General features: G+C 41.6%; 2 protein-coding genes and 1 pseudogene across 2 annotated transcripts in view; 1 reads left to right on the forward strand and 2 right to left on the reverse strand.

The window, feature by feature from the left end:
- Positions 1–27,906: 27,906 nt before the first annotated feature.
- Positions 27,907–56,428, reverse strand: Aph1b (aph-1 homolog B, gamma-secretase subunit). Its single transcript, XM_050125693.1, has 6 exons — positions 56,174–56,428; positions 54,772–54,942; positions 47,908–47,981; positions 47,269–47,391; positions 40,738–40,865; positions 27,907–34,816 (listed from the first exon to the last, which is right to left on the reverse strand). Exons 1-6 carry the CDS (start codon positions 56,284–56,286, stop codon positions 34,649–34,651), a joined length of 777 nt encoding a protein of 258 aa, XP_049981650.1. The 5' UTR covers positions 56,287–56,428; the 3' UTR covers positions 27,907–34,648.
- An 8,678-nt stretch (positions 56,429–65,106) lies between these two features.
- On the forward strand, positions 65,107–65,211 carry LOC126491797 (uncharacterized; annotated as a pseudogene).
- A 1,702-nt stretch (positions 65,212–66,913) lies between these two features.
- Positions 66,914–72,089, reverse strand: part of Rab8b (RAB8B, member RAS oncogene family) — a 68,874-nt gene continuing 63,698 nt past the window's right edge. The window contains exons 7-8 of the mRNA XM_050125706.1: positions 71,741–71,791; positions 66,914–70,964 (exon numbers count right to left, since the gene is read on the reverse strand). Of these exons, the coding sequence (XP_049981663.1) occupies positions 70,872–70,964; positions 71,741–71,791 (144 nt within the window). The 3' untranslated portion in view covers positions 66,914–70,871. The remainder of the gene's footprint in view (positions 70,965–71,740; positions 71,792–72,089) is intronic.

Raw genomic sequence — 72,089 nt, forward strand, 5'->3', positions numbered from 1 at the left:
GCTCACACCTTTAATCCCAGCACTCAGGAGGCAGAGGCAGGCGGATCTCTGTGAGTTCGAGACCAGCCTGGTCTACAAGAGCTAGTTCCAGGACAGGAACCAAAAAGCTATGGAGAAACCCTGTCTCGAAAAATAAATAAACAAACAAACAAATAAATAAATAAATAAATAAATAAAACCCAATGTATGATGCATAGAAACGGTACATGTTTCCTCTAAACACTAAAGAAGACTGAAGTAAAGCCAATTATTAACCTAAAAGATAAACATTGTAATAATAAATAGTATCCTTCAGCTTGGTGGGTGATGCATGCCTATACTCCCCAGCAAGGCTTCACGGTCTCTCTGCCGCCCACATCTCCTGCTAACACCTTCTTGGCTACAGGGCTGAAGCTAAGGGAACAAGAGCAGGTGTAGGAGAACTTCTGGTCACACTACCGTGCTTACAGGCAGCAGCAGCCACTTTCTGTGCAGTCTGCAGATAGCATCCTCACTTCCCTTAGCACGTTCCACCGAGATGCTCTCAAGAGGTCACGGCCACTGCACTGCGACGCAGGCAGGCCAGAGGGACGGACCGTGATGATACACACGTCCAGTTGTGAGCACCGGTTCAAATGAGCTGAAGAGAAATGTGGCTTGTGTTAGGAAACAAAAGTGTCTACTCCTATTATTCACGTGGCTGCTGAGACTGTTACTGGAGCACTAAAGCAATGCTCGCAATTCCAAGGTCGGTCTTATGTGCACTTTCCTCTCTACAGAGAAAACCTGTCTGAAGGACTGCATACAACACCAAGCCCCACTCCTCTTCAGTTATTAGTAAGAACATCATTTCCTCGTGCATGCTTAGACTCCACCTCCCTCGAGGTTGCCTTGGAGAGGACACAGCAGGCTGTCTGACACAGCTGTGCCTGAGCTACCTACCACCACACGCACAGTGTAAGAACACCCACAGGCAACCACAGGCAACTGGCCAATGATTTCCTCACAAAGACCACAGTTTCACTGGGTAAAATGTCCCCTCATGTGTGATGGTTTTGCTGTTGTTTAATATGCTCAGTTCTTGTCTGTGTGAGGCTATGGATGCAGGTGCAGCTGAAGGCCAGATGCCTTGGATCTGCAGGAGCTGGAGTTACAAGCGGCTGTTTGAAGTGGGCGCTGGGCACTGAACTTGGGTCCTCTGCAAGATTAGTCCATGCTCTTAAGCACTGAGCCATCTTCGCATTTTTAACATCATGGTATTGGTTCTTGCTTAGAGCTCAAGTGTGAACTACCAGTAAAAGTTCTCAGGTTCTCCATACCTCAGATGAACAAACACTGCATCAGAATATCTACATACAGGGCTTGTAAGACAGCAGTAATATCAACTACATGTTTTTCTTACTTAGTTTAACAAAAGAAAATACCATGGTTGGGTAGCAATATATTCCAGCTCTTTCTGCATCTCCTTGTCCTTGGTTCTGCACAGCGATGGTCACTGTTTGGTTTCTGTATCCTTGTCCTTTCTAGTCCAGGGAAACCCTTATATAAAGCTGCAAACCCACCAGCTCCAGCAGAAGCGCTGGTGTGGCAGTGCTGAAGTAACCTTTAAAGGGACAACCACAGAGGTTTCTCAGTGATGTGTAGTCTTCCTAGGAGCTTTACTGCTCTCGCATCTCTGCACTGAGACACTCACATGTTTAACCAATTAAGGTTCAGTTCAGGGGTAGGAACCACACAGGTTCTTGGGCCAGCACAGCGCTGTCAGGCTCATCTTCCATGCTACTGCCAAGTCCTCCCTCACTGCTGCTCCTGTTTCTTTCAGAAGATGCACGGATGAGCTGGGGTCATCACTTTAAAGAAGACTTAGTTTCTAAGTCCCAAAAGACTTTAACTGGGAACAGTTTCCAGTTAGTACACTCACAATTCAGTAGCATTTCATCATAAGAAGAAAGTGAGCTGACTTATTTAGAAGACCAACAAAGCCCCTGGGTATTCTTAGAAAGGCAGAGTTTCAGGCTTCGGCAGCTACCCCCAACAACAAAAAATGCCCAGATGCCCATGAGCACCATGATTATGTATGCTGACACCAGATTTACTCCATAATGAGGACTGAGGAAGGTCTGCAAAGGAAAAATAAATCAGCCTGGGTAAAAACACAAGCCTTTTAAACCTGTGGAATAAACAGAGATACTGGAAAATACACAACTTTTCAAAAGCTGGACAGCATCTCATAAATATGGGCTGACTGTCACCTGTTAAAGCCTCAGGAAGGCACAGCAGACACTGGTCTGTGAACCTGCACTTTGCTCGACTCAAATCGCAACCACAGAAGACAGCTGATATCCAGAAACTGATGGGATAATGAACAGAAAGCACATGGAGCACCTGGCCCTGCTTTCTAGCCATTTCTGTGTTAATTGAATTGGCCCTAAGAACTTGCAACAAACTCAGGTACATCTAGATTACTTTAAGATGAACCATTAGTATTCAAAGGGACATGGGGACATGGAGTTAGCGTTTTGGCTGTACAATTGCTATGGATTCCAAAAGTTTAATCATCATAGAACACGAAGAGGGACACAGCTCAGTGGTACCATGTAAGCCTATTGTGCATGAAGCCCCTGGGTTCTATCCACAGCACCAAAGTATGACTGACAGAGTGTTCAAAGGTGCAGTGAGTGAAGTTACTGAAGACAAGTCTCCACCATGATGAAACTTATATACTACTAAGTAACACCGATAATAAAGAAAATTAAATAATTAGTTGCAAATGATGATCGCTAGTAAGCCAGAATAGTTACAGTTGCTTGAGAAGAATGCTAGGATGAGCACGAGGTGATCTGCTTAAGGGGTGATGGAAGCCCTGAGAAAATGGCACTGCGCCTGACACAGATGGCCGGAGGAATGAACTCACGCTGTGTTGGCTGGCCGTGGAGGAGCCAAGATGAGGACAGAGCTGGACACAGGTGAAGCTAGAGCCGCTATGGATCCAGGTTAGGAACGGAGGAGCAGGTGAGGTCGGGCTGCTGTGAACCCTGTAGGCCAGCTGTGTGAATGGTAGTCTCCGTGCAATGCAAGGGCTTGGGAAAGGTTTGGGTTGAGATAATAATGACTGTTTGATTTTTCAAACTGCATAAAATGGATTAAAGGAGGTTCTGGTGATTCGAGGAGATGAGTTAGGAGATCGCACTGGGTGAGGAGAGCACAGGATGGTAACTTAGGGAGGTAGTGGTGGAGGTGGCAGTGGACAGGAAGAGTCACAGGGCTTGCTGATGGACTGAAGGTGAGGCACATGCCAAGACTGACTCCTATATTTCTCCCTTGAGGCAAATGGAGGCTTAAAAGAGACTGGGAGTCGGAGGCAGGAACAAGCTTGCAACGATGGTGCAAATCAGACCCCAAGATGTCATGGTTTAAGAGTAAGGTCATGAGATTTCAAAAGGCAGAAGTCAAATAATTATTTGGATTTCTGAACATGATATTCAGAGAGAGACAGAGGCTATAAAAATACAAGCATAGCCTACACATGGTAATTAATGCTATTCCATCATTGTGGTTACTCAAGGAGCTACAGCAGAGGTAATGCCAAAACTGAGCCCTGAGAGACTCCAACATTTATTTTTATATTGGACATAGTTTTTTATTTATTCTTTGATAATTTCATACCATGAACCCCAAGCCCACTTATTCCCCAGTTCCTCCATATCTACCCTTCATCTTGTAGCATCCACCCCCAAAGAAAATTTAAGAAGGAATAAAGATAAAATAAAATACATTAGTTCAAACAAACAAAAATGCAAAACAAAACAAGAATGAAAAGCCAAACAAAAACAAATGAAAAACCACTTTGCTCCTCCATCTTTCCCGCCTCTCCATCACCTCTGCGTTGGTCTCAGTGGTACTGGGAGCTGTGGTGTGTCACACAGTAGACCCTTTGTCCACTCAGCTCTGCTTCCAAATGTCCATTGTGTAAGTAGTTATTGATCTGGTTCAAGGCCTCTGGCATCTGGTACACCACCAATACTGGACCCTCAGCGAAACTCTTATCAGATAGCCTGCTGTTGCCCTGAGTCATGGAGGTCCTGCCACTATGGTTCTGTATGGTCAGACCCGCTACACATTCCAGCAGGTCATAGATGGGGTAAACGTTGGATCAGGCCAACTGGAAGCCCTGGAGGTGGGTCCAGGGCGGTAACTGATTTGGTCAGTCCAGGCTGCTGCCCCCCTCCTCAGGTGCTGGGAGGAGACAGTTTCTCCACAACTGTGGATGAGGGGTGGGACCAGCTTTCCCCCATGTGGAGGCCAGTTCTTCTGTTCTGGGGTCATTGGGACCAGCTCTCCTGTGAGGGGCGGGGCCAGCGAGGGGCAGGGCCAGCGAGGGACAGGCCTGACTCAGCATGGCCCTTGGACTTCAACATGCAGGTCCACATGGGCCCCTGTGTTAGCACAGACACCAGACATCAACACAGACCCAGCAGCAGGACCACGGACCCAGACGTGGCCCTCAGCTACAGCTTGGGCCTCGATGTCACCATGGTTCTGGGTAGCAGATTTTAAGATTTTAAGACTTAGAACGACATGGCCAATTAATGGAAAGATTTACGATTTTAGAACCACATGTCACCATAAAGCTAAAGGAAGCTTAGGAACTAATGCAGTGCCAGGCGGTGGTGGCGCACACCTTTTATCCCAGAGCCCAGGAGGCAGAGGCAAGTGGATCTCTCTGAGTTCGAGGCCAGCCTGGTCTACATAGCGAGTTCCAGGACAGCTAAGGCTGCGCAGAGAAACCCTGTCTCAGAGAAAGTGACTATAGTTCAGTACAGATTATGGATATAGTGCTTGATATTTTAAAATATAAACTTGTTTGTATATTTGTTAAGAACATATTTCTAACCCCCCTGCCAATTGTTAAGTCCTTCTTTTTTTTTTTCTTTCTCCCTATTTGTTCCTCTTTCCTTCTCTTTCTGCAAAGCTCGGTCTAAGACCCTTAAGGTACTGACAAGCCACATTCCATGCCGTTCTGAAATCCTGAGTCACACACGCACAATTCCCCAACCCTGCCTTCCTGCCCTGTCTGTCATTTCCTCTGTCACGTCCACAGTGCTAAGGCAAAGGGACAGGCAGGTGTGCCTGCAGAAGAGAAGGCAGCAAGCTATGTTCAGAGTGGGATTAGTGATGGAAGTGCATTAAAAGTGATAGTAACCAGGTGGGCCACTGTCACAGCAAGGCACGGAGCAAAAATGAACTGTGTGGTCATGATTCAGAATGAGAGATATGGACGGGGACTCCTGGTTGTCCATAGGGGAGAAATAGCACACACCTTTCTATGTACCTATCTATAATAAAGAGTTCTGTCAGCATGAATGGACTCCCACTGTTCAGGTCTAGGCTTAGATAAGCATCAAACAGCAGCAGTAGTGGATGCTAAGAGCCAACAAAGGAGCCCTGAAAAACCAGGTCAGTGTGCTGCAGCAGAAAACAAAAGAAGAAAATAAGACGTCTTTTTAAAGGCTGCTGAGCTAGTGGGGTGGCTCCCTTGCTGCTCTTCCCGGAGGACTGGAGTTTGGTCCCCAGCGCCCATGAAGGGCAGCTTACAGCTGTACCTCCGGCTCCAGATGTGATGCCTCTGCCTCCTCTCCAGGGGATTCCAGTGACACTCTCTGGCCTCTCTGCATCCCCATGTACATGTGCATATGTGCATACAATGATGTTGCAGGAATTTGATTGCTGTGACACTCTGAGCCTGTTAAATGAAGTTTACCTTGAATCAGGGGGCGGCTCTAGCAACCAGCTGACCGGAATTCATCATAGAGAAGTGAGCAGTTTTGATAGAGAAGACACATAGGAAAGAAAGGGCAAGGTTTGGCACTTCTTTTTGGTTTCGGGAGCAGTGAAGAGACATGTCTCTTGCTGGGTCTATGGCCAAAAAGCAATGTCAACTTACTTGCTTCTTGGCTTCTCTGATCTATGTTTTCTTTCTTCCTTCCTTCCTTCCTTTCTTTCTTTCTTTCTTTCTTTCTTTCTTTCTTTCTTTTTTTTTTTTTTTTGGTGGGTGGAAGTGTGGGGGTGAAATCCTGTTAGCTCAGAGAGGTTGAGTAGCAGCTAGCAGACTTTCTCTCTTTGCAGGTATCTCTGAAAGAGAGAGTCCTCCTGCTCCAAATAAATAAATAAATAAATAAATAAATAAATAAATAAAGCCCAGACCACACAAAGTCCCTCCCTACTCCTTCCTATGCGTCTGTCTATCGTCTTACAGACACCCTCTGACTCTCTATGATTACTTTCTGTAGACGAGTTGCTAACTCTGCTTCCTGGCCCAAGGTTGATTTCATTTAATTATCCCACATGCAAACTCAGGGTTCACAGTGTGATCTAATAGCCCACAACACACTGACTCACACAGATACACATAAGTTAAAATAAAATAATCTTAAAGGCTGCCAAGATAAACAAAGAACAATATCATTAGATTTGGAAAAGTGAGGGTTTGGAAGGGTGGTTTAAGCAGAAGCCAGACTGGACTAGAAGTCTGAGGGATAAAGTAGAAGAGACAGGACCAGTGAGATGGCTCAGTGGATAAAGGTTCTTGCTGTCAAACCGGATGATATCAATTTGACTCTCTGTAACCACGTGGTGGAAGGACAGACCAAGTTGTCTTCTGACTTCCACAACATGCGCACACACCCACACGTGCATACACACACACAAACACACACACACATACATACATACAAATAACAATTTCTTTTAAGAAGTGGAGACAGAATTTATGGAGACTATACTTTGAGATGTGTGGTGTTGTGATGAAAGCAGAAAAAGTTGTAGGAGCGGGGAAAGTCATATCAACAAGTTTTGTGTAAGATGTGTCTGACTGTAGAGAGAGACAAACTGGACCTAGATGATGGTGGCACCCCAAAGGAGGGAAGTACTCAGGGCAGGGAGGATGGATTAAGGTTACAGCTTAAACAGAGTGGCATTAACCTAGGAGTCAGATTTTGCCTCTGCTGAACCAGAGCTAAGGTTAGAACCTAGGTTCCCATCTAGCCCCAGCTTTTTCCTAACAAAAGAGCAAATCTGACTATGGCAATTATGTAGTGTTATTTTGTTTGTGTTTTAACAAATAAAGCTTGCCTGAAGATCAGAGTGCAGAACTAAGCCTCTAGAGGCCAGGCAGTGGTGGCACACACCTTTAATCCTGGGACTCAGGAGACAGAAGCAGAGGGATCTGTTAGTTCAAGGCCACCCTGGGCTACGTAACATTGAATCTGTCTAAAAGAGAAACAGAGTTCACACAAAGGTGATCCCAGCACTTGGGATCCCATGCCTTTTATCCCAGAACTAGGGAGGTGGAGACAGGAGTAATATGGCTGGGCAGAGAGAGGAATATAAAATGGAGGGAGACAGGAACTCCCTAGTCTGAGGACAGGCTAGCCCCTTTGGTTTGTACATCAGTAGGGGTAAAAGGTCTCTCTAGTGACCGGCCGCTCTGCTTCTCTGAGCTCTCTGCTTTCACCCCCTAGTATCTGACTCTGGATTTTTATTAAGAACAATTAGAATTGGTGCTATACAATTGATTTACCAGATGATTTTAAAGTAAGTTTTTGAGATTCCCTAAGTATCCCCTTCTCATGTCCACTCAACCTGAACATGGCATAGAACTTGACCTATCAGCTCTGGCCAGGGAAGTGGGTTCCTTTTGCAGGCAGCACGTCGTACAGGAAGAATGCTGCATTCTAGAGGCATCTGTGGGTGTGGCGGGTGTTGAGAAGTTTATGGATTCTTTTCTAGAATGATCCTATAGTCAATCCCATAAAATTTTCATTTCTATTTCAGAATGATGACGTCGTCTGCATTTTCTCCAGTCTATTTTCTTTAGAGCCAGTTTTCTCTTTTAAGCAAACACAAAAACAATGCAACTATTAAAAAGGAGAACATACAAATGAGGAAACTGATTTTTAAAACTTGAAATTTAGATTATTTACTCATTACAATATAAAAATAAATAATAAAACCCAGTTAATTAGACAATATAAAATGAAAACTGGGACTGGGCATGCTACTCGTGGAAGACCTGCCTGTGTGCATGTGGGAGCCCCAGAGCGACACACACAAGGCCTTCAAAAGCAGTATAAAAGCTGGATGTGGCAGCTGAGACAGGAGGATTGCCATAAATGAGGCTGGTGAGAGCTAACGAGTAAATTCTAAGCCAGTTTGGGCTATAGAATGAGACTATCTAAAAAAAAAGCAAACAAACAAAGACAAACATTCATATACATATACCTGACTAAAGATTCTTTTAAAGAAAATATAAAGAATTCCTTAAAATTTAAAGACAGTTGGAGGTAGGTAAAATATTTGAACAACAGCTTTGAAAAGAATTCTTCAGGGGCTGGAGAGATGGCTCAATGGTTAAGAAGACAGGCTGTTATCCCCAGAGGTCCTGAGTTTAATTCCCAGCAACCACATGGTGACTTACAACCATCTGTAATGAGATCTGGTGTCCCCTTCTGACATGCAGGCACACATGCAGACAGAACACTGTGTACATAATAAATTTTTAAAAAATCTTTAAAAATTAAAAAAAGAAAAGAATTCTCCAACTGACAACAGACATATGAAGATGTGTTTATTATCAAGGGAATGAAAGTTTGAAGTTTACTGTTCATCTACTATATTCCTGGAAAGATAAGAAAGTTATAACAAGTGTTGGCAAGGACATAGAGGAGCTGAAGCTCATGAATAAATGGTTAGTGTTTAAGTCACCATAACCATGCTGAAAACTGAGTGATCCCACCAGCTGACGTTGTGATTCCTCCAGCCCAGCCAGAGTGCTTCTGGGCTTGTATCCAAGAGAACGTGCACACGTCTTTGCTGAAGGACATATGTGTAAACACTTAGAGCCATACTCTTCACAACAGTTAAACACTAGAGCACTAAGGCTATGACTCAGTGGGTAAAGTGCTTTGGGTGCAGCAGATGTGCAGCAAGCCTTTAATCCAGGCACTGGGGAGAAGTACATGGATCTCCGTGAGTTTGAGGCCAGCCAAGGCTACGCAGTGAAAGCATGTCTTTAAAAAATGACAGGTAGATCCCATGTGTGCTTGGCTCCCAGGACACTCAGCTCTCCGGGTGCCCTAATTTCCTACTTTCAGTTACTCTTCGTGCTTCTTTGCTGACTGCTCCTTTTTAGTCTAATCTCAAGGATGGAGTGTCATGGGCCTCCATGAGCATCTTCTCTGTTTACCCACAACTTTTGAGCCACCTTTTCTCAACCAAACTCCTCCCCAAAGCTACCCCTTTCCATCCAACTTTTACCTGACCTCTACCCTGGATGTTTAACAGAGGCAGGGGGCTCAGAAGTTCAAGGTCATCCTTAGCTACACATTAAGTTTGAGGCTAGCCTGGGCTATATGAGATACTATCTTTAAAATTCTAATTTTTCTCTTCTCCTCTCCTCCTTTTCCTTCCCCACTCCTCTCCTCTAACCTCTGTGTGTGTGTATGTATGTATGTGTGTGTACACATGTACAGATTGTCTCTTTAACCTGAATATTCACCCCTCCCCATTCTACCACACCCAAATCTTGCTTTAAGACACAGCCTAGGGCTAACAAGATGGTTCGGTAGGTAAAGGTACTTGCCGCCAAATATATGATGTAAGTTAAATACCAGGATACACATTGTTGAAGAACCGATTTTCATTAGTTGTCCTCTAACATGCACACATGTGTGGGTGCATGTGTGTGCACGCGCAGACACAGAAATGCAATAAAAGCTTTTAAAGATGTAGCACAGTTTACTCCTTCAGTAAGCATTCCCCATACATGCTCTCCTCTGTGGTTTTATTACATTTGTGGCTGAGACTCCTATTCTGTACATCAGGGGGCAATGAATACGTGGTATTCCTACTACCTCAGTCTCTCAATTACTGGAGTTACAGGTGTGAACCACTACGTCTGGCTTCCAATTCAGGTTACACACGATATACATTTACCGAGCATGGTGACAGTCACATACGAATATTCTTGTTGTGTACCTTTGAAGTCAGATAACCCTAGATTAGAATCCCACCTGTGTGGATTTGGTCAAGCTGTTTAACTCTCTGAGCTTACACTGCCTTTACTTCTAAAATGTCTAATATCTTACAGACCTATGGCAAGGAGGAACGGCACTGGAAGCGCAGAGCTTTTCAGCAAAACAGTGAACACTACACTCCACAGCAGTGGCTCTCGGCCTTCCTAACGCTGCAGCCCTTTCGTACAGTTCCTCGTGTTGTGGTGACCACGACTGTAAGATTATTTCATTGCTACTTCATAGCTGTAATTTTGCTACTGCTACGAATTATAATGTAAATATCTGCTAGGTGAATCCTGTGAAAGGGTTGTTTGACTTATCGACAAAGGGGTTGTGACCCCCAGGTTGAGAGCCGCTGGTCTACAGACTCATAGATCATGCCGTAGATCTTAGTTGTACTGACAGGTGGAGAGTAAAGTGGAAAACATGTGGTTATCACATTTATCCAAGATTCCTGGGTGCTTGGTTATGGATTAAAACCCATTCCTCTCTCTCTCTCTTACAGATTATTCTTCCTCTGACTTTGTCTTATTATTAGATTTTCTTCTTTCACTCTTTCAGAATCCAACAAGTATTTTCTCGGTGATCAATACAGGCCAGGCGTTATAAGCACTGAGGCTATTGCAGTGTTTGGAGCAGTTTCATAGAAGCTACCCACCTTCAGTTTTCTCTTTTATTGCTGTCATATCCAAGAAATCACTCAAATGCTACTGAAAGACTGAACATCCCTACGTTCTGGCTGGCCTGGATATCACCATACAGCAGATACTCAGAAACTGCTTCCGCTAAATCACCAACTTCTTACTCAGGTCACTGAAAGCAGATCGATAGCCTGGCATCTCTGCTTGATTTCGTGCCTGTTTCTTTTTCTGCTGGGTATCTGTTTACCTCTGTAGTAGGCATGACAATCATTCAAGGAGAGTCTGCAGGCCCCAGAAGGCACCCGAGTATCCCCAGTCACTATCCTAAACAAGCTTGGATTCCAGGGATAGAAGAGCTGGCTGGAGAGAACACTTCCCAGATGGGGGCGAGTCTAATGCTGTCCTGAACCAGGAGCAATCACCTCACGAGAACCTGCTAGCCCTTTCAAGCCATAAGACGTCTTCAGAGCACCTTGCAGGACCAGAACTGAGACACTGAGCAATCAGGACCACTTGCTGATGGCTTGATTGCACCTCCCTTTGCCCCCACACCTCAATTCTTCTTCTCTTCAAGCCTAAAGCTCTTGTCAGTGTGATCAAGTTGGATTTTGGTGTCACTGGACCCCATGACGGATCTTCTTCCCATTGCACCGTATCGATCTCTTTCTCAAACTTTTCAGCATTGTTCATCTCCTTACTTGGTGTACAGCAGACAGCTGGCCAGTCCTAGTCTTGGGACTCTGAGAAATAGGACTTTTATTTCAAAATTCCAATACTGGTCATGGGCTAAGTTTTACTATGGCAAACATTGTAGAGCATTTGTTGCATCTACAAATGGTAAGAAACTGGGCCTGAGTATCTAAACCATCCAACCACATACAAATTCACACTACATTCATGCCATTTGGACACTTACTTATTAACAAAAGTGTAGTCGGAGGCCACTGGTTTGTTTACTGGCCACCCAGACCTGAAATAACCACACACAAACTATTAATTAAAACACTGCTTGGCTTATTAGCTCACGCTTCTTATTGGCTCGCTCTTATATCTTAAACTAACCCATTTCCATTATTTTATATTTTACCATGAGGCTCATGGTTTACCGGTACCAGCGCATAGGTGTCTTTCTCCTCTGGCGGCTACATGGCTTCTCTCTGACTCCGCTTACTTTCTCCTCTTCTATCTGCTTGGAATTCCTGCCTTGACCTATTCTGCGCTGCCATAGGCCCAAAGCAGCTTTATTTATTAACCAATGATATTCACAGCATACACAGGGGAATCCCACATTACGAAAGGACTGAGTTCCAACCAGAAATGAAGACCTGCTAACAACATCTGTAGAGTCCCCCATTTTCATTGCTAATCCTTTCTCAGTTCATGGTCCTATACATAAAATCCTAGAAGTCCTTCAGAGACCGCAACACTAAAATTTCTATTCTAACATGGGGCTACAGAGATGGCTCCATGGTTAAGAGCTCTTGTTATATTTTATAATACTGTGCTTAATTTTACTTAATTCTTTGTTTCTTCATTTGTTTTTTGAGACAGGATTTCTTTGTGTAACAACCCTAGCTGTCCTGGAATTAGTTCTATATACCAGGCTGGCCTCAAACTCACAGAGCTCCGCCTGCCCCTGCCTCTATTGTGCTGAGATTAAAGGCGTGAGCTGCCACCACCATCTCGACCACAGCAACCTGGCTAATTTTACTTAACTCTTATAGGCTCTAATCTGGACGTTCTCCTCCTTCTCCTTCTTTAAAAAAAAAAAAAAAAAAAGTTAGATAAGGCCTCACCATGCAGCCCTGTATCACTTGGAACTTTCTATGTAGATCTGGCTGGCCTCAAACTCACAGAGCTCCATCTGCCTCTGCCTCCTTAGTGCTGGGATTACAGGTGTGCGCCACCATGCCTGGCTTTTGGTCATTACCTCTGGCCTTACTGAAAGATATAGAAATGGAGGCCTGAGAGATGTCCTCTTCCTGAATTTAGAACAGCTTTCTCTTCAGTCCCTTCCTCTGGTAACATAGTTATTATTTATCTTTACGTAAATCTCCATAACTCTATAAACAGTGAGTTCTATTTTTTAATCAGTATTTATCAGATTTGATCCAGTAATGGAGGACTCCATAAGGCTCTATGGATGGGATATGGCCACAGCTAAGACAGCTATAGTCGTTGGTTACAGCATACAAATAAACAATAGTCTCATCGTCAGTTAATCACAGCTGGGGACACAGGCAAAGGACTGCACCGTCCACAAGTGTCCTTACACTTCTCTTCCTCGCTGTAATATTTATATAATGTTTGGTGCAGCTGGGTATTTGTTTATATATATATCATGGATAGAAGGTAAGGAGAAATTTTTAATAATTATTTAGAGACTGTATATTTAAATAATCAAAAGGATTTGTCCCCAAATACTGTATCAGTGATATGACTTGAACTTGGAACCTCAGTTTCATACTTCCTTCTCAACTAAGGATTTCAAAGAAATGGCAATGAGTCTAACTTGCTGCTGGCCTGCTCCACAACCACAGATAACAAAGACTAACTTGCACATGCGCTTCGTAAACCATGCCTGTCTGTACCATAAAAACTCGTGTACATACAATATGTGTATTGTTGATACACGATGACATAGATAGACAGAGATGCTAATTAATTACCTCATATTCCTTACTTATTCTAATTACCATTTTAGATACAAATCTACCCTCCCAAGGGACTCATTTAAGCTGACCAGGAACACAGCCTGGTTTACAGAAGGGAATTAGCACCATCTAGTGGACAAAAGCCAGAAGTACATGAGGATGGAAAGAAAACAGCTCCTGCAACAATATAAACTGTAAGGAAATTCACTAAACAGAAGGTGTCATATTAGTTTCTACTGGCCTCTGACAGACATTAGTCATTAAAACTGCATTTTTTACAAAAATGGAATTATTAACATTTAAAATTTATGCCAGGAATGTTCCAGTTAGGAATATTCGCAAAGGCAATCCGCTATGTTGGAGGGAATGTTAATAAGCACGATCCATTAACACACGTTCCCTTAGCTCGCAGCCAGAGTTAGAGTCTGCACTGTATGCTGTAGGCCTCAGAGAGTCAAAGGCTTTTCAAACAGGGGAGACTAGCTTGCTGGCTTCCCAGAGGACGGATTCACTTGAGAAGCTGACAGCGTCCATGTCCACAGGGGAGGCTAAGATTTGAACTAACAAAGAAACTAAAAATGGTGGAGGACTGTTTCTGGGTTCAGGGATGGACATGATGTCTCTAAACTATGGCAGCTTTTCAAAATTGGTCATTTCTCATTATAACCTTTTTTATTCTATTAAAAACTACTAAAACCCTATTTAGCTTTTGGTCATATTCCCCTAATGAGTTTTGGCCAGGATATCAACATTGATTTAATTGTGAAAATGGGTATGTGAGTTCACATATTTCAATCCTATAGCTACTGTTGGTCTAGACAACTACAAACACATTTCTCCTCATAAAATATATTCTAACTCTATATCAAACTTGTGATAATTGTGTCATAACTTGTAGCTGGTAAATGAAAATCAATAAAGAGTTTGTCCGTTTTTATGACATCTTTGCATAGAAAGATGAACTCATCTGAATTAAGGAGGAACTGAGGAGAATCACCATGAATGCCCACTGTGCCTGGCCCCAAGGAGTTAGACAGGGTGTTCACAAAGGAAAACACTCCACTCATGATTCCAAAGCCCAAGCCAGAAACTAAAGAGGAAGAAAAACACCGTTAAGCCCTTTTCCTGTTATGCGGTCAGCTCAAATCTAATTTGCAAGGACTGGGGAATACTATTTCACTGCAGGCTGGAAGGCTAAGTGAGAAAGGAGAGGAGGAAAGGAAGCTCAGGATGTAACAGTCAGTGAACAAAGGAGAGGCGCAGAAGAAAGGAGAAGAAGAAGAGGGTAATGTGCTGAAGACCCTGGCTTTGGTTTACTGTAGCCAGACTGTGAGGGAGAAAATGTGATTGCAAGGTGGGATCTCTGGGCCAGACTGAGCTAATTCTACATGAATACCTAAATCAAGAGAGAGAGAGAGAGAGAGANAGAGAGAGAGAGAGAGAGAGAGAGAGAGAGAGAGAGAGAGCACATGTACTTGTGCCTGCATGAGTGTATGTGTGCCACTTCTATTCCCTTTCTTCCTGACACCACAGGCTTTAACTTACCATAGGCCAGCAGTCGCATTGAAGGTGCTGTCTCCTCAGCACTTACGCTTTTCAAACCCTCACTGGTTCTTTTAAAAGAAAAACACATTTTTTATTTTTAAAGAAAAACCTGTTTATCAAGCAAATCTCAGTACCCTTCAGAACTAGATGCTTAGTGAGGCTTCTGATCAGGTTACACGCCATGTTGCAATCCAGAATCCATTTAAGTGAAACCCAGCACTCTTTTTTGTTGCTGCTTGTTTTGCTGCCTTGTTTCGTTTTGTGTGAGAAAGGCTCTCTCTACATAGCCTGGCTGTCCTGGAACTCACTATATAGACCAGACTGGCCTCGAACCCACAGAAGTCCCTCTGCTTGGCCTCCTGAGTGCTGGGATCACAGGTATGTGCCACCACCTTCACACATTTTCTTTGCCTTTTTTTCTATATTTAAGATTTTTTTAAAAAAAAATTCCTCTGTGTTTTGCCTGAGTGTGTGTCTGTGTGAGGATGTAGGATCCTCTTGAACTGGAGTTACAGGCAGCTATGAGCTGCCGTGTGGGTCCTAGGAATTGAACCTGGTCCACTGGAAGAGCAGTCAGTGCTCATAACTGCTGGGCCATCTCTCCAGCACAATTTTAGCACATTTTCAATAACTAAAGTCAAGTGAAATTTCCACAAATTCCATCTAGCTGATGTTTTCATAAAATAAAAAAAATTAAAATATCAGTAACAAGCCAGTAGGGATTGAGTTTAATAGTAATAAAAGCAATGCTCTAATTTCTGGGCTCAATGAATATTTTTTTTTATCCTGAGGGATATATCACTCTGAATTTTCTTTTCCCCGAGTCTCAGATCATTATCTTCAAATCACTGGCATTCTGCTGTATTTTCCACTATGGCTCTACTTATTCTTATCGCCCCTTCTGTCTTGCACACTGAAGAACCGAAACCATTCTCACCCTTCTAGCAGTAATTTTTCTCTTTGGTTCAGGAACTAAAGCCTTGCCTCACACACACCAAGCATATGTTCTGCACTGGGCTCTTTGTTTTTCTTTGTTTGTTCGCTTAGTTGTTTTGAGATGGTCTATGTAACTAGGCTGGCTTCAAAATTGCTATGTAGCTAAGATGATAGGCGTACCACCATGCCTAGTTTAAGAGGGGATTAAATCTGGGGCTACACCTTCATACACCATTTCAGAAAAGTTAAAAAAAAAAAAAAAACAACACAAAGACATCTCTAAAAAAGAAACCCAAACAGGGATGAGAGTATAGGTTAGTGATAGAACTCTTGCCTAGCTCGTGGCAGGACCCTGGGTGGGAAGTGGAGGGGACACATGGGATAGAACACAGACGCAAACAAAAACACCAAAACTGTAGTAGTGATTATCTTAGCTTTTTTCTTTCCTGTAAATACAAGATTTTTCTAAAACCACAAAATGTTTATTGTAACAATAGTATGAAAAAAAATTGAATTAGGTTGGAAAACTTGCAAGCTATTTTTCAGAAGTATTTTTTTAAAAATCCATAACTCCCATATATTTCAGGCACCATACAGCAATTTTAGACAACACAAGAGTTTGGTAAAGATGTTTTTAAGGCAATGACAGTTAGGCTTTAGGCAAACAACTTGAAAGTTTTAAAAGCTTGTGTGGAAAGGGTAGAGAGAATGCCCACTGTCTGACAGCGCCGGCTGCTCTTCCAGAGAACCCACATGTGACTCACAACAGTGTGTAGCTTCAGGTCCAGGGTTCTGTTGTCTTCTTCCGGCCTTCTTGGACAGCAGGCCTTCACACGGTGCACAGACATACATGCAGGCAAAACATTTATACACATAAGATAAAAATAAGTGTTAAAAAATTGTGAGAAATGGCTAGCATTGCAGCCATAGGCCAACTTCTCACTGTACAAGGCTTTGTCCTGTTTGACAGTTACAGTCCCTCATTGATTCATTAACAATGTAGAAACTGCTCCTGAGTCCTGACTCCATGAAACAAACTTATTTGACTGCAAAGATTTATAAAAATGGGTACAAATGCTCCACATTTTAATCATGGTAGCAAATTCAGGCAGCAAAACTTTGCTTGAGTTGGTGCCTTAAACTAAAAGGCTCAAAGCTATGTGCGGCAGCATAGACATTTAAGCAGAATCTGAATAAACCAGGATCTCTAGTATTGAGTGAAGTATAACATGAGAGTTCAATATCTATTCACTTATGTCCTAGCCTGCGAACGGGAGCTCATGCCTCAGGCTTTGCTCTTAAGTGTATTTTCCCTTTTGTAGACTTGAAACTATAGAAAATGTTTCTTGGCCTTGTTGTGCAGTAGAGAGAACGCCCATTCGAGCTGACAACACTGAGCAAGGAGATCCAGTTCCTTTCCAGGGGACACAGGGACAAGCAGGCACTTAAACAAGGGTGGAGATTTTTCCAAGACACTTTTTTTTTTTTTTTCCGAGACAAGGTCTCATAACGTAGCCCGAGCTGGTTTGGAACTCACTGTATAGACCAAGCTGGTCTTAGACTCACAAAGATCCTCCTGACTCAGCCTTTGGAGTTTTATGAAACCCACTATTGCATAGTCCCTTGGAAGAAAGAGATTAGGCAAGCATTCATGGCAATGAGGAATATACTGCCAAACATGATGGAGTTTTGTCTCCGAGAACACACAGTGTCGTGGCGTACACTTGTAATCATAGAACTGGAAAGACTAAGACGGGAAGATCGCCACAAATTCAAGGCCAGCCTGGTTACACAGTGAGTTTGGAGGTAGTCTAGAATATATGGGGAGACCATGTCTCAACAAATAAATGAGCAAACAGACAGACAGTAAAAATACCCTATTTTCTCTAGAGGCATTTCCATGAGAAAACAGGCAGTAAAATTGGTCATATTTACCCCCAAAAAAAAAAAAAAAAAAAAAAAAAAGGAGCTGTCAAAGCTGTCATGGTTTGTAGGAGCAGGAGAAAAGTTACCAGTGATGGTAAAGCAAAGATGGCTGAACCTTTGCGACCTCTGGCTGAAGAAGGATAGCAGGTGGAGGGACTGGGCTGCTGGGAAGGGGACCCGAGATCAGTTTAGGAATTTGCTTCCCTCAGAATCTTCACTCCAGGCCCACTGCCTTAGTATCAGAGAAGGAGCAGCTGACAGCCATCTCTGATTTCCTCAGTTTGCGGGCCTTTCTCCTCAGATGTGCTTTATTGTGACAGACTATAGCAATAGGGAAGACCACAGAGGCCCCAGTGCCCAGATAACTCACAAGATAAGGAAGGTCTCACCCGAGAGGAATGCCTGCATCTGTACTAGAGGCAGGAAGAAAGGTGGCCGGATGAGGTTGACCCCCGGAAATGAGGTTCCCTTATGCCTGCCTAGCCTAGGTGGAGTGATGCTTCCTTCACAGCTGTCTCAGGGGACTCAGCTGGAGGCAGGAAGTGGCTAGGACCTATGAGCTCCTTAGGGCTGGGAAGTGGAGATTCCCTGCGGAAAGATTCAGGAAGGAGGGAGTGATTTGTGAAGCTAGGCCTCCAGGCTGAGCAGGACCTGAGGTAGCAGGGATCAATTGTCACTGAGTGGGTGGCTTTTCTTTGTGTGGTTGGAGGCTTGGCTGAGTGTCTGTCCATGTTAGATCCTCCTGGTCACTTCTTCTAGTGAGTTTCACACTCTGACTATACTTCCCAAGCACAGGCCCTCTGCTCCTTGAACTAGGAAGGACAATGTAGCCAAATCGTTCCTGGGATCTCCTTGATGTCGGTGATGCTTCTGATACCATGGCACGTCCTCCCTTAACCTAAGCATGATCCCTTCTAGTGTTTGCCCCTTTCCTGTGTGCTAAGTGTTCGTCTAATTTGTTCCTTGGAACATGGGATTACACTCAGGGCAAATGACTTACTCCTTGAGCTGTATCCCCAGCACCGTGGGTCTCTTTTATTCTGAGGCTTCTATACTCATTCTGCATACATGGCCCCTGTTGTGCTTTTCTCTTCGTCGTTTTCTTCTCCAAGAGGATTCTGGTGATTCTGCGTTACCTTGGGTTCTCCTCCTGTCTTACCCTTCCTCCTGCTGCTCCGGTGCTCAGCAGGTCCCGAGCCTTGCTCTCTTGTTAGTCCTTTGATTTCTTATTTCTTTTTTTCTTGGCTCCCAGCTTCCTGACTCGGGAGGGCGCAGAGGAGTGTGTTGGAGCGCTTTCTCTACCCTGGGTGGGAACGGAAGAGACAATGGAATCCAGGGACCATAAAGGACAGGAAGGTTGAGCCCACACCTATTAGTACAGGGAAACAGAAGTTTAGGAAGATAGGAGACCCAGTTCTCAGGCAGAGGTGCATAAATCCTGCCCTCTCCTAAGCATGGCACGTTTTACTGGTGAGATTGCCATACCTGTCATTCTCCTGGAAAACCGGAAGTACACCAGGGCTCCCATCAGAACCGCCCCAGCCCCAATTCCAAGAACGATGCCAGCAAAGGTTCCAGCTGAGAGGCAAGAACATCCTTGTCCTGGACCAACTGTCAGGGAAAGAAAATAGACGCAGGAGTGAAAGGCAAGGCATGCTGCGGCGGGGGTGTCCTGGAGACAGACTCTCAGGACCTGCAGTCTCTCTTTGTTCCCTCAGGGAACGCATTTCTGCCTGTGTTACAGAGAAATAATTCCCATCTAGAGTGGAGAAAAGGCCTGAATTTGTATGTTAAATCAGAGATGGACCTGGTAACCTGACTTCAAGACCCACACAGAATGGTAGTACTAATTTTAGCTAGTAATAGTGAAACGGTTCCTGTGTGTGTGGTACTTTGCCAAAGTAAATCCTTAAAACAACACCGTAAGATCCTCCCTCCATCGCTAGATGAAGAAATAAAAGAACATTCCACCCTTGAACCACCTGTGGAAGGAGGAGAAGAAAGAATAAAACAAATATAAAAGAGAGATTAGATTACAGTAGAGAAATCAATTCATCAAAAGGTGGTGCTTTAAAAATAACATTGACATTTATCTCGATTAACTTTGTAAAATATATATTATAATTGCTAACATTTGAAGTGAGATTTGAGGTTAGTATTTTTCAGAATAATAAGAATTCCAAAAGTATAAATATATTTTATTGTATATTTGTGTGTGTGTTTGTGTGTGTGTTACTTCAAGGCAACGAAATATCTGTCTTCAATGACATCAACTTATATGTTCAAAAGTCTAAAAATTTTAGAAAAGGCTGTTAGAACTAATGGGCAAAATCAGCAAAATTAAGGGTACCAAAATGGACGTGCCCAAATTAATTTTATTTCTACATACTAATATTAACAATAAAAAATGAGATTTTCTTGCTACTCGCACAGAGACAGAAGGACAGTTCTGTGATTTAGTGTGAATATGTAGAAGAATGCTGCCCCCTTCAACAATACTGGCTGGCACTGCAGTAGTTAGCTTGGCCATGACTGGAATGTTCCAGAAGGTTAAAAGTGGGACTAGAAGCAGAGAGAAAAAATAATCCATCGACACTGGAGACATTTATCCCGAGTAGGTGTGCTCCTCACTCAGCCTAGGTGTGTGGGTGTGCCTGCCGACCTGCTGGAGAGAAGAAACATGACCTCCATTCCCCCGGCGTCACCAGAGTTGTTTCGTCTTTGTTACTGTTTGATTTTATTATTTATTATTTATTTTATTGCTGTTTTGTCTGTGTATCACGTGCACAGCTGATGCCTGGGGGAGCCAGAATAGGTCAGCAGAACTTTGGAACTGGAGTTATAGACAGTCATAAGTCTTCATAGGGGTGCTAGGAAACCAACCTGGGTCGTCTGGAAGGACAGCCAGTATTCTTAACCATGGCGCCATCTCTTCAGCCTCATGTTGTTTCCTCTAAATGGTATTCTCTCCTCAGGTGTCCACACCTCTCACCCTTCTCCGTTCAGATTCACACCGTTCTGGGGTTGGGTGATGCCTCCCCTGACTTCTTTTTCTATAGACCCTGGTTTTCACTTTCTGGCCGTTGTGCTGTTTTTGATCTCTTCTGTTCATGCTTGCCGTCCGTTAGAACTAGGGATTGTGATGTCAGAGATACTCTGGAAAAGGCTCCGATCCCTTTGAATGAGTGAGTATCCAGGGCCCTGTACTGTCCATGGAGTTCACTTACAAAACTCACTTTTGGAGCTAGTAACAATGTTTGCTTTTTATTTAGTTTTCTTATATTTGTTTTTTTATGTGTGTGCCACAAAAGTCTAATTAATGTCTAACTGAAATTTACATGAACACTTACTTACAAGTCAATTTGATACCAAAAAATATAAAAACATAAGCACATATAGACATAGTATACAGACATGATCAGACTTCAAATAGACTTTTTAAGCAAAGATCTTGAATGTTATTGTTTGTTGGGATTGTCTCTCCTGTAATCTTCAATGTGAAGAGAAAATTTACAGGAAAGATCTTTAGCAAAGATATAAAACCTTACATTTAGCAGTTTCATATTAAGAAAATTTGGATATGAGTTATGAAAGAGAATAAAAAGCAAATTATTTTTCTAGCTATGTCATGGATTTTTTGAGTTTGATGGTGGATTAATACATAAAAAATATACTCAATAGTAAAAATGGAAAACCCAATGTGAAATTCTACAGCTCCCATTCTGAATAGCTATTCTAACAGTATAGCAGTTCACCGAAATGTACAGATAAGGATGATTTTGGTGTAATTTTTTAAATATGTGATATTTTTATAATAAAGTTTTAAAAAGACTATTTAAAAAAGAAATACAATTTTATTACCTCTGGTTGTTATATTAATGAAATAAAATTATCTTGACCTACTTAGAACCTGCTTTGAAAGGAAATCCTTATCAAAAATCCCTGCACATAGCAATTTGGTAGCTTAATAAAATATTTATCTTATGACTCTAGTGAACATTATTTTATACAAACAAATAGCATTTTACGGTTTTATTTAACACTTAATAGCCCCAAATTTTAATAAGTTTTAAGGTATTTCAAGTCCCCAGGTTTATAAATCTGTAAGTAATCACCAAACCTTTTAATATATCATCCAAATTTGGAATGCACATTTTCGTTGGGTGTGAAAGTAATAAAATAATTTTAGCACACAATAAAAATAAATTAAAAAAAACTAAAGTAGCCACAGTTGGCAAAACTTTTTTTGGCATAAACAGAACATGTCATAGGCACACATGACACAGTTTCATGAAGTCTAGGAACACCCAGGAAAAAGGAAAGTTTATATCCCAACCTCCGTAAGTGTGAAAAAGGCTTGGTAACACCGAAAATCAACAGTCAGAGTTTGCATGTAAACTTAAGGTAAAGTCCTTTCCTTTTGTTTAATAGTTGAATTTATTAAATAATGTTTTATCGACTTTACTAGTTAAAAATATCTTTTAAATAAAAACACCACACACCAAAATTAACCAGATTTAAACTCTATAGAATTTAATGAACTCATAGTTAGAATCGGCATGCCAAATGGAAGGGTGTGGAGCTTGACATTAAACTTAACACTTTGCGTATCGAATATGTGAATTGCACTTATCCACCACCCAAACCAGAAAAATCCTTTTTAAGATCTAAATAAATGAGGGGTAGATGCCTTTATTGATGAAATGTTTTCCTCGGTGTTTGTTACTTTAGGCCAAAGGCTTTGGAAAGTGCTTTTAAGACTTCAGATTATGAGGAACAGATTTCCAGGAGCCAGCCAAAGTGACAGGATCAGCCCCCGTTCCGTTAGGAGCCCACAAGTAGACCAAGCTGCACAACTGTCACGTATATGCAGATGGCCTGGGTGGGTCCCATTCAGGCTCCTCGGTTGTTATTTCAGACTCTGTGAGTTCTATGAGCCAGGTTAATTGTTTCTGGGGTTTTCTTGTGATGTCCTCTTGACCCCTCTGACTCCTCCAGGCCTTCCTCCCTCTCTTCAGCCTAATGTTTGGCTGTAGGTCTCTGCATCTGTTTCCATCAGTTACTAGATGAAGGCTCTCTGATGACAGTTGGGGTAGTCATCAACCTAATCACAGGAGATGGCCAGTTCAGGCTATGTATCCGTGTGTAATACAAGGGGAGGTGCTTAGCCTTACTGCAGCTTGATATGCCATGCTTTGTTGATAGCCATGAAAGGCCTGCCCCTTTCTGAACAAACAGAGGAGTGGATTAGGAGGGGATGGGAGGAGAGGAGGGAGGGGAAACTTGCAGTCAGGATATAAAATAAATAAATAATTTTTAAAAAGACTTCAAATGAAGGCCCCTAATTGAGACTCGGCTGTTTCTGATGCTGGTGCCGCTGCAGGAAGGCACCCTCATCTGTGGTCAATGGTGATAGGGGATCCAGGGTTCCAGCATTCACCTGTCGCTCTTCACCTGAGGCTCACAGACTGTGCCCTCCAAGCAGGAAATGGGCAAGGAAAAAAAAAAAAAAAAAAAACCTAGGTCAGGGCCTGAGCACAAGCCACCTCTGAAGGAGCTCATCGAAATGCGAACACCAAAGAGACCCGGGACACAAAGTTAATAAGGATGCTGCCAAGACCTGGAGACTTGTAGTTCGCAGCCACAGGAGAAAGGCAAGGTGCAGACACTGGAGGAAAAGGCAAGTGTGTCTCAGAAGTCCCCGGGAAGAGTTTTGTAAAGCGGGTGTACCTGATTGGCCAGATGCACCTCACCAGGGAAGGATAGACGGACGGACTGCTTTGCCGGGCCTGCAAGCACACAAGCATAATCGCGCTGATTGGTTCCATCTGGGGCCACAGCAGCAGTACCTTCTGATCCACGCGGTAGCCACGCCCTCTCCACGCCATTCCTATCCCTTCAAGCACTGAGCAACCTCCAGGCTCAGTCCTACCGGTGGTCTCGCCCTGCCCCTCTCTCTGACCCAGCAGAAGCATCTCGAGGTCCTGCCCCACTCAGTAGCCCTTCAGTTTGCTTTGAGTGAACATGGAGCATTTAGGAGGTTAGTCCTACTCACGATGCATTCCATGCAGTTAAACAGAATAGACTATAAACCAAATGCTGTGAGTATACACAAACTAAAGCGTATCCACCCAGTGCTTAAACAAGCAGCTCAGAGTAAGCAAATGAACCACTGTCTTCTCCCACCTCTCCTGTTGGAAAGCTTCCCAACTTTCAATGTCTCCTACCAGCGCAGAACTCTGCCTTGCGGCAGGTAGAGCAGCTTTCCTGGGTCCCAGGCATAAACAGAGACTGCGATTTCATCTCCTGGCCACCCAGACCCAAATAATCATACAAAACTTTATTAATTACAACACTGTTTGGCCAAATGGCTCAGGCGTATTCCTAGTTAGCTCTTATATCTTTTTTGTTTTGTTTTCTGTTTTCCAAGACAGGGTTTCTAACTCTTACATTTTAAATTAACCCATTTCTATTAATCTGCGTATTGCCATGAGGCTGTGGCTTACCAGTTAGGTTCTGGACATCCTCCTTCGGCAGCTACATGACATGCTTCTTTAGGCCTGCATTCAGTTTAGCTTTCCTGCTTAGCCCTAATTTGTCCTGCCATAAGCCAAAGCAGCTTCTTTATTAACCAATGGTAATAAAACATATTCACAGCATGCAGAGGAGAATCCCACATCACCCAGGCCCTCATCCCCATGGGCACACTTGCCCTCTCTAGATTAGGCTAACTCCCACTTAACTGCTGAGCTCCTTCCTTGGTGGCATTGTTTCATGGGCTCTTGTTTTGGTGGCCCCTTTTGATCTCTGGCCCTGTGAGGACTTCCTGGCATTAAGGGACCCCCAACAGCTTCTCATGATGACCACACCCTTGGCTGACCTGGAGGCAGCTGTAGGCATGACCAGTGCTGGGGATGCTTAGATTCCAGCACAACCCCAATTAAACTGTCATCAGGAGAAGCTGGATGTGGGATATATAATCCCAGCACTCGTATGGTGAGAAGGGAGCAAAATGGACAGAAGATTTGCCTGCAGGTTTTCAGATCAGTTAGCCTGGAGTATAAACCACAATGGTGTAAACAAGAAAGAGACTGCTTCAGTAAAGTGGATGGCCAGAACTGACTCCAAAAGGTGTCTTCTGACCTCTATATGTACCCATATAGACACAAGAGTGCATACACATACACACATTTCAAGACAATAAAAGGTTTAATATCAGGAATACATAATGATTACAATGTAAAGTCATCTAGCAACGATAAAAACATAAATTAAACAAAATCTGAAAATTGAAGAAAATAGACAATTCAAATGGAAATTTAAACCTTGTGTAAAATATTCTAATCAAGGGAAAGGGGAGGCAGCGGTGAGGAAGGGACAGAAATCTTTAATAAATAAATAAATTTAAAAAAATATTCTAATCACTCTCAGTAAATGATAGAAACTCTGGGCATCAAACCAGAAAGGCTCTAAAAGACCCTTTACACAATTACCCTGACAGGTGTTAACACCGACTCTGTGTTTTCAAGAACACAAGAAACATTTTCCAGATCAGACTAAACACTAAGCCATAAGGCAAATCTTCATATATAAAATAGATTTTACTTAAAGTATGATTTTAATAGAAATGTAACTAAATAAGAAACCAGCAACACAGCTCCTTCAGAAATATGGGGGGGGAGGGATATGGAAAGTCAGCATTGTATTTCTTAATAATTCCTGGGATATACTAGAAATTTTAAGGAAACAATTGTCAATACATTTTGAGATGAATTAAAAAGGAAACATTGGATATCAAAGTGCCCACTATTGACCGAAAAATGTATCACTTTAAACACATACCATTTTCCCCCAGACACAGCGTCTCAATGTACTCCTTCACCAGCTAGTCAGGGACCTGCTGTGTTCTAGAATGAGGCTTACCATGCAGAGTCAACATAGAATTTTTTCCCTAGAGCTCATTGAAATCAGAGAAGCTGGACTGTAATTAATAACTTGCTTATGATTATGTCATACAAAATTTTGAAGAATTTGGTGAAAATATAACATGTTAACATAAATAAAAGTATTCCAAAACTATTTCAAATTATAGACACAAATCCTCATGTGTTAATATTTAAGATATTAACAACCTATCTTTTAAAATTAGTAATGTACAAACCAAGCAATCTGGTTAGGCTTAGCGATGGATAGCAATGTCCCCTGAACTCATTTATGTCCAATGCAATCCAGCAGCAAAATGGCCTAACGTTAGACTGTACAACATTGCTCTTTTTTCCCTCTGCTTTGGCAAAGACTTCACATAGTCACCTCTACAGTTGCTGAGTTTTAGTTTGAATTCTTATTGTATATATTCATTGTACAGGGTTCGGGTTGCATAAGACATTTTCACGTGAGTATATATTTTGCAGTGAGGAAAATTTTCCCATAACACCTTACCCTCTTTCCCCAGTTCCAATTCTTGCTAGTTTTATGTTCCTCTATGTAGTTTCTTTCATGCAATATATACATACATGTTTTTCTATCTAGATAAAGCATGTGAGTCACAGATGGGAGAAATGTATGACGCTTTTGTACTTGAACTTTCTGAGACTGCTCTGTTTCACTTAATAGTATTATTTTCATTTGCATCTATTTTCCGGCAAAGGTCATAACTTCATTCTTTATGACTGGAAAATTCCATTGTGTACACACACTACATTTTCTTTATCCATTCCTTTGTAGACGGACACCCTGATTGGTGCCATAGCTAATGTGCTGCCATAGGCACTGTATCGCCGGGATGTGCCACCACTAGCAGACAAGTCACATGCTACGTCTATTCGTATTACTTTGAAGTGGTTGGAATACTTTACATCCCACCAATCATATACAAAGCTTTTCTTTTGTCTACATCCTCAACAGAACTGTTTTGGAATTTTTTTCATAATGGTTGTCATTATGACTAGGGTGAGATGGAATGTCTAAGTACTTTTAATTTGCATTTCTCTGGTGGTGAAATGAGCCTAGAGTGATGGATAGAGTGTGTAGTTTTACGTCAGCTCAGCATAAGCCAGAAGAATCTTAGAAGTGGGAACCGTAATTGAGGGTTTTTCTCCATCAGTCTGGTCTGTAGACAGGTCAGTGGGAGCATTTTCTTGATTAATGATTAGATTAGGGTAGGAGCACCTACCCACTTGAGCGGTGCCATCCCTGGGCAGGTGGACTAGGTTGTATAAGAAAGCAGGCTAAGCTAGCTGCAGAGAGCAAGCCAATAAGCAGCATTCCTCCATGACTTCTGCTTCAGTTTCTGCCTCCAGGTTCCTGCCTTGAGTTCCTGCCATGGCTTCCCTGGATGATGGACTAACCAGTAAGCAAAATTAAGCCTTTCTTCCCAATCTTGATTTATCACAGCAATAGCAAACAACTAAGACATGGGGTATTTATTGATTTTTTTTTTGAGAGAGAGAGAGAGCATCTCACATGGTCAACTCTTTTATCTACAATTTTTAAGGCTGGACAGGATGGTGTTGCCATTTAGACACAACATGAAGCCTCAATGTATATTTAATATCAAGGTAGACGGGCAGTAAACTGTTGTCTTGACATTTCTTGTACACCTATTTCTTTGAGTTACAGATTGATCCATCATTTTTTCTGGAATCAAATAGTCTAATAAACAATAAATTGAGCTACCAAATGCTCATTCTGTGCCAGACACCCTTCTAGGCAAAGGAGATCTAGCAGGGAATATACAGTCAAGGAGCTGTTCCAGAGGGAAACCTACTCTAAAGAGAAGATTGAACTCAGGAGGCAGAGGAAGAGGCAACCTAAATTTAAAATAATACCATCTACCAGATGTTGGCAAGCCTGTGGGACCTAGTATTAACTGATAATTAATGTGGAAGGGCCCAGATCACTGTGTGCAGTGCTATCCCTGGACTAGTGGTCCTGGGTACTATAAGAAAGCAGGCTGAGCAAGACATGAGGAGAAAATCAGCAAACAGCCTTCTCCTATGTCCTCTGCATCAGCTTCTCTGCATCAGGCTTCTGCTTCCAGGTTCTTGCCTTATGTTCCTGTCCTAATTTCCCTGGATGATGGAGTCAGAGCTGTAAGAAAGCAAAAACAAACAACAACAACAACAACAAAAAAAAACCTCTTTCTTTCCCAAGTTGGTTTTAGTCTTTGTATTTTATTACAGGAAAAGGAATCCTGCTTACGACAAACTATAAGAGCTTGTAACATGGACGACAGTGAAAAACTGATGACAAAAAGAAGCCAGAGACCAAAGAATACATAATGATTGCTTGGAGGGCTACAGAGTATATATAGGCATTATAACGCAATGTTGTTTACTAATACTATATGTGTGTGTGTGTGTTGGTGCTTAATTCTCTACCTATGGGTCCTACACAGCCCATACGTAGAACCTGATAATATTGGCTTGTTCTTTGGCTTATTACTTTTGGCATAATGCATTCATTTTTGCATAATGTATCCACACTGAACCTACATTAGGACTTCATTCCTATATGACTGCATACTTTTCATCCTTGTACATAGAGCCTTAGGCCTTTGTTTTCAACCATTTATTATACAGGAGTGGTTTTAGTATCTGTAGTTTTTAGTTACTAAAGCAGCTGTTTTACATATTCCTATCAGCAATGTGCAAAGGCTCCATTTTTTCCATGTTCTTACTAATCTTCTTTTCTTTTTTATTCTAGTGACTGTGAAGTTGTATTTCACAATGATGTTGATTTTTTTTCTAGTGAGTGACAATAATAAGCATAAAGTGGTGACTGGCCATTTGTATGTCTTCTTGGAGAAAGGCCTACTAAGGTTCTTCACTGATTTTTATTTTTTGAGATTATAATTGTATTTTTCTTCCTTCTTTTCCCCTTCATTTTTAAGTTGCATCATTCACCTTTCGGCTGTTGAGTTTTCGTTCTATTAGCCATACAATGTGCCGGTATTTCTCTAGGTTTTCTTTTCATTCTCTTGAGCATCTTTTGATGCGTAAAAGTTTTTAATTTTGAAGAAGCCCAGTTGTCTGTTTGTGTTGTTGTTGTCCTAGCTAGGGCTTGCCTGCCAAATCCAAGGTTATGAAGGTTTACCTAACATGTGATTCCTTAAGAGTTTTATGATTTAGCTCAAATATTTGGATTATTGATCCATTTTGAGTGAAAAGCCATGGGTGTGTGCTGGCAGGTGATCCTATCTAAAATGGGTGAAATGTTAGAAATTTTCTTTGGATGGTCTATTCTTGGGTAGTGCCTGGGACCCATAGACAGACCCATCGACAGACCCATGGGAGTGTATGTACACTCCACAAGGAAAACTCGACTTGCAGTGTAATCTACTGACCTTTTGCTCTAAACTAGCATGCTACTAATATTCTGTATTTACCCTTCACCCTGATTTCAATGAACATAAGATCATAGCCCAGGAGATTAACTGTTTATGCCTTTACCTCTAAAGATATAGGAAAAAGGGTGGCTAAACTAGTCCTAAAGAGATTCCATCTCACCTGGGTGCCAGGAGGTACCCTGCTGGAGTTACAAGGAAATACAAATCAAACACTTTCACCCATGGGTTGCTTTGGTTACCAAAGCTGTATTCCCAGTTGCGGGGGAAGAAAACAGAAACAGCACTGCTGTGTTTTTCTACAATTATTAATCATAAACTTCTAGCTTAATTAGTTACATTTAAGAAATGTAGTTAGCGCATGAAAACATCTTCTTAAAATTTTGTAGTGATTTAAAGTCCCATTCTTAATTAATCCTCCTGGCATTTCCAGGGGAGTTTCACAGCCATGCCTCCTCCTCCGAGAGGCCTCCTTTACCTTCTTTTGTGATTCTGTGAGATATATGCTTGTTACTATTCTTATTGCCTATGGAATCGCTAACTTGTCTGTATGTGTATAAAAACTGAAAACCTCGTGGGGAAGAACCCTTCTTCTTCCTTGCCCAAGGAATAAAAATATAAGCAGAGGAAACATGTTTGAGTCATCTTGTTCTGCCCCTCATATCCCCCTTCTCAGCCAGTTTTTGCTTGCTGTAGATGTCCTCTTCTGAACCCTAAGGGAATGCCGAGACTGGTACTCAGTAACTCCGGTTACTGCTCAAATTTGCTTAGTCTAAGCAAGGGGAAATGCAGGCAATTATGCTTTCATGGTCATATTTCTGATATTTGGAGTGGCTTATGATGTTAGACCCTAAGCTAACCTGTAAGTCCCACCTGCCCAAGGACCAGGTAACTTCCTGGAATTCTGGGAGTTGTAGCTCTTGGAAAATAACAACAACCCTCATGAGAAAGTATGGTGGCCTATGGGTTTTATACTTCTAAGCCAGACAACATATGCCTTGGGGCCACTTATCTGGAAAGTTTCTGACCAAATTCCCTCTTGGTTGGTGTATGGTCAAAACAACCAACACCCCTATATCCAAAGATTCTGGGATGATTGGAACCGTCACCCCAGTCCCTGGCATTCATTCTGGGATATTTGGTCATAAATGTCACCTCAGTTCCTTGTCACACCCCTATATCCAAAGAGTCTGGAACGAAATATTAAGCTAGGGGCACCACTCCAGCTCTCTAACACTCCTATATCCAAGAAGTCTGGGATGATTGGAAGCCCCGGGCCTGGCAGTCGCCCTGGCTTGGACTCCAACTCCCAGCCTGCCAAGCGCTGACCCCGCCCCAGGGAGGGTCAGGACCATTCCCCCAGGCTATTTAGGCTTGTGGTGAAAAGAACAAAGAGTGTGTGCTATCTCTGTCTTTCTTAGAGAGGGGTGGTTTTTTTTTTTTAAGATCTGTGTTCATTTTCTATTTTTGTGTGATGTTGTTGGGTCTTTGTCTAGTTTTGGTATTGGGGTAATAGTGGCTTTGAAAAAAACAATTTGGAAATGTTCCTTCAGTTTCTATTTTGCAGATTTATTTGAAGAGCATTAACATCAATTCTTCTTTGAAGGTCTGGTTGAATTTTATGTTGAATCCATTTAGTCCAGGGTTTTTGGATTGGGAGATTTTTAATTACAGCTTTTATTTCACTAGGGAATATAGATCTGTTTAAATTGCTTATCTGATCTTGATTTAAACTTTGGGAGATTGTATGTATCAAGAAATTCATCCATTTCTTAAAGCTTTGTCAATTTAGTGGAATACAGATTTATTAATTATATGCTTATTATTTCTCTGAATTTCCTCTGTGCCTGTTGTAATCTCCCACTTTGGGTCTTCTCTCAGTCATTTAATTTGATAAAGGATTTGTTGTTGACTTTCTCAAAGAAACAGAATCAACTCCTCATTAATTTTTTTGGGGGGGTGTTGTTGTTTGCTTCTATTTCATTAATTTCAGTCCTGAATTTATTTCTTGCCTTTCACTCTTTTGGAGTATTATTCTTTTTGTTCTAGAGCTTTCAGGCATGTCACTAAGTTATAATATGGTGTGGGCACTTAGTGTTATGAACTTGACTCTTAGAACTACTTTATTGTATCTCATCGCTTTGGGCATGCTGTGTTTTCATTTTTATTCAATTCTAAAAGGTTGTTAATTTCCTTCTTGATTTGAATCCTAACTCACTTTTCCTTTGATAGTGAGTTATTCAGTTTCCACATATCCATGTAATTCTTTCTGCTGTTTTTGTTGTTGTGGATATTCAGCTTTAATCCATGATGCATCCAGAAAGGATGCAAAGCATTATTTTGATTTTCATTTATTATTTGATTTTTTGCATTGTGTCCCAGTATGTGGTCAGTTTTGAAGGAAGTTCCATGAGCTGCTGAGAAGTATGTTCTTTAGTGTTTGAGTGGAATGTTTTGTAGACATCTGTGAGGTCCTTCTGATTTATGGTATTATTTATCTCAAGCATTTCTATTTAGTTTTTGTCTGGATGGCCTGTCTAGTAGTAGGGGTGGGGTACTGAAGTCACCTACTATCACTTGTGAGGGTCAACATGTGATTTTAGCTGTAATAATGCTTCTTTCATGAACTTGGGTCTCCTTGTGTTTCACACATAAATGTTTAGAATTGCAATATCCTCCTGTTGGATTTTTCTTTGATGATTATGTAGTATCCTTCCCCATCTCTTCTGATTAGTTTTGGTTTGGTCTATTTTGTCAGATATTAAAATGGTTACACCTACTTGCCTTTTTGGGGTTCATTTGCTTGGAATACCTTTTCCATCCTTTTACTCTAAGGTAATGTCTATCATTGATAGTGAGATGTGTTTCTTGGATACAACAGAAGGATGGATTCTGTTTTCTAATTCAATCTCTTAGTCTTTATCTCTATATTGGGGAATTGAGATAATTAATATAGAGAGTTATTCATGAGTAGTGTTTATTGATTCCTATTATTTTGTTGTTATAGTGTACCCCATCCCCATTTTTTACTTACTGTTTTGGGATTATTTATTCCTTTTGTCTTCTTGGTGTATGTAGTTAACCTCTTCAGACTGAAGTTTTTCTTCTAGCGCTTCTGTAGAGCTGGATTGGTAGATTATTTAAATTTGGTTTTCTCTTGGGAAGTTTTCTATCTTCATTTTTTGTAATTGATAGGTTTTTTTAGGGGGTGGTATAATACTCTGGGCTGGCATCCATGATCTCTCAGAGTTTGTGGAACATACATTCAAGTCTTTCTAGCTTTCAGAGTCTCCATTGAAAAGTCAGCTGTTATTCTAATGGTCCTGTCTTTATATGTTACTTGGAGATCTTCTTCTATAGCTTTTAATATCCTTTCTTTCTTGTGTAAATTTAGTGTGTTGATTATTATGTGTTGTGGGTAATTTATTTTCTGGTCCTGTCTATTTGGTATTTTGTATTCTTCTTGCACCTTGATCAGCACCTCCTTCATTAGACTGGGAATTTTTTCTTCCATATTAGCAAATATTTTCTATGCCTTTGACCTGGGTTTCTTCTCCTTCCTCTACACCTATTATTCATAGACTTTGTCTTTTCATAGAGTCCCAGGGTTTCTGGATATTTTGTGCCTGGGTTTTAGTCACATTTGCTTTGACTGAGCTATTTATTTATTCTACCTTGTTTGCAAGACCTGAAATTCTCTCTTCCACATCTTTTAATCTGTTGGTGAGATTTACCTCTGACATTTTTGTTTGACATCCAGGACTTTTCATTTTCAGTTTTATTTCAAATTGCATTTTTTTTAGTGATTCTATTTCTATTTTCATGTCTTAAAGTGTTTTATCATTTCACTCAACTGTTCACTTGTGCTTTCATGGTCTTCATTACAGCATTATTCATATCCCCTTTAAGGTCCTTGAATATATTCATAATTGCTATTTTGAAGTCATTGTCTGATTATTCAACTAAATTGTATTTCTCGGGGCCTATTACAATACGGCTACTGACTTCTGGTGGAGGAATATTGTCTTGACTATTCCTATTTAGGTTTTTGTGCTATAATCTAGTATCTGGAGTTATGTTTGTCCTTTCTAGTGCAGGGAAAACCTTATATAAAGCTGCAAACCCACCAGCTCCAGCAGAAGCGCTGGTGTGGCAGTGCTGAAGTAACCTTTAAGGGGACAACCACAGAGGTTTCTCAGTGATGTGTAGTCTTCCTAGGAGCTTTACTGCTCTCCTGTCTCTGCACTCAGACACTCACATGTTTAACCAATTAAGGTTCAGTTCAGAGGTGGGAACCACACAGGTTCTGCTGTCAGGCTCATCTTCCATGCTACTGCCAAGTCCTCTCTCACTGCTGCTCCTGTTTCTTTCAGAAGATGCACGGATGAGCTGGGGTCATCACTTTAAAAAAAGACGTAGTTTCTAAGTCCCAAAAAATGTTGATTGGGAACAGTTTCCAGTTAGTACACTCACAATTCAGTAGCATTTCATCGTAAGAAGAAAGTGAGCTGACTTATTTAGAAGACCAACAAAGCCCCTGGGTATTCTTAGAAAGGGAACTGTTTCACTGTAACCAAAACCAAGACAAACCTGCTGAAGATTAAAAGTCACATGCCAGCTTGAAATCTGGCAGCTTAATGTCTGTCTCAAACTTCCCCCTGTCGCATTTGGGTGATGGTGCTGTTTAGTGTCACCGGAGCAAATGAAAGATGTCAACATCACACTACTTTGTGCTTTTAGCTGCTTTCATAAGGTCCAGCACCATTCTGCCAATGATACATCATTATCTCCCTGTCTGGCTTCTCAGAGATAAGAACAGTGAGCTTTCCCTCGACCAAGCCAGCTCCAGACAGCACACGCAGCAGCTTTTAACTGAGAAGGCTCACGGATTTGGATCAATTTTAGACTCCCCCAAGGAAGCCAGCATGTCGTCACTCTTAAAGAGCCTGGATTTATACTAAAAAGAATAATTTTATCCTATAAGAAGAAAAATGTAAAATGAAAAAAAAACTTGAATACTTAATATACAAACTTTGCTTTGGCTAAGTAATAGTGTCAGTGTAGGTTACTGCATTTAAGGGCACAGCCTATGGTTCTAGTGAATGACATGAAAGCCGTGCACAGAGAGAACAGCCCTTCAGCCTTGTGTGATACCAGTACATAAAACACAGGGCTACCCAGGTTACCACATCGAGAAATTTACTTGCTCAGCAGAAGTTAGCTTAGGAGACAGTTAAGTACCAAACCTCAATCTCTTTGGGGATTCTCAGAACTTCCCATTGGATCTGTGATTCTCAGCTGTGCTGCACACTCAGGACAATCATATCTGGGGGAGGGGGGTCCAGAAGCATCAGTCTTTGTTTCCAGGAGGCCTCAAATGTGCAGCAGGCTGCAGGCCACACGGCAGGTCTTCCAGAGGCTGCTGCATGAAAGCACACGGACAGTTCTGCTGCTTCCAAGTGCCAGGAGCAAAGGGTCTTTTTAGAAAAGGACACAGTTGTGCTTCCTCTAAAGACACAGGTTGCCGTTTGGAGTGCCGACTACCAGAGGTTATCTGGAGTATTGGTTGTAAAGAAGAAAGTCTTTGTCGTGGCAGAGCAGGCAGAGTTTCAGGCTTCGGCAGCTACCCCCAGCAACAAAAAATGCCCAGATGCCCATGAGCACCATGATTATGTATGCTGACACCAGATTTACTCCATAATGAGGACTGAGGAAGGTCTGCAAAGGAAAAATAGATCAGCCTGGGTAAAAACACAGCCTTTAAAACCTGTGGAACAAACAGAGATACTGGAAAATACACAACCTTTCAAAAGCTGGACAGCATCTCATAAATATGGGCTGACTGTCACGTGTTAAAGCCTCAGGAAGGCACAGCAGACACTGGTCTGTGACTTGCACTTTGCTCAACTCAAATGACAACCAGCTGACTGGAATTGGTTATAGAGAAGTGAGAAGACACAGAGGAAAAAAGGGCAAGGTTTGACATTTCGTTTTGATTTCAGGACCAGTGAAGAGGCATGTCTCTTCCTGGGTCTATTGCCAAAAAGAAATGTCAACTGGTTTGCTTCTTGACTTCTCTTATCTAAGGTTTTTTTTTGTTGTTGTTGTTGTTGGTGGTGGTGGTGTTTTTTGTTTGTTTGTTTTTGGTGGGTTGAGGGGTGAAAGTGAAAACCTGCTAGCTCAGAGAGGTTGAGTAACAACTAGTTGACTTTCTCTCAGAGAGAGTCCATCTGCTACAACAAAATAAAAAGCCCATGCCACACAAAGTCCCTCCCTACTCCTTTCTGTGCATCTCTCTATCGTCTTACAGACACCCTCTGACTCTCTATGATTACTTTCTGTCAACTAGTTGCTAACTCTGCTTCCTGGCCCAAAGTTGATTTTATTTAATTATTCCACATGCAAGCTCAGGGTTCACAGTGTGATCAAATAGCCCACAACACACTGACTCACACAAATACACATAAATTAAAATAAAATAAACTTAAAGACTGCCAAAATAAACAAAAAACAATATCATTAGATTTGGAAAAGTAAGAGTTTGGAAGGGTGGTTTAAGCAGAAGCCAGACTGGACTAGAAGTCTGAGGGATAAAGTAGAAGAGACAGGACCAGTGAGATGGCTCAGTGGATAAAGGTTCTTGTTGTCAAGCTGGATAATATCAATTTGACTCTCTGGAACCACATGGTGGAAGAGCAGACCAAGTTGTCCTCTGACTTCCACACCATGCACACACACCTGTACATGCACGCACACATACACACACTAATAAATACATACATACAAATAATGATTTCCTTTAAAAGGTAGAGACAGAATTTGTGGAGACTATACTTTGAGAGTTGTGGTGTTATGAAGCAAAAAATGTTGTAGGAGGGGGGAAAGTTGTATCAGCGAGTTTTGTGTAAGATGTGTCTCAGTGTACAAAAAGGGACAGACTGGTCCTAGACGATGGTGGCACAACTAAAGGTGGGAAGTACTGGGGGAGGATAGATTAGGGTCACAGCCTAAACAGAGTAGCCTTAACCTAGGAGCCAGATTTTGTCTCTGATGGGCCAGAGTTAGATTTAGAGCCTAAGTTCCCACCTAGCCCCAGCTTTATCCTAACAAAGGAGAAGATCTGACTGTGGCAATTGTTTACCAGATGATTTTAAAATACGTGTTCTGGGATTCACTAAGTAACCCCTCTCATCTCCACGCAACCTGTACATGCTAAGGCACTGAACTTGACTTATCAACCCTGGGCAGGGAAGTGGGTTCATTTTGCAGGTAGCACCTCATACAGGAAGAATGCTACATTCTAGAGGCATCTGTAGGTATGGCAGGTGTTGAGAAGTTTATGAATTCTTTTCTCAAATAATTCTAAGGTCAATCCCATAAAATTTTCATTTATATTTCAGAGCCATCGATGAAGTCTTTTGCATTTTCTTCAGTTTATTTCCTTTAGAACAAGTTTCTCTTTTAAGCTATCACAAATTTTTTTTATAACTTTATTATAAAATACATGTAAAAGTTACATAAAATCTTAAAATTTTATAACTTTATATAAAATTATATATAATTTATAGAAATTTATTATAGAAAATGAGAACATACAAATGAGAAAACTAATTTTTAAGACTTAAAGCTTAGATTATTTAGTCATCAGAACATAAAAAATAATAAACCCCAATTAATTAGGTAATATAAAATGGGAAATTGGGACTGGGGATGTAACTCATGGTAAACTTGCCAGTGTGCATGTGGAAGCCCCAGAACTATAAACAAATCACCTCCAAAAACAATGTATGAGCTGGATGTGGCAGCTGAGACAGGAGGATTGCCATAAATGAGGCTGTTGAGAGCTCGAGAGTGAGCTAGTTTGGACTATAGAATGAGACTATCTAAAGAACAAAACAAATAAATATGCTGTAGAAGCTATTTGTAATACATACACCCAACTAAAGCTTCTTTTATAAAAAAAAATAAAAAGAATTTCTAAAAATTTAAAGACAGTTGGAGGTAGGTAAAATATTTGAATAACAGCTTGAAAAAGAATTCTCCAACTGACAACAGACATATGAAGATGTGTTTATTATCAAGGGAATGAAAGTTTGAAGTTTACTGTTCATCTACTATATTCCTGGAAAGATAAGAAAGTTATAACAAGTGTTGGCAAGGACATAGAGGAGCTGAAGCTCATGAATAAATGGTTAGTGTTTAAGTCACCATAACCATGCTGAAAACTGAGTGATCCCACCAGCTGACGTTGTGATTCCTCCAGCCCAGCCAGAGTGCTTCTGGGCTTGTATCCAAGAGAACGTGCACACGTCTTTGCTGAAGGACATATGTGTAAACACTTAGAGCCATACTCTTCACAACAGTTAAACACTAGAGCACTAAGGCTATGACTCAGTGGGTAAAGTGCTTTGGGTGCAGCAGATGTGCTGCAAGCCTTTAATCCAGGCACTGGGGAGACAGAAGTACATGGATCTCCGTGAGTTTGAGGCCAGCCAAGGCTCTGCAGTGAAAGCATGTCTTTAAAAAAATGACAGGCACACGCCTTTAATCCCAGCACTTGGGAGGCAGAGGCAGGCGGATCTCTGTGAGTTTGAGACCAGCCTGGTCTACAAGAGCTAGTTCCAGGACAGGCTCCAAAACCACAGAGAAACCCTGTCTCGAAAAACAAACAAACAAACAAACAAAAAAAAAGACAGGTAGATCCCATGTGTGCTTGGCTCCCAGGACACTCAGCTCTCCGGGTGCCCTAATTTCCTACTTTCAGTTACTCTTCGTGCTTCTTTGCTGACTGCTCCTTTTTAGTCTAATCTCAAGGATGGAGTGTCATGGGCCTCTGTTTACCCACAATTTTTGAGCCACCTTTTCTCAACCGAACTCCTCCCCAAAGCTACCCCTTTCCATCCAACTCTTATCTGACCTCTACCCTGGATGTTAACAGAGCACCTTCTAAGTAATGGACCCGAATAGAACCACACCTCTCAAGCCCTCAAATTCAGCTAATGGCACTACTATCCTTTTGGTTGTCCAGGCCAAAAACATTAACCAAATCCTCGGCGCCTCTTCTTCCTCTCATCTGCCTCATCCACTCTGTGGAAACATTGATGGTTCTACTTCTGATACGTATTTCCTTTGTCTGGCTATTTCTAGTTCTTCACTGCTCTTTCTCCATATCCTCCTTGCCTTTCCCTTAATGAGGTGACCTCTCCTAGCCAGTTTACTCTTAGTGTAGTAGTTAGAGAAATTCTTTCCATATGTATGTCAATTATCCTTCATCTTCCCCTCCACTCCGTATTTTAAGACCAGAATCTCACTCTGTAGTCCAAGCCCAACTAGGCAGACAAATACAAGCTTGGCTTTACACAGATGCCATCATGATAAAGGCAACTTTAGCAGCCACAAGTACTGCAAGGTTTAACCATGTAAATAAGAGGCAAACAGACTGAATGTTAGCCGGATTAGAGGACAAGAAACCCAGTGGATAAAATATGATAGGAATTCTAAATAGACAGGGAGGAGAGAAACAGGAGCAAGGTTCCATCAGCAGAGAACGTTTTCTTTTTAACTTTCTATTTATTCTTTGTCTTTCACATCATGCATCCCCATCCCGCTCATTTTCCCATCCTTTCATATCTGCCCTCTACCCTTGCAAACCATCCCCCGAAAATAGAATACAATTTAAGAGAAAAAAGGAAAAAAGAAAAGTAAAAGTCTCTCCATGGAAGTTGTAGTGTGATACAGTGTCTCACGCAGGAAACCCTTTGTCCATATATATTTACTTGCAGTGTTCATTGCCAAGAGTCAAGGTCTGGTTCCAGGTCTCTGGTTTCTGCTATACTATCTATGCAGCACCCTCACTGGGACTCCTCTTGGCTATTCTGTTGCTGCCCTCTGTTGTGGAGAGCCTACAGCTTTGGGTCTGCAGGATCAACCCCTTCAGGTTCTACTGAAGATTATGGATGGGGTAGATGTTAGTGTGGTCCAACTCATAACCCTGGTTCTGGGCCTGGGTAGTTATAGGGTTGGTTGGTTTGCTAGCCCCCAATCCCCATGTCCTCACTATCAGGTGAGCTCTCTAGTGTGCCCTGGCTAGTTCGCCCTTTCCAGCAATTAACAAGGGGCAAGGCCAGTTCTCCTGCTTTCAGATCCTAAGGGTCAGCTCTCCCACACCTGGACCATCAGGGCCAGATCTACCTTGTTGCCCAGGTGAGGTGCAGGGGTCATTCTCCTGAGAGCTGCAGCTGGTGAGGGGCAGGGACAGCTCTCCCACGTGCTTCAGGCATTGAGGGGTTGTGGGGAAAGGGTGTCTCTTCCCTGCCCATGCCACCATATGACAGATGAATGTTGGGGCCAAATCTCTCATGCTCAGATTCTCAGGCTGGCTTACGGGTGCCCCTTGAGAATATCGTCAGCTCCACTGTGCTGCCCAGACAAGGTACAGGGCCTGCTTTCCTGAGTGTTGCAGCTGGTAAAGGGGAGGGTCAGTCCTTACCAGCTAGAGGCAGTAGGGAAGAGGCAGGACATCTTTCCCTCATTCCCACCACCATGGAGCCGCAAACAAGAGAGGTGGTACCAGCAATGCCCCTCTCACATGCTCAGGTCTGGCTCACCCACGCCCCTGTCTACAGAATCAACTCAGTAGAGACCTTTTTTAAAAAGTCATTTATTATGATTTGTGTGCGTATGTAACACACATGCCAAGGTGCAGTTGTAGAGATCAGAGGACAATTTTTAGAAGCTAGTTTAGTTCTTCTGTCCTTCTCCAATAGCTCTGTAGCTCAAACTCAGGTCATCAGACTTGCCTAGCTTTACCTGTTATCCATCTCCCTGGACTAGGAGAAACTTTTTCAGAATTTCACATAAAATGCACAAAGGGTCTAGACAGGGCCATGGCAGGGTCATTTTGATAATGTCATGTATATAAATGACCAATGACCATGCAGATCCAAGTCCTTACACACTGCTTGCTGTGAAAAGAAATCTGACAACTGTTTTAAGCTTTACTTTGCAGACTAGTGCTGTTATAATGTCAGTAAGGGACTGAAACCAGCACATCTGCTGCTGGTCAGAATGTGTGAAGTGTTGTCACTTTACAGAGCCCGTTTTAGCAATTTGTATCAAGGACTCAAAATATTCACACCAATTGACTTCACAGTTCCCTGCCTCAAAACCTAAACACATGGAGAAAGTTCCATGCACATAAATAGTCAAGAAAGCTTCACAACAGCCAAAAAACAACAAATGGGAAATGATGAACCAAGATAATCAAATTAAAATAATTTCCACCTAAAGATTTAAACGTAAAATGTGTGTCTTAAAGGAGTTTATAATGATGGAAAATTGCTTCAGATATACTTCTTCACATGAGCGTGATGCAGACTATCTTAGGCTTGGCCATACATCCACTAAAGGACAGACGTGAGGAAAATCTCTAGTGAAAGATTCCAGCACTTGGGAATCCCCCTCCCCCCAAATTAGCAGAGACTGTCATTCTCCTAAAACTCACATGACCCACTGTCCACTTCCAGGGCTGTTCTGACTTGCCCTCATTTTCCCACGAGCATGTCCTTCATTTGGGTGGAATTCACCACTCAGACCCACTTGAGCTCTGCAAGCACTGAGAACACAGAGACAACACTCACCTGGGTGGACACCAGCAGGTGAGTCAGGAGAACTGTAAGGAGTATGTACCACTTTTTCTTCTCACAGCCATCAAAAAACACAATGCCCCAGAACACATGCAGCAATATGATAACCAGTGTCATGAAAGCTGAAAAGACAAGTCAGCAATTAGCAGCCAGTCCTGCAGACAACAGACATCAAAGCCGGCTGAACCCCATCACTGTGCACCGGTTCTGAGGGTCCCCTGGCTGCAGTGATGGAGTCTGACCACAGTGCACAGAACTGGCTTGATAAGAACTCCATGCTAACTCTGGAGAAGTTATATTTTCTCCATATCTTTGTAGAAGTTATTCTTCTGGAATATGAACCTGTTGGACAAAAAGTCAACTTGGGTTTGGCTTTCAAGGAGTTTCCCTGAGGTATGCAATGATATTAGTATGAAATCTATGTATTTGTTTAAAACATATTTATTTTTATATGTATAGACAATTTGCATGCATATATGTCTGTGTGACACATGTATGCCTAATGTCTGAACAGGTCTGAAGAAGGTATCAGATCTCCTGGGACTGACATTATAAATAGTTATGACTGCCTGCAGTTGCTGGAAATTGAACCCAGGTCTTCTGGAACTACTGTCAGTGCTTTTAGCCACTGAAACACATCTCTAGATCTAACATAGCTCATTTTCAAAAACCCTTCAGCCCTATTTGTAGAGAACTTTCTCAGTTGAACAGAGCTTCTTCTGTCTAAACAAGTCTCTGCATTAAAGGGGACTTTTTCTTTAGAACCTTTTAAAAATGGTGTGATGAAAACAAACAAGAATGAAACTAAAAGATCTCTGTAATTATCTAAGATTCTTCTTCCACAAGTGGCAGTGGTCAGCAACCTCAGGTCTCTAGGGAATACTGCCTACGTAGGTGTACTGTGTCCTGGATAACATTTCTTCTTTAAAGCAGACAAGTACCATATATTCTGCATACTTTAACATGAAAAAATGGCATATAGATTACCCTTTCCTGCCACGTAGTAAAGGGACCATGAGCTTTAACCCACCAGACAGGAAAACCCCAGGCTTAAATTAAAAATAATCTGGTATTGCCAAGCAAAGGAGAATAGCTACCACTATTCCAGTCCAGAAAGGCATTTGAGCTACACCATAGACTATAGACTGTATACACTATGCATTCTATCTGTACTACAAACCAGTTAGGTCTCGAATCAACAGATCACTATCCCAGGGACTTGTTACCAGTGTAAATTACTAGTATCCATCCCACCATGGATCAGAAGCAAAGGGACAGGCGCCCAGCAAAGCCAGTTTAAACAGCTTTCCTACAGATTCGATGCCTGGTCAAGTTTAAGAATCCTGCCAAGGAGGCTTTCTTATAAATGTGCATAAGGAGATACAAGAATATTTACCCCAGTGCTGCTGTAAAAACAAAGAATGCCCACCCTTGGGTATAATAAGTAAACTACAGTGTACTCACACAATGAACTACTCTATGTGACCCACAACACGTATCATCTCGAGAACACAATGCTGAGTGAGAACAAACACACTGTGAAAATGCATATTATTCATGTGAAGTAAGAGATCCACAAAACAATATTAAAAGAACATAACTGGTGTGGCTAGAGGAGAATAAGCTGTCACATCTCGGTGACAGTGTCTTCGTGTCAGGCTCTGAAAGACGGCATAAAAGGATTCAATTCAAGTCCAGCCATCATTCTGAAGAGGACAGTTCCTACACAAGATTCTTCTCTATGGTGTGACACTGAGACCACTTAATATGCCCAGAGGCTAAGCAAGGGTTTTCAAGTTTCTCTGAGTCAAAAAAAGACCAAGGCAAAAAGTGACACAGTGGCAACTTTTCTCTTAATCATAAAGTGTCCATACTCTAAGGAGGAGTTTTCTAGGACCCAGAGGAGTCCCTATCACAGGCATTTGCCATCTGCCTGGCAGCCCCTGCTTGCCCTTCTCTGTATGCATTGCCATGGGTACCGAGCTAGGTGTGCTCCCAGGGTTGCTCTTACTGATGACATTTTCCAGCTTGTTCTTAACCAGTGTTATTCTACAAGCTTCATGCAAGTATCCTCTGGACCTTACTGGTCCTGGTTGAGCTTCCAGATTCCAAGTCTGAATGTCTTGATGCTTCCAGCTAAGAAGTCTGATGGTAAAATGGTATCTCAGACTAGCATTCAAGTTCCTGTACAGTCTAGACCCAAAGGACTTTAACAGCAGATTCTCCATGACTCCTCCTCAACTGCTTCCTTGTGTCAGAAACAGAACTCAAGCCAGGCAAGGTGGTGCAGTACTTGGGAGGTAGAGACAGTGGCAGGTGGCTCAGAAAGTTCAAGGTCATCCTTGATTTGCTTAGAAGACTTTAAGTCATAAAAAGTAGAATTTAACTAAGGGAGTGCTGCCTCCATAATACATAATTAAAGGTAAGTAGTTTGCTAACCAAGTCTTTTAATGATAAACTAAATTTAGGATATAAGTAACTATTTGATCATCAAGATTAGGCTCCAGGCCGGGCCGTGGTGGCGCACGCCTTTAATCCCAGCACTCGGGAGGCAGAGGCAGGCGGATCTCTGTGAGTTCGAGACCAGCCTGGTCTACAAGAGCTAGTTCCAGGGCAGGCTCCAAAACCACAGAGAAACCCTGTCTCAAAAAACCAAAAAAAAAAAAAAAAGAGTGAAGATAGGCTCCATTTCCATAACAGAAATCACCCTAACTTAATGTCAACCATTATGCCCTACCCAGTATCAAAGAACATGCCTCTGACAGACAGCTCAAGAGGCAGCATAGGGTCACAACCACTGTCAAGTCCTGATGTGCCATAAAGCCCACAGTTCCCTTCTTGAGATAGCATAATTCTGCTAGATGGACAAAACGATCCCTGATCACAACTATTTGAAACAAACAAACAAACAGATTGGCACACTTAAAATAGTTCTGGCAATATTTTTACTGTGTAAATCTCTCATCTGCAAAAATTGCCAGATTTGCATCTTCTATCTCTGTTTACATTGTGTAGCCTGGGTGTGGGTGGGAATGGGGGGCGATTTAAGAATGACAGTATATGTAAAATGCATAAACCTAAGATGTATATATAAGTTAGTGGAATCTACTATTGAAGGCTGGCTCTTTGGGCACTAGCCATAGCTGGAAACACACTATTATTATTATTACTCTCCAAATGTGTAGAGTGACTTCTCAATGGGAAGACATAATATTTCTTTAACAGTGTCAGGAGAGAACTGATTCCAAGTTGTCCTCTGAACTCCACACATATGCCATGGTAATGCATATAAATTTTATTCCACAACAATAAAAAATTTACAATGTGAATGCTTCCTCTAGAAATCAGGCCATGAAAGCACACTGATGTGAATACTCTGACTCTCACTAGCAGAGAGGTGGGGAGGGAACTGGCACAGTAGAGCCAAGGCTACACTGGAGAAATGGCTGTGGAGCAAGTCAACAAATACCAAGATGCCTAGTCCATATGTCCCACACAGTCAGAGAGCCACGTGGGTTCTAGCTGAGGTAGTTGAGGAAGTCTAGACTAATAAAGCTTAAAAACAGTGTGAAATTTTCCCTTTCAGATCTTTATAGTACTGGGTTTATTTTCATTTAATGCTTAATGACTCTGAGCTGGACATTCTTTCTTCATTTTTTTGTTTTCTTTAGACAGTGTCTTACTATGTCCCTGGCTGGCTTCTCTCATGGCAATCCACATGCCACCGCACCCTGAGTGCAGAGGTGTATAAGTGTACACCACCATGCCCAGCTTTTGGTCATTACTTCTGTCCTTTCCAAAAAAACTGGAAATTGAGGTCTGCAGGGAAGAGGTCTCTTCCTTCTACTTGGAACATCCTTCCCTGAAGCCCCTTCCTTGGTTGGTATAAGCATTATTCATCTTTAAGTATAGTTCTATTCAAATGGTACTTCCTCCATAAGCTGTGAAGTGGCATCTAGTAACTCTAGTAACAAAGGACTCCAAGAGGCACTGGGGATGGAACTGAATGAGATAGCCATAGCTCTTGCTTATAGTTTAGACACAACTGAAGAGAGAAGCATTAAACAATAGTCACATCAATCATTCACAGCTGGTGCATATATGACAAAGACAAAGAACTTTACTATCCCCATGTCAGTCAACACATCTCTTCTCTGTACATTTATATTATGCTTTGTGTTTGTTTTTATCCAGAAGGCATGGAGAAATCTTCGATAATTATTATAGAATTCATAGTTAAATAATCAATTGGACTTGTATCAAAATATTCAATTAGTGAGCTAGGATATGATTTGAACTTGGAATCTCAAGCCCATACTTCTTCTCTACCAAGAATTTCCAAGAGACAGTAATGAGTTTAACTCACTGCTGGCCTGCTCCACAAACACTGAATAAAACTGTCTTACATGTGTACTTCATAAACTATGATTGCCTATAACATAAAAATTCATGTACATACAGGTATCGTACAATATGTGTATTATTAACATAACAGACACAGATATAGATGCTAATTAATGGCTTCATATTCCTTTCTTATCCTAATTACCATTTTAGGAACAAATCAACCCTCCCAAGGGACTCATTTTTAAATGGACTTGAAAACAGCCTGCTTTACGGAAGGAAATTAGCACCATCTAGAGGACAAAAGCCAGCAGTACATGAGGATGGAAAGAACAGCTTGTCTTTTTATTTTCTACTGGGCTCTGACGGACTTTAGCCATTAAAACTACATTTGCTTTTTACAAATCAAGTATTATTATTATTTAAATTTTAAGCAGGGGTCTAGAGAAATGGCTCAGTGTGGTTAAGAACACTGGCAGTTCTTTCAGAGGACCCAGGTTCAATTTCCAGTAACTGCATGGGAGCTCACAACTGTCTGTAACCCCAGTTCTGGGGGAATCGACACCCTCACACAGCCATATATGCAGGCGAAGCACCAATGCTCATAAAGTAAAAATAAATCATAAAAAATTTATGCCAGGAATATCAAGTTTGGGAATCTGCTATGTTGGAGGGAATGTTAATAAGCACGATCCATTAACACACGTTCCCTTAGCTCGCAGCCAGAGTTAAAGAGTCTGCACTGTATGCTGTAGGCCTCAGAGAGTCAAAGGCTTTTCAAAAAAGGGGAGACTAGCTTGCTGGCTTCCCAGAGGACGGATTCACTTGAAAAGCTGACAGCATCAGTGTCCACAGGGGAGGCTAAGATTTGAACTAACAAAGAAACTAAAAATGGTGGAGGACTGTCTCTGGGTTCAGGGATGGACATGATGTCTCTAAACTATGGCAGCTTTTCAAAATTGGTTGTTTCTTGTTATAACCTTTTTATTCTATTAAAAATCCATTGAAACCCTATTTAGTTCTTTTTGTTGTTGTTGTTGTTTCGAGACAGGGTTTCTCTGTGGCTTTGGTGCCTGTCCTGGAACTAGCTCTGTAGACCAGGCTGGTCTCGAACTCACAGAGATCCGCCTGCCTCTGCCTCCCAAGTGCTGGGATTAAAGGCGTGCGCCACCACTGCCCAGCCCCTATTTAGTTCTTAATCATATTCCCCTGCAAGATGGTAAGCTCCCTAATGACCTTTAGCCTGACTGTGATCTTTAAATTGAAAAATAAGTTTTAACTGAAAAACTGTGCATGTGAGTTCACTATTTTAATGACATAATTGCTGTTGGTCTAGACAACTACAAACACATTTTTCTCTAAAAGAGAAATTTAGTAAAATAATATTCTAATTATAAAACAAAGTTGTGATCATTGTATTGAAACTTGTAGCTGGTAAATAATCAATGTGAAAAGAGTTGGTTCTTTTTTACTGTATCTTTGCATAAAAACATTAACTCATCTACTATCTTCCCCTCTGAATTTAAAGTTCAAATCATCCTGCCTATTTGTAACAGGCACTGAGTTATAGATCAATCAAAAATTAGAATTTAGGACTAGGGGTCTTGTGTTGATACCTAGTGCTAGGCCAGAAAGTAAAGGAGGGGCTTACAGGTGTATATTGAAGACAAATATAAAATGACAAAACAAGGAGGATATATCTCACACAAATTAGCTGCTAATGTCTCAACTGTACTGTAACATTTTAGTATAGCCAAATGAATATATAGAAATCTTTGGTTGGTTGGTTTTTGTTGTTCTGGTTTGGATTTTTGTTTTTTTAAGATAGGGTTTCTTCTGTGTAGCTTTGGAGCCTGTCATGGAACTTGCTCTGTAGACCAGGCTGGCCTCGAACTCACAGAGATCCACCTGAGTGCTGAATGTGTGCCACTATGCCAGAAAAATACATAAATCTTATGCAAGATAAATTCCCATAATATTCTAAAGTACTCCAGTTATACCCCTGAACGCACTTCCAGGACCTTCACTTGTAATACCTAAAAATATCTTCCCTTAAAAAAAAACCTTCCCTTTAAAAGGCTTTATCATAAATCGCCTTTACTTGAATTATGAAGTCAATGAGTTGCAATAAGGATGATCCTTTAGCACAGAACCCTGAACATACACAGCTATGACACATACCTGAATTAAGGAAGAACTGAGGAGAATCACCATGAATGCCCACTGTGCCTGGCCCCAAGGAGTTAGACAGGGTGTTCACAAAGGAAAACACTCCACTCATGATTCCAAAGCCCAAGCCAGAAACTAAAGAGGAAAAAAAAAAACACCGTTAAGCCCTTTTCCTGTTATGTGTTCAGCTCAAATCTAATTTGCAAGGACTGGGGAATACTATTTCACTGCAGGGAACAGGGTGCACCTGCTGCTGCTGAAGCCTCAGCAAGCTGGAAGGCTAAGTGAGAAAGGAGAGGAGGAAAGGAAGCACAGGATATAACAGTCAATGAACAAAGGAGAGGCGCAGAAGAAAGGAGAGGAAGAAGAGGGTAATGTGCTGAAGACCCTGGCTTTGGTTTACTGTAGCCAGACTGTGAGGGAGAAAATGTGATTGCAAGGTGGGATCTCTGGGCCAGACTGAGCTAATTCTACATGAAGACCTAAATCCAGAGAGAGAGAGAGAGAGAGAGAGAGAGAGAGAGAGAGAGAGAGAGAGAGAGAGAGAGAGAGAGAGAGAGAGAGAGAGAGAGCGCGTGCACTTGTGCCTGCATGAGTGTATGTGTGCCACTTCTATTCCCTTTCTTCCTGACACCACAGGCTTTAACTTACCATAGGCCAGCAGTCGCATTGAAGGTGCTGTCTCCTCCTCAGGGTTTATGCTTTTCAAACCCTCACTGGCTCTTCTAAAGTAAAAACACAGTTTTTATTTTTATTTTTAAAGAGAAAGTCATATATCAAGCAGGTCACAGTACCCTTCAAAGCTAGATACTTAGTAAGGCTTCTGATCAGGTTACACTCCAGAATCCTTTTATGCAAAACCCAGCACATTTTTGATAACTGAAGTTAAACAAAATTTCTATCAACCTCATCTAGCTGATGTCTCCATAAAAGAAAAATTTTAAATATTAGTAACAAGCCAATAGGGGTTAAATTCAATAGGAATAATAGCAATGTTTTAATTTCTGGAATCAATAAGTATTTATCTCATTAGCCCGAGGGATCTACCACTCTGAATTTTCTTTTTCCCAAAGTCTTATGTATTTATCTCCAATTTACTGGCATTCTGTTGTATATTTCATTATGGCCATATTCTCCAAACCTTCATTCTGCTTTCCACTCCAAAGAACCAAAATCATTCTCATCATTCTCATCCTTTTAATAGCAGTTTGATTTTTTTTTTTTGGTGTAGTAACTAATCTCATGCCTCATACATGCTAAGAACATGATCTATCACTGAGTGACACCTGCAGCCTACCCCCAACTTTTTCCATTCTTCCCAATAGTGACTTATTAAAGTAGCTGATATACTGAGGAGCCAAATTCTCACACTGGTACTTAATCATAAGGTCTTTGATTCTAAAATATTTTACATGTTTAATTCATATTCACAATTCAGGAGCATATAAAGCCTGATGTTTCTATAATATCCTGTATGAAATGCTACCTTTAGGCTATAAATACCATAAAAGGAGAAACAAATACTTCTCAGTAATGTCAATCCAGCATGATCATATCCATACTTCTGTTACAGCCAGTTCACAAATATACCAAGAATCTGCCTCTGCCCCTCCCCCACCACCATGCAGACATATTAGAAATGATAGATGTGGTTTGTTATACTACTGTCTCTATTACTAGTCCTGCTTCCCAGAAACTCTGCAACCATTTAAAAGCCAACTGAAAGAATATTTAAATTAAATCAAACATACTGTATAGCATATATAGTAAAATAACAAAAGAACCAAAATACTTTGGAAGGACCTGTCAGTGCTGAAACAAAAGGAGATGGGATGAACTCTGAGGACAGACAAGTTAACCAGAACATACCTATTTCCCAGAGATTGCATTAATTTAAACTTCATGGAAGCCAGGTGTAGTGACTCATGTCTGCAATCCTAGCACTTAGGAGGCTGAGGTAGGAGAACTACTGTATGCCCAAGGCCAACCTGGACTATACAGTGAGACACTATTCAAAGGGCCAATGTAAAATAAAATTTAAAATCTCAAGGAACACATAGTTATTACTGTTGATCTATTCATTACATCAACACAGAATCCCTGCACAAATATAAGTTTCACTGACTATATTTGGTAATGTAAAAATCAACTAAAATAGCCATGTGAATAGTGAAAAGTGTCCTCTGCTTTTCTAGAATCAAAAGGAACGGTGTTGCCCATTTGAAAGCACTGTTTGACAGGAAGGAGGTAACCCAGATATTTATGTGACTGTCTTCATATTTCTCTGGCGCACCAACCAACTAAACTGTATAACTTTCCATGATAAAACAAACTTGCTTGTAAGAGGAATTCTGCTAAATATTAGTTCAACCTTATGAGTTATTCAAAAGTAGTAATCTACAGCAACAAACGTACCCATGTAGTTTAATCGATACATTTGGGAGAATTTTTGTTTTGTGTAAGTTTTTTCTCTCTATTAAATACAGTGTGGTACTGCAATTAGGAATATATTAAGTTTCTAGGCATGGTGGCTCATGTCAGAAATACCAGAAAGGTCAGAAGTTCAAAATCATTCTCAACTATATTGAGTTGGAAGTCATGTGGGGACACATGAGACCTCCACTTTTAAAATAACTTTTAAACTTTTAAAATAAAATAACAAAGCAAAACCACAGAAAAACCCAAATGGTGTATTACTAGTCAGATCTCTTGATAATCTCACTCTCATCTCTACACTCAAAAAAGAGTAAATGAGTCAGAGGTAATAGAGTAGCCCTTTAATCCCAGCACTTAGGAGACAGAAGCAGTTGTGTCTCTGTGAGTTTAAGGCTGGCCTGACTTACATAGCAAGTTACAGGCCAGTCAGTGTTATATAATGAGATGCTAGCTTATAAAAATAAACAGATAGATAATAAAATAATTTATCAATAATTTTGAAAAATTTATATTGTAAAAATTGGAACTTTCAATTTTTGTTCTTAGGAATCTGGTAAAAAATACAACAGAATCTCCACTTCAGTAAACAGAAGAGACATCCTGCCTAGCACAGCCAACCATCTACTCTGTTCACCAGGAACTGACTGGGAAACTCATCACGTTTTGTACTTTCAACTGTCAGTGCTGCAACACTTCCTCTCACAAACTCTGCAACATAGAATGAGGGAGTTTACTCAACTTCTGAATTCAGGTAGTTAAGATATTTGGAGTTTTTCCTTTTGCTTATTTGTTTGTTTGGTTTTTGAGATAGTCTCATGTAACTGGCTGGCTTCAATATTATTATGGAGCTAAGATTATAGCTGTATACAACATGCCCATTTTATTAGGTCCTGGGGATAGAGCCCAGAGCTTCATGTTTGATAGGTAACTATTCTCCAACTGAGTTACACCTTGTAGCCCCTCATACATCACTTTAGAAATTTTACAAATCAGAGTGACAATTTAAAAAAAAAACAACAACAACTATAGCTAGGCTGGGCTGGAGAGATGGCTCAGTGGTTAAGATCATGGACTGCTCTTTCAGAGGACCTGGGTTCAATTCCCAGCCACCACATGGCAGCACACAGCTGTTTGCAAATCCAGTTTCAGGTCATCCAACATACTCATACCAATGCAGATTAAAAAAAAAAAAAACTGAAGCAGGGATGTGGGGGTGTGGAAGGAATATAGGTCAGTGGGGGAGGAGCAAACAAACCCACAGTAGGGGTTACCTTACCTTTTTTCTTTTCTATAAATGTTAAGATTTTTCTAAATTTACTAAATATGTACTTGTATTATAATAAAACTAAATTAGTGATGTGGGATGTCCTTCTGCATGTGTGTTGCTTTTATTGGTTAATGAATAAATCTACTTTGGCCTATGGCAGGGCATAATATAGCCAGGTTGGAAGGGATATAGAGAGAGAGTAGGTGGAGTCAAGGAGATGCCATCTAGCTGCTGAAAGAGACAGATGCCCTGGAACCTTACCAGTAGGCCACAGATTAATAGAAATGGCTTAGTTTAAGATGTGAGAGTTAGTTAATAAGAAGCCTGAGCTAATAAGCCAAATAGTGTTGTAATTAATATAGTTTCTGTGTGATTATTTGGGTCTCGGTAGCTAGGAAATGAAAGAGCAGCCTCCATCTACAAATTAGGTACAAAACTTTCAATTCAAGCAAAATAATTCTATGCATTTTAGGAATCACACAGTAGTTTTAGGGAACAAACAGTTACCAAAGACATCTGCTTTAGGTAGTTAACAGTTATATTTTAGGCTACATAACTTAGAATATTTTAACATTGGTATGGCCACAAGCCAGTTTCTTATTCTACAAAGCCTTGTCATGCTGGCAGTTAAATTCATTCACCGAACAAACAAACAAAAACAAACATTCATGTATCTTGAAAATGTTAATTTAAAAGTTTGATAAACATCCACATTCTATGTTATAGAGTTTATGAGAGGAAGTGTTGCAGCACTAAAGGTTCTTACTATTAATATTCATTCATTAATCCATTCATGAGGAAGGAACTATTCCTCACTCATGAAAAAAAACTTATTTGGCTGCAATGGTTAAAAAGCAAATTTTAGCCCTTAAACTAAAAGGCTCAATTTTTGACAAAACCTATTTTTGGCAGTGGGATATTTAGGTAAAATTTGATTTAAGCCAAATCTTTATCTTAATACAGTGTAGTATAAGAGTTTGATTTAAATGTATCCACTTACATGTTAGTTATTAACAACATGCTACAAAAAAATTGTCAAAATTCTCAAGCTTGCTTTAGCATGGCTATATAATATCCAACAGTGGTAAATTCTCCAGGAATCTGAGAAATGTATTTGTTTTGTTTTGGTCTGGGGATTTTGTTTTTGTTTTTTGACATAGGATCTTATGTTAATCAGGTAAGCTTTAATTTGGAAGTAACTAAAGGTACTCCTGAACTCCTGATCCTTTCAGTCCCATCTCTCAAGTACTAGAATTACAGACCAGGTCTGACGGGAAATTTTTGTGAATATACCAAAAGCTTATTAAATATGAATTCCGCAATGCAAACAAAGGCATTTATTAATGCATGTTTCTTTGACCAACTGATTGCAAATTTCCCAAACATCCTTTAAGAAGAACAAGAATAGCTTTCCTAGGAAGCCAAAGAGGTTTCTCTGAACTTCTCAGCTTGAAAACATGCAAAATATCAGGACTCCCTCTTCACACAGTGCCATTCTCTTACTAGTCTCACTCGAAAAGAGGACCTGCTTTCAGTTTATAGTCTCTGGGAAACTCCAGTCGTGCCAAGGAAAGGTTGTTGCTTCATGTAAAAAACTGAAGACATGGGCAGGAAAGAATAGCAGGTACCACATCTAAACCTTGGCACTCTGGTGAAGCCAGGTCTTGAAACAGAGGTTACTAAGCCTATGTCCAAAACTGTAATACCGTATTAGAAATTAAGATTTTTCAAAATTAAAACTATCATCTAATGTCACAAAGGCACCAGGAGACAGGGACAATGGCAATAGAAAACTTAGTATTCTATGAGGCTGAGTTATTTAGAACACAATGTCTGGTCAAAGATCACCCTGTAGTGTAAGCATTTGTGGAAAAACAGGCACCAAGAAGAGGGGGCCTGTCCACTGCCAAAGGCAGAAAAGGGCTTAGGAGACACAACTATGCCTTTGAAGAACTGAGGAGTGCTAAGACTTGACAGGAACCCTGTGACAATCACCATGGCACAGGCCAAAAGTAGAACCGTTTTGATTACCCTCACAGTAATAAAGTTACATTTTAGGTTGTAGATTGAGGGTTGGGGTATGAACTGTTTGCCTCTCGTGTGCAAGATCCTGGCCTCAATCCCTTGTACTTTCAAATTAAAACAACAATAAATTCAATCTTAGGATGGTAGTAACTAATTTCTATATACCAGAAACATTCAATGCAATTTTAGATGTCTTCCCTGTAAAAATGTAAATGTTACTTTTTGTTTCTTTGAAAGTTCTGGGCTCAAGGTCTTTTCATTTAAGTAGCTGAGGCTACTGGGTGGTGGCCACCATGCTCAGCTTTAAATGTTACATTTTCTCTCTCTTTGCTTTTATTTCTTTTACTTTTTAAAAAAGAATACTGGGGAATCAAAACCACCATGGCTCTGAGCATGCTGACATGGGCCCCACCAACTAAGCTCCATTCCCAGTCCTTAATATTACTTTCAATATTTACTTAATGCTCTTAGTTTTCCCCAGAGACTAGCAATTGGGATTTTAAACCTTTTCAAAACAAATCTTTTTAAAGTTACATGTAGTTGTTACTTATTTTCTGCATGTGCATGCGGGTGAACACAGTAATGCTAAATGTAAAGGTCAGAAGACAACCTGAGGGAGTCTTTTCTGTTCTTCTATATGGACCCGGGGATTGAACTCAGGTCATCAGGCTTGGCGGCAAGCAACTTTATTCGCTGAACTATCATCATGCTAGGAACCCAAAAGCTATGATTTTTTTTTTTTGCTTCTAAGCAATGGCTTCCTGGTGTTGAATTTATAATAAAAATTACTTCATTATAAAACAGATATCTAATATCTATTACTAAATGTTTTTTAGTCCAGAATAATAGTATATTAGGAAATCAAATTGCCAGAAGCCCTTCAAGGTGCTGTTGCTGAGGCTCACATTTTATCCATGAAATCCATGGAGAGTCTCAGTGACCAAAATGAAAATAGGACAGAACATTCATCACTCCACTGAGCTTTACTCCACAAGCAAAGCTGATCTCATGACTTACTGAAATCACATGGGCTTCTGAGTACAAGCTGTGTCTCAAATTAGTGGTTTCCTATGAGGTCCTCATGGGTCTGACAGATGACCACATCTTATCCACAAAAGGTAGCTCATCTCTTAGGCTCTTTAAAAAAAAGTGTATTTTTTTTTTCATTTTGCAGACTTGAAACTACAGAAAATGTTTTAAAAATGATTTTTTTTCTCACCAATAGTCAAAACAATGGAAGGCATAATCTCCATAAGAATAATGTATTTCAGGTGGTAGGAGGGAAATATGACGTCCAAATGGGAAGGCTCTTGGTTGTTCCAGTAAGTATTTCTTGGAGCTATTTTTCTTCAAGGTACTTCTCATCTTATATTTGTTTATTCATTTCTTGCCGTTTCCTCCCATCATAAGCTTCAGGAGGTCAGACCTTCCTAGGTCTCACTATACTCTGGCTGTCCTGGAACTCACTCTGTAGACCAGGCTGGCCTCCAGAGATCCTCCTGCCTCTGCCTTCTGAGTGCTGGAATTAAAGGTGTGCGGGACAGAACTTCTGTCTCTTTACCACCTTTGTAACTCCAGTCTCTACAAAGTGTCTGACACTGGGCAAATTCTCAAGAAACACTTTTTGGGAGGAAGGAGAAGAAAGAGGAAAAGAAAAGGGGAGGATATGAGGGCAGGTAGGGAGGCAAAGCAGGTTTAAATACTCCATATTTTCAGGGTAGAAATGTGCCAATCACCAAATCATAACTCAAGTCTAACTGGGAAAATAAAGCAAACATTTAACTTACTTTAACAGTCTATAATATGCGAGTCTGAACAGTTCTTGGATACAGACAGAGAGCAACACTCCGAAGATGAGCAGGTACTTCTGAATGGGTCCATCTTTGTTGTCAGTAATGACTCTCACTAGGTACCAAAAAACAGACGAAAGCAGAAGAGATACCAACCAGAAGAAAGCACTGGAATGTAGAAGAAAAAAAGCCACAAATTAGCAGAAGCATAAGATTGGTAATGACTTTAAATCTGCTGGAGAAGAAACAAAGATCTTGATTTTTTTTTTAAGTTGGAAAAAAAAATCCTCGAAGCGGTGTTCTAGATCAGCAATTGCTGATCAATGATCTATTTCCTCCAAGTGAGAAAAATAGTTCAAGAGGGGCCAGAGTGCGCAACAAGAGTGTGCTCGGTGACCCTGTCATGTGCACACTAAGAGACTGTGTCATGGACTGGCTAAGTGAAACTTGGCAGCTATTTTTTCTAAGCCATGTTTTGCCTCTTTGGTGTGCCACAGAAATATACAATCCGTCACTCTTGCGATTTTCATATCCTCAAAATTCTCCAGAAACTATGGATTTAATGGTTAGATATCTGTAAAGATGTGTCTTTTTTTTTCTGACAGAAAACAAAGATCTAAAACCTGCATTAAATAGCATGCGCCATGTAAAATTCAGAAGCCGCAAACCCGTGAGCTGGTGTAGCTGTTTTCCAGGCCCGGTTCTTACAATCTCTCCTGCGGATTTTAATGACGACAGCAAGCTTTATAAGCCGTTGGATCAACCGACTCTATTGTTTTTAAATTACAATAGCGAAGGAGCACTATTCAAAGTGCTCAGTCCAGTCAAAAAGAAGCTCAGAAAGGCGGGAGTCCCTGGCCTAACTAGCTGGCCTGACGCCAAGTCCCAGAAACGGTCTTAGCAGGTGCAAAGACCGAGGCCACATTCACCAGCAGAGTTCGGTAGTCACCAAGCTCTCCGGAGGACGTGCCTCGTGGGGTGATGCTGCGTTTTCTCGGGCTTCCACCCTCGGCTGCACCCCCATCATCACCCAGGGGTCTACGAGAAAAATCTGAGCCCAAACCCCTCACAGGCATTCTGAGTCCGAGGATGGGGGTTGAGGAGGGGTGGGCTACTGATCCCCAGCTGACTTAAATGGCAGAGGGTGAGAACGATCTTCGGTGCCCCGGGGCACCGGGTGTAAAGGGACCCCTACAGAAAGACGAAGGCTCCATACACGAATGCCTCTGTGTTCCCACACTTAGCCCACGGAAGCCCAGGCGCGCCTGCTCAGTCCGCCCTTCTCGGAGCCTCCCCTCCCCTCAGCCCTGGCAGTCCCACAGGGGGTGGTGACCCCGAGGTCCTGGGAACCCGGGCTCAGGAGGGAGCCGGCTGCGACAAGGACTCTGGGCAGTCTCACCCGGCGATGAGGAAGATGACGCGCAAAGGGTCGGTGGCGATGGTGAAGACGTAGAGAGAGAGCGCGGGCCCGAAGGCGATGAAGGCGCAACCGAAGAACACGGCCGCCGTCATGACGACCGCAGAAGCCAGTCCAGGGAGCCTGAGGGGACCGAGGAGCTTAGGGCGCTGTCTTAGCGGGTTGCCGGGCGGGGCCGGCTTGCCAGGTGCTCGGCGCTCCTTCAGAGCAGGAGGCGGGGCCTCGAGGTGCTCTATAGCAAGGCGGGGCCGAGGGCGGGGCTCGGGAGGCGGGGCTTTGAAAAGCTCCACGAGGCAGAGCCGGGAGTGGGGCGGAGCTTGGGAGGCGGGGCCTCGAGCTGCTCCACAAGGCCGAGCCGTGGGCGGGGCGGAACCCGGGAGGCGGGGCTTCAAGCTGCTCCTTAGTTTGTCGGGGGGGGAGGAGGGCGGAGCTCTGGAGGCGGGACCTCGAGATGCCCCACAAGGCCGAGCCGTGGGCGGGGCGGAGCCCGTGAGGCGGGGCTTTGAAAAGCTCCACGAGGCAGAGCCGGGAGTGGGGCGGAACTTGGAAGGCGGGGCCTTGAGCTGCTCCGTAAGGCACGGTCGTGGGCGGGGCGAAATCCGGAAGGCGGGGCCTCGAGCCTTTGTCGGGGGGCGGAGCTCTGGAGGCGGGACCTCGAGATGCCCCGTAACGGGGCCGAGCCGTGGGCGGGGCGGAACTCGGGGTAAGGAGGCTGGACTGTGCTCTGCTCTTGGTCGAAGAGGCGGGCCCGAGGCGGAGCTCCAGCTCCGGAGATAGTTCCGAGTGGTGTCCAAAAAAAAAATAAAATAAAATAAAAAAAAAAAAAATAAAAAAAAAATAGCGGTTCCTCTAGGGGATCTGCTCAGCGCAGGGGGACCGGCCTCGAGGGGCTTCGCTTGCTATCAGAGCTGTGGCACCGCCGGGAAGGGTGAAGTGTGCTGGCAGGCAAGGGCAGGGGCGCAGCCTCCCTGGACTCCAAGTGCTGTCAGATGCGAGGGGGAGGGGGGAGGGAAGGACGAGCATTGAGCTGTGCTGGCCTCAGGGCACGCGGGGCTGCAGGGCGGGGGCGGAGATGGGGAGGGTCCTTCAAGATTTTCTGGAGCAAAGACAGTTGCATTCGGGCTGAGCAGACTTTTTGGTGTGGGGAGATCCAGCGCCTGGACCTCCGAGGAGCGATGAGCTGCCCCAAGCCTCAGACCTAGCAGTGCTCCAGATCCTTATTCCAAAGTGTGGCTCACTGGGGACTTATAGACGTGCTCAGAGTCCTCGTCCCCACACTGTCACTGGCGTCGGCAGGCTGTGAGGTGGCCTAGAAGGCTACTAGCTCACTTTTGTGCTGCAGGTCAACTGAAATAAACAGCAGGACAGAAGCAAGGTTCCGTTTTTTTAAAAGTACATTTTCCCATATGCACAATTGCAGGAACATCATGCACCATCATATGTTAAAAAACAAAAAATCCAGACTGGCGTTACCGGTATGACCAAGGTGACGGAATTGTTCCCGATGGAAAAGGGATGAAAATAGTGATGAATTGTTCTGACAAGTGGTTTCCTTGCCACTAACTCCTTATTTTCGAAAAGTAAAGTTGTTTTTGAAGGCATTCTCTAAGTCTGAATTTAAATTTCAGGACAAACAGCCACAGCTGTGTTAAAGATTGATATTGACTAATTAATTGCAAATGCATGATTGTGGAGAATTGTAATATTGTACGGAGCCAAATTATCTTGAGCGCTCTAGCGCACTGCTATCCATTGCCCGCCTCTGTGTCTAAAGTCCTTGTGACTATCACATGACGTTTTTTTTCCATCATATTAACTACTAGTCTCCACCAACCCAGAAGCTAACAATGTCATCAGAGACCTGTAGCAGAGATTTCCCTGCTTTGCTGTGTATCTGAAAGGGGCCTTGGTTTATCGCTTTCTTTTATTTTGTAACTACAGAACCTTCATGTGCCCATTTCCATGTGGGAACACAGTATTTGGGGCAATCCTCCTAGGCAAAGATGACTCAAAATTGGCTCCAGAATAAACAGTTGTTTAAACCCTTTGAAATGAGAGCTGTGTTTTGCTTGGACATTCCCATAGCAACAGCAGCATTGCCTTGCTATGTACTCTAACACAAGCTCATTTCACTGGCTCATCTTTCTCTTTAAATGTAAACCTCTAGAGGGCAGAGATGTTATTTCTCAGTGCCTAGAAGAAACTCACTAAACTACTTTTTCAAGGGATAAAATGATTTTAGAAATGAAACTTAGAAGCATCTGTAATTTAATAATTTCTGAGAGGTTTGAAAATATTATAAAGTCCCCTGGTCATTCATCTTTAAGATCCAGCTTTATTCATGTTAAGTGAGAAAAATATCTCATGAGTCACCTTGAGGACCAAACATGGCCCACCTGAACATTCCTTAATATCCACTGCCATAGTCTGAACGTGAACTGCCCCCTTCAGGCACATGTGTTTGAACACTTGGTCCCCAACTGGTGGCACTGTTCGTGAAGGCTGTGGAAGCTTCAGGAGGCAGAGCACTGATGGAGGAAGTGCTTCGTTAGGGATGGGCCCTGAGGTTTTGTAACCCAATCCCATTTCCTGTTCATGATCTGCTTAGTGACTGTGGGTGCAATGTGACTGGCCGCTTCCCCTCTTCAGCCTTGTCTTCCCCACCCTGATGAAATGTAAGGCCCTCAACTGGAGCCAAAATCAACCCTCCCTCCATGGCACTGCTTGTTAAGTACTTTGTCACAGCCACGAGAAAAATAACTAACATATCCATCACAGATAGTTCTTGGAAAGTATCAGTCAAAAGACAGACTGGTAGGAAAAGCTGGGGACTGACAGAAGGCATTTTGCTTATCACCTAAGAAAATAGGTATTTACCATCTTTGCTACCTTAAACAGTCACAAGTACAACCCATTTACTCCACTGAATACTTTGTCTTTAAAAAAAAACAATTTTATTATTATTATTATTTTGAAACAGTGTTTTACTGTGTAGCTCTGGCTGGCCTGGAACTTACTATGTAGACTAGGCTGGCTTTGACTCATAAAGAGCCGCCTGCCTTTACCTCCTTAGTGATGGGATTAAAGATATATGCCATACTCAGCCTTATTTTTATTATTTTGAACTATGTGTAGGTGTGCATTTGCATATGGGTATGTACATGTGAGAGTGGATACCCACGGAGGACAGAGGAATCTGACCTCCTGGGACTGGAATTACAGATGGTTCTAGGAACCACACATGGATCCTCTGGAAGAATACCAAGTACTCATAACAACCAAGCCATCGCTCCAGCCTGTACCACTTCTTTTTAAAATTATCTCATCCTGTTAAAACTGGTGTGCAGACAGAATGTTTTGCATTGACCTAGAATCAAAGTTATCAATGCAATTTTGCTACTTCAGTTCCAAGCAGAAATAGCTCCACAGAAGTGTAATATACTTGTCTTGAATATAAATTGAAGTTTCTCCTATACATATATTATTAAACTCTTGCTCTCTTTTCTTTGAGATAAAGCCTCATTCTGTATTCCAGGTTGGTCTTGAACTTACTGTGTAACCCAGCCTAGCTGCTCAAGTTTCCCTGGTGCTGGGATTATAGGCATGAATCACTTTGCCCCGCAATAGAACTTCCATTTGCCTTTTCTTTTGGCCAGCTCTAGTGTTCAGACTGATTCAGCATGTTCAGGTTTCCTTTGACTCCTAGGCAGATGGAGGTAGATTTAAGATTCAATTATACCAACTATTATTTCTGTGTGTGTGGTTGTTGTAATTTCTTTCTTGGCTTCAAAATAAGATTCTTTCCCCCACGTTTTAATGATTTCATTACCACTATTTTAGCCAGTCCCTACATCTCTTCATTAGAGCCACTCATTTTAGAAGCATAGAAAAGCCTGTATGGCGGTGCACATCTGAAATCAGAGTACTTGGGAGACAGGGAGAGGGGGGAAGACCTTGTCTGGAGAGGGAGAGAAATGAGAGCAAACCTTTAAAATCATTTTAATTACATGGTATTTTTTTACTCAGTGTGCATTCATGTGTGCACATACTTGCCATGGCCTGCACACATGTGGAGGTCAGAACTCTCAGTCAGTTCTCTCGCTCCACTGTGTGGGGCTCAGACTCAAATTCAGGTTGTTGGGCTTGGCAGCAAGGGTCTTTATCTGCTCAGCCATCTCACTGGCCCAAGAGCAAGCATTTTAAATTACAACTATCACCTCACTCTCTTCTGTGCCTTGTTCATTCTGACGACTTTTGAAGATCACTATTTTAAATTTTCTTAAATATGTACTATGTGCCAGGTGTCTTACAGAAGAACACTGATTGAAAACTAAAGGTTCAGTCCCCGTACTCCTTCAGGAGCTACAAGATTAGGGCTAACTGGGGGGCTAGACGGGTGACAGTGCTACTTACTACCACAAAGAAAAAACAGTTCTCCCTCCTGGGCCTGGGTTTGCTGGTAGTTACTGAGGAGTGGAGAGGACGGTGCTGGGGACCAGAAATGGTGTCGACTGAAGGGCAGAAATCTAAGAGGACATGTTTTTGTTTGTTTTGGGGGGGGCTGCCACCCAGTTCCCAAATAAATCACATACAAAAAGAGAAACCTATTACTACATATAAATGCCCAGCATCAGGTTGACTTGTTTCTAGGCAGCTTTTCTTATCATTAATTATCACATCTATCTTTTGCCTCTGGGTTTTATCTTTGTTTCTGTATGCCTTTCTTTACTTCTTTCTTCGTGTCTGGCTGTGTAGCTAGGTGGCTGGCCCCTGGTGTCCTCCTCTCCTTGTTCTCTTGCTCCTCATTTCCTTCCAGATCTCTCCTCCTATTTATTTTCTCTGCCTGCCGGCCCTGCCTGTCCTTTCTCCTGTGTTGCTATTGGTCGTTCAGTTCTTTATTAGATCATCAGGTATTCTAGACAGGTGAAGTATCACAGCTTCACAGAGTTAAACAAATGTAACATAAAAGAATGCAAAACATCTTTGCATCATTAGAACAAATGTTCCACAGCATAAGCAAATGTAACACATCTTAAAGTAATATTCTACAACAAGGACATAAGAGGCTAGGGGTAGAGATACATTTCAAAGATGTATTAGTGGCTTGTTGCTGCTACACCAAATGTCCACAAATGTTCTGGTCAAAGCAGTACAAGCAGATACTCTTATAGAGGTTGTAAGTACACAAAGTACCTTGGAGGATAACACCAAGGTGTTGGGGGAGGCTGGCTCCTCTAGGCAGCTTTGTGGTGGAGACCCCTTTCCTGGTTTCAGAGGCTGCTTACACTCCTTGGTTCACAGGCCTACACCGCATTACCTCTTCTTGCTTTGATTCCATGGTCATATAACTTTCTTCTAATTCTGGCATGTCCCTGTGTCCCTCTCATAGGGTCATGGGTCACTGGGACTCCATTGGATCCACCTGGATCACCTAGGTTAGTCTCTCATCTGATGAATTTTCACCTCACCATATCTACAAAGTCTCTTTTGCCATACAAAGTAACTCGGGTTCCAGGGATTAGGACTTTGACATGGTCAGTAGCATTATTTGGCCTCACCACTGAAGTCACTTAAAAAGCCATGAAAGAAGATGGAATTACTCTGAAATCAGAATGAGAATGCTGTCTCAAGTTGAGAGAAGAGAGCATGTCTTGGACAGAGCTTTAACAGGAAAGTTAGTCAACACAAGGACTAAAAATTGTCACTACTTGGCCAACCAAGCTGTTGCAAACACGGTATCGATGAACTGCTGGGGCAGGATCTAGACTGGGTAAGGAATAAAGGGAAAATAAACAAATGAGGGTAGTAACTATGGGGTTGGGAAGAGCACTTGCCACCAAGCCTGACAATCTGAGTTAGATCCTGGAACCCACATGGCAGGAGGAAAGACTGATTCCCACAAGTTGTCTGTTGATCTACACACACACACACACACACACACACACACACACACACAAATACATGTATAAAAATGAAACAACTTTGAAAAGACTATAGACAAGTTTCACGTGTTATATGTCTTCCTGTGACAGGCCTTACTACGTAGACCTGCCTTTTCCCTCTGACTGTTGGCCTGCACAGATGTCCACCACCACAATGACTACTGGAAAGTCTTTTTTAAAAGCTTGATTCCAGTAGGAAGACTAAAAAAGGAGTAATGTGAAAGTCACAAGACAGTGGCAAAAGAGTAAGGAGACCTAGATGTGAAGGGAAAGAGATGGAGCAGGATGGGTTTGAAGGCATGAGCTCTGAGCTCCCTGAAAAGTAAGACAGGGTAGGAAGATGACCCTGGAAGCAAGCGAAGAGCCTGGGTAAAAAAAAATGCTTCTGTCACCAAGAGGACAGAATGGGGATGGAGGAAGCTATACATCATAGAGAAGGAGCTAAATGCCGCAAGACTGCTGCTACTTTTCCCTGGGAGGCCTTAGAGCAAACAGGTTGATCAAGCCATGAAATGATTTTGAGACAGACACGGGAAACAGGAACAAGTACAACCGCGGGAGAGCCGCAGGCCTGACGCCATCTGAGTGTTATTTATCAGTGAGAACGAAACAAAAGGAACCAAGTCTGAAGGTCTGAGGAAGGCAGGGTAAGCAATGTCAGGCTGTAGATGCTACAACAGGAAAACCTTGCTGTAGTCTGAACTAAGAACAAGCAGAGGGTCTGGCCATTTTGTCTTTAAACACATCAGGCTGAGATAAGAAGTTTGCTAAAATTTCACAAATCCACCACAGTTTAAATCACATACTTAGAAAACCTGAAGAAACATTTTTAAAATGTACAACCCCATTAATGGAAACAATTAATGGAGGAAGATAAAAGGTTACAGAAAGGAAAAATTCTCTGTTAACCATATTTATGGACGACAATATCCAGAATATCATCATCACCATCTTCGCCCCGGCTAAATGATGCTTAAGCATGCATGGGCAGCCCGTTTATGGCGGTTCTCCAGTTGTTCCTCTTCTGAACAGTCCTAGATGCTTGTGTTACCGTCACACCCAGGGTTCCGGTCTTCCTTTATGCTATCTATCCAGCGTTTTGGAAGCTTTCCTCTGTCTTATCCTGTGCACTCCTCCAAACAGTGCTATCTTCTGGTATCTGCCATCATTCATTCTTACAACATGGCCGAAGTAGCTCAAGCGCTATTGTCATATCCTGTAGTTTACTTCCTTCTGTAGATGGAGATGTTTCTTAATGTCATCATTGCACAGATCTTGATGCGTCTCTCTTAAAGCCCGAAGAGGGGGGGGCTGATAGAAATGGACAGGAAAGACACTTCCTCATGCCAAAAAGTCACCACAGTAGGAACCTGGAACATGAAAACACTAAACTAGACAGTAGTTGCCTCCTCGACGGCAAGACTGGAAATGACCAGCTAGGTTCTCTGGAAACCTGGGGAATTTGGTGTGGGTGAAAAGAGATCCAGCTGGTCGGCTAAAGGCTACCACATGAAGAGACCTGGTCAGTCACCCTCATCAGCTCAGACCATGAAAATGAATATGGACAAGTTCAACAGAAACACCGGGTTAAAGTCCCAGAATCTGACAGTGCCCCAGTACCTCCAGGTCCTAAGTGCAGGACAGATGAAATGAGGAAGGGGAGCTGATAGAATGGACCGGAAAGGCACTTCCTCATGCCAAAGAGTCACCACAATGGGGACCTGGAACGTGAGAACACTGAGCTACATAGAATATCTAAAATATACAAAGATAAAATTTTGAATACAAAAAGCTAAATAGGACTCATAGCCACCCAGTCAATAAATGGGCTAAACAAATCTTTACAAAAGATGAGGTACAGAGGTTGTGGAGAAAGGGGTACATTCATCCATTGCTGGTGGGAATGCAAACTTGTACAACCACTCTGGAAAGCAGTGTGGAGGTCGGGATCAACCTACCCATGGACCCAGCAATACCACTCTTGGGAATATACCCAAGAGAGGCCTTATCACACAACAAAAGTATATGCTCTACTATGTTCATAGCAGCATTGTTTGTAATAGCCAGAACCTGGAAACAACCTAAATGCCCTTCAAATGAAGAATGGATGAAGAAAGTATGGAATATATACATATTAGAGTACTACTCAGCAGTAAAAAACAAGGACTTCTTGAAGTTTGCAGGCAAATGGATGGAAATAGAAAACACTATCCTGAGTGAGGTAAGCCAGACCCAAAAAGAGGAACATGGGATGTACTCACTCATATTTGGTTTCTAGCCATAAATAAAGGACATTGAGCCTATAATTTGGGTTCTTAGAGAAGCTAAATAAGAAGGAGAACCCAAAGAAAAACATATAGGCATCCTCCTGAATATTAACCTTCATCAGGCGATGAAAGGAGACAGAGACAGAGACCCACATTGGAGCACCAGACTGAAATCTCAAGGTCCAAATCAGGAGCACCAGGAGAGAGAGCACGAGCAAGGAACTCAGGACCGCGAGGGGAGCACCCACACACTGAGACAATGGGGATGTCCTATTGGGAACTCACCAAGGCCAGCTGGCCTGGGTCTGAAAAAGCCTGGGTTAAAACCGGTCTCGCTGAACATAGTGGACAATGAGGACTACTGAGACCTCAAGAACAATGGCAATGGGTTTTTGATCCTACTGCACCTATTGGTTTTGTGGGAGCCTAGGCAGTTTGGATGCTCACCTTACTAGACCTGGATGGAGGTGGGTGGTCCTTGGACTTCCCACAGGGCAGGGAACCCTGATTGCTCTTTGGGCTGACGAGGGAGGGGGACTTGATTGGGGGAGGGGGAGGGAAAGGGGAGGCGGCGGTGGGGAAGAGACAGAAATCTTTAATAAAGAAATAAATTAAAAAAAAAGATGAGGTACAAATGGCCCACAAACATTTGATAAAGTGTTCAATCTCACTAGATATCAAAGAAATGCAAATGCAAACTACACTGAGAAGACTACTTTCAGGGATCGTTTCTATAGTTGCTTATCAGAGAAATTTCTCTGTGTAGAGGACCCAAGTGCAACAGGAGGGTGTGATCACTATTCTTGGTTGTCAACTTGATCACATCTGGAATGAACTATGATGCAGAATCTGTGAGAGATTCTTTTTGCTTGGGCGAACCCAGTTCTAGTACGGACCTTTGAAGTACGAAGACACACATCTTTGATCTGAATCTTGAGGCTGAAGACACAACTTTAATGTAGGCCACTCCTTCTGCTGGAAACCTTTGTAAAGACAGAGGAGGAGGAAGCTTTTGCTCTTTGCCCACTTGCCATCATCTTGCTAGCAGTCACCCCTTCACTGGCATTGGAGGCTCCTCTTCTTTGGGATCCCAGCGTCTACTTTAGACCATCGGAGAGATCATGCTTTGTGGACTGAGCAACTACTGGATCCTTGGACTTTTCATTCAGTCAGCCATTGTTGGATTAGCTGAACTGCAGTCCGTAAGTCATCCCAATAAATCCCCTTGAATATAAATTAATGTAGTATATATTAATATATTGGTATTTTAATAATTATATTTAGAGAGAGCAAGAGAGATTCATTCTCTAAGTTCTGCTACTGTAGAGAGCCCTGACCACTACAGAGTGTACTTCACTGAGAATGACCTCACTAGACAAGGACAGGCACAGCCCTGCCTGAAGTGTGAGAAATGTGGAAAGACGCTGCCTGTGGGGCCTTGCTGAGCATGAAGGCAAGCCCTGCTGCAACTATTCCTATTCGTCAAGTACATTCAGCCCAAATGGGCATGGTGGAACTGAAAGCCATACTTCAAGTAGTCCCCGGTTGCGGAATTCCTTCGTTTGCCTAGGCACATACTAGACCTTACCCCTAGATACCAGGGGCTCTCAGTAACCGTTCATGCCCTTAATAAATCTCTTTGGGAGGGGGAAAATAAACTACAGAGAGAGATCATCTTAGCCCAGTCTGAACAGCAAGACTTAATTAATAAAACAAAACCAGGTCTCACACCTTTAGTTCCAGCACTGCTGAGGTAGAAGGCAAGGGGACTTCTGTGAGTCTCAAGTACTATACAAGGCCAATCAGGGCTACACAGTGAGACCATCAAAGAAAAAAAAAAGGAAGAAAAGAAATACTGGCAGGAATGAAGGGTGTGGACAAAAGGAACTCTTATACACTGTTGGTGGCAATGTCAACTATGGAAGTTGGCGTGAAGCTTCCTCAAAGTTGAAAGTAGATCTTCCAAATGACCCAGCTATCTGAAGAACTCTACGTCAATACGTCACAGAGGCTCTTGCACATCGATGTTTATTGTAGCACTCTTTGTAGTAGCTGAGTCATTAAACCAACCTAGGTGTCAAACTATAGAGGAATGGATAAAGAAAATGTGGCATATATACACAAGGGAACTTTTTTAGCCACAGAGAGCAATGCCATTTGCAAAAAAATTAATATAACTAGAGCTATTCATATTAACAGATTTAAAGCAATCTTAGATAAATATCGGATGTTTCCTTCATTTATGGGTCCTAGATTTTATAGATACATAAAACCGTGTGTGTGTTTGTGTGTGTGTGTGTGTGTGTAAAGGTGGCTAATAGGAGAGGGAAGGAAAAGATGGGAAGGTGAAACAGTCGGTACAAGGAGGTAATATACTCAACCTACCTTATTTATATACTTGCATTTAAATGTCCTCATGAAACTCAGTACCATGTAAAATGAACATAGATCAATTAAAATACAGTTTAAAATCTATATATATTCTAAAATGTACAATCCACTTAAGAATCATGAACATTTTCATTATGTAGTTTTTATTTTAGATGAACATTATTGTAAAAAAAAAAAAAGTCCACCGGGAATAAAAATCCATTTTTTTAAAAACACAGCTTTAGTATCAGTATAGTTAATGACCTGGCTTCAGCAGACCAGCCACAAGGCAGGTCTGTATTATCCACAGGAGCTTTCCACAGTAAGCCACTGGAGCAAAGGAAAATATGTTTAAGCACACAAGTCTATGAAAAACCTCCATAGTTCCCACGGGGGCATGATTTTCATCAGACAGTTCCCAGCGTTTTGCATTAAGGGAACGGTAGCATCAGCTGCAGACAGTCAAGACAAACCCATCTGTAAGGCCATTGGAATGAACAATCAGAAGTTCACTTTTTAAAAAGGTACAAAGATGAAATATAAAGTTCTGTTAGTTCCTGGCATATGGCACACATCTCAAGACACAAAGTTAAAATATGGAAATCCTTAAAACAAATGCTTGCTGATTTTCTTTTCTATACTCAGTCATTTAGTTTCTTTCTAATGAACATGGCACTCATAAATTTTATTAGTATCTCCTGACCTGCTATGTCCTTCTGAATCAAGGGATTTCATTTTCAGACAGTCTTCTCTGCCACTGGGTGTAATGAGAAACATAAATGAAGGTTCTTTGTTTTGTTTATGTTTTTTGAAGTCTAAAAAACTGAATTGAAGAAATTTTGAGATCAGTAAACCAACATAATGAAATGCGGTTTTAAAGTTCTAGGCTTAGAATCTCATCTTTAAAGATTAAGATATATTTTTAAAAGCATCTAAGTCATAAGCTTGAAGAGAAAGTCTGCTAATTTGTTGTTGTACTGCTCAGAGGACGATACTTCCTAAGCCCTAACAAAGATTCTCAGAATTTGGAGCCTTTAAATTGCAGTGATCATTTCTAACTTGGAATAATCCATTGTATATTGCACAACTAAATTCACTGACGGACAGGGCAGTAACATTTTTTGTATGCTACTGGATATTGACATGCATGCTTTCTTTGAAACTAAGGTGTCAATTTCTCTTTTCCAAGGATGTCTTCAGTTCAAAACAAGATAAAACATGCTGTCTAAATTTTGTTGAATGCTTAGAGGCTGGCTCACTGTTTTTCTTCCAGGTATTAGAATATTAGTTAGCTAAATGAGGTATAATAAAAAAAAGTCCTTCAAAGTAAAGAGTCTTCAGGAAATTATAACAAAAACTGCATAAAATGTCCACGTGCAGTAAGAAGCCCTGCAGTTTCCCTGACCAGTATGCAGGGAGAACAATTCAGCATCATCTGAAGAAAGAGGCTAGAATAGGTTCCCAGTGAAACATTGTGCAACCAACTGATTTACATGCTACTTAGTTACAGCACTCTTCACTGACTGGTACCCTCAGACTCTTTTTGAAACTTCTGAGTCCAACTATTGTCAAAAAATTAGCATAATATTAATAAAGTGCAGCCACTGACCCACTAATACTGCTGCAAAATCTCTATGTACCCTATCTGTAAGATCACAACAATGTGTACACACGCGCGTGCACACACACAAAAGAGAAACCTAGATTTCTTGAGTTTCAGCAGGGAACAGACAATTATCTGTCACTAAATTCATCTACAAATAGAAAAAATAATGCACCATATGTACATCAGTAAGCAAAGTTGTTGGGTTGTTTTTACCATGCAGAAAGTGAATTTCCTATGGTCTGAGTTCAAATTATATACAATTTAGCAGAGCTAAATGTAAGAAAATAGCAAGGACAATTTATTTCTATATAACAGAGAATATACTCCCAGTTTGCTGCTACTTCAAAGAGCACTTTTAGACTCACCTAACATTTACAGGCTCATTCAAAGAGAAGAGTTCATGGAGACTAGTTATTAACCCACAAAGACACAACAAGAGTGAAGATTCAAAAGCAAAGCATTCTGGTTTGTTTGTTTAAAAAAAAAAAAGCTGACCAAAGAACATGTCAGTTTTGGTTTGCAGACAACCCCTGAGATAGAAACCAAAGTGTTAAGACACCAAACAGTCAGAGGTAAATACTAAGAGAATTACATTCGTATATGGTGTCACAGCTCCTGCTGTTTGCAAAGTACTTTGCTATCATTGTAACTGCTTGAACTTTTTTCCCCAGAAAAGTAGTGATAAGACATTTCTAAAAAAAAAATATCATCTTTAATTTGAATATATTTAATTTGAAGATGTTAGACTTACAATCAATTCTCACTGAGAGAACTACTTACATCTGGACAGTAATGTGTGACTTTAAGCTGATAGGTAACTAGGGAAAAAGAAGAAAAGGCTAAAGTTTGTCCACAGTAAAGTCAGTGTATCCACCAAAAATAACTCTGGTATGCTTGCAGCCACTGGAATGCTTTTGAGTATTCCCACAGAAGGGAAGGCCTGACTGGCCCAAGTACTGAAGCAGAATTCCCCATGTAACCAAATATCCATGTCCATCTCCACTTCCAGGTCTTAAAGGACGGCACAAGAGCAGGGGGAGTGACTGCTACCAGCTCCTTTCCCTTGTCACCTGTTTCTAGGCCCTCTGCGTTAGGACACCGAAGGCTACAACAACAGCAGTGACATTATGATCTGTATTTGGCACGTAATTTAACACTAAACACCTCCTGCCCCCTCTAGTGTGTTTTATCTACAAAAGAAACATCAGAACCAGCATTTGATGAGAAGGCAGCAAAGCTTTCGGTTGGCTCTGGCCTAGATAGCGACACCACATCTCTAACTACAAACCTAAATGCAAAGGGCTGGGTTCTATACATTCAGCAATGGCTGTTTGAAAGCTGAAACCTGGATCATATGTGCTCTAATGAAAAGACAAGATTTCTGGAGGATGTGTTAGGTCTAATTACTTTTATATTTTTTTTAAACACCAAATAGAACCAAAAATCATTATTTTCAACATTACTAAGAGCTATATCTTACACCATCATGTCTAATTTCTCTCCATATAAGTATGTTTTACGCAAACTGAAATCTAAATCTAACCTTTGTTAACTCTCTCACAGACGGGGACTATGGTTAAAAAATGGGTAAGACAAGCTAATGGGTAAAACTAAGAAAGAATATTTACATATTCTGGTGTGATAACAAAGCCCTAATGACCATTTCTCTCCCCATGTGAAATCCCAATGCATGAAGTTCACAGACAGACACAAGAGTTCTTACATAGATTGTTGGTTTTAGATTAGTAAATAATGACAAGACGTCAGGCAAGAAAAGGGACAGCAAATACGACCCTCAGAAACAGTGAGACTACAGTGCTTTCTACATGCTGTTTCAGAGGAGCCAGTGGCAGCCAACTTAAAAAGAACAGCTACTCCGGAATGAGCAAAATTGATAACCACCTGAAAAGATGAAAATGATGTGGCCTCTGTGAATAGATGGGTATTTTATGAATTTTAAAAGTTAATCAGAATTTAATGATTTGTAAGAACACTGTAAATCAAAGTCCTTTAATAAATGCTACCAATAAAAGAACTTTTGGCCATATGACCCAGACCAACCATCCTTTAATTTTAGAGGTTGCTCTGTTTAATGTTCTGCTGTCTTTAAATATTCCCAAATATGTAAGTCTAGAACTTCATGCCACTAAAGTGCTCAGTTAGGAGTCTAAGATTATGCTGTACCACAGAAAGACCGACACTCATGTGCAAAGAAAGATGGCAGCTTCCAGACAGGCAGTAAAACAAGGAAAAACCAGTTAGGTCCTGCAAGTGTCTCCACGTAATTGCTTCCATGTTTGAAGAAAGGAGCCTGCTCTTTTGCTAGGCCATGAGGCTGGAATCCACTTGGTGTTCTGTGTTGAGAGGTCTAGAGTTCCATGGTGCTCTCCGCAGCAGTCGGGCGAGGTGACTCTGAGGCTGGGTAACCTGTGCTTTCAGAGAAGCAGGGAAGGGCCCTCTAGGTATACTGCAGTCTCTCAGAAATGAAGAGTTCATCAAAGCAATGAACAACGGAAGAAACTTGTCTTCTTAGACCGGTTTTCTGTTATTTTCACTGGCCCGCCTGCTCCTGATGAATTGCTGTCATTCTGAAAAACAGGACATGAAGCTGCTAAGGAAACAGAAATTTTAGCTTTGACCTCAATTTCCTATAAAGTATAAGCACACCATGTGAGGAATACACTCCAGTACACGCTCTCCCGTGCTCACTGCCAAGTTCTACCAGAGAAGGAATTAGTTAAGTCTCAGCATTGCCTTCTTTTTTGCAAGTGGTGGACTAAGAAGAGACAAATATTCTTAGGCTAGTTAGCACTTTGGTTTTAACCATGTGTTAGGGAGGACGACCCTCTATCTAGTTTAAAGCGATTTCAGCCAAGGCCTGTTAGGTGTCAGGAATAATGATGGAAACAGGGCTAAGGCAGTAGCAAGAGGAGTTGGTAATAGAAGGGAGATACTTTTCATGAGGACCCACGGTAAAATGAACTTTAGGACGACCTAAAGATTCTCTGACAGTTCAAATTGAAGCAAACTTGAGCAACTCCAAGATCATCATCATTACATAGATATAAGTATGTATTATATGAAAATTGAACTAGACAATTTTATGAAAAAAGAAATTTCTACCATTATTATTTTCACTATTCTGATAAAAATTCAATTAACTACCACTTAAGGAGCCAGAGAAAAGAGACAGCTGTGGTGCAGAAACAACCCAAAGCAATAGAAAATAGAACCATGGTACAATCATAAGAAAGCATCGGGAACAAGTAAGTTTAATGTGAGCATATTATAATCATGCTGTCCATTCTGTTGAGTACCAAGCTGAAAGGCTGTATCATAAAAAAAAACTATAAGTGATACAAACCATTTTTCTGTTGAGTTTTGTCATTATATCCCGTGCAAGTGTAAAAAATGCCTAAAGGTAAAATAAACAAACAACATTATTGTTAAATAATTGTATTTCAAAACAGAAATATAGAATTTTTAATATTTATTTGTGAATATATCACTGCAGAGTTTCTAATTGAAAAAATAGTATAATTAAAATTTTAGCATATACGTTATTGGCTTTTTCAGTTATATCGCATTTTCCAGTGTTGTCACATTGTTATTCCTTCATCAAATATTTTATGCATGTAATGTTTGCCACAAGTTCCTAATGTGGCACACACAGTTAGAAGTAGTTTTCTCAATACACTAAGAACAGGGGAGAG

The sequence above is a fragment of the Alexandromys fortis genome, unplaced genomic scaffold (genome assembly GCF_014885135.2).
Source record: "Alexandromys fortis isolate MF-2015 unplaced genomic scaffold, M_Fortis_MF-2015_v1.1 scaffold_22, whole genome shotgun sequence".
Classification (NCBI taxonomy): Eukaryota; Metazoa; Chordata; class Mammalia; order Rodentia; family Cricetidae; genus Alexandromys; species Alexandromys fortis.

Bases quoted from the DNA above. Each gene is read 5' to 3' on its own strand.
- Aph1b (XM_050125693.1), bottom strand. From the start codon at position 56,286: ATGACGGCGGCCGTGTTCTTCGGTTGCGCCTTCATCGCCTTCGGGCCC. The intron at 47,392-47,907 runs GTAAGTTAAAGC...TTTCCTCTTTAG, and splicing joins AATGCGACTGCTGGCCTATG to TTTCTGGCTTGGGCTTTGGA. The intron at 40,866-47,268 runs GTATGTGTCATA...TTGTCTTTTCAG, and splicing joins TCAGTTCTTCCTTAATTCAG to CTTTCATGACACTGGTTATC.